Source organism: Myotis daubentonii, chromosome 1 (genome assembly GCF_963259705.1).
Source record: "Myotis daubentonii chromosome 1, mMyoDau2.1, whole genome shotgun sequence".
Classification (NCBI taxonomy): domain Eukaryota; kingdom Metazoa; phylum Chordata; class Mammalia; order Chiroptera; family Vespertilionidae; genus Myotis; species Myotis daubentonii.
Window position 1 is genome coordinate 77,355,885 of NC_081840.1, and position 64,886 is coordinate 77,420,770.

At 40.3% G+C, this 64,886-nt stretch overlaps 1 long non-coding RNA gene and 3 gene segments (V, D, J or C); all 4 read left to right on the forward strand.

Moving 5' to 3' along the window:
* The first annotated feature begins 13,552 nt into the window (after positions 1 to 13,552).
* On the forward strand, positions 13,553 to 15,165 carry LOC132240185 (uncharacterized). Its single transcript, XR_009454227.1, has 2 exons — positions 13,553 to 13,642; positions 14,277 to 15,165. It is a non-coding gene; the product is annotated as an uncharacterized LOC132240185 (long non-coding RNA).
* Positions 15,166 to 22,668: 7,503 nt separating this feature from the next.
* On the forward strand, positions 22,669 to 24,512 carry LOC132240090 (T cell receptor alpha variable 1-2-like). The segment is given in 2 exon segments: positions 22,669 to 22,927; positions 23,014 to 24,512. Coding segments are annotated over 2 exon segments (387 nt in total).
* Positions 24,513 to 37,264: 12,752 nt separating this feature from the next.
* Positions 37,265 to 38,146, forward strand: LOC132240101 (T cell receptor alpha variable 38-1-like). The segment is given in 2 exon segments: positions 37,265 to 37,355; positions 37,633 to 38,146. Coding segments are annotated over 2 exon segments (357 nt in total).
* A 20,162-nt stretch (positions 38,147 to 58,308) lies between these two features.
* LOC132240134 (T cell receptor alpha variable 38-2/delta variable 8-like) lies at positions 58,309 to 59,262 on the forward strand. The segment is given in 2 exon segments: positions 58,309 to 58,357; positions 58,822 to 59,262. Coding segments are annotated over 2 exon segments (357 nt in total).
* Positions 59,263 to 64,886: the final 5,624 nt, after the last annotated feature.

Genomic DNA, 64,886 nt, shown 5'->3' on the forward strand with positions numbered 1-64,886 from the left:
AAAGTAGTAAGTTCTTTTGCGGTGATATGAGAAAAGAACTTCAAAGGCACATGGGTGGAGAAGTTTAAACGTGAGGGCAATACTTTATCGTGAATTAAGGGGAATTAATACACCCTCAGGGAGCTAAAGGTCAGACAGGCTCTAAAGCACTGCCATGAGTCTTTAGTTAATCCTCCATATATCTTCTTGGTTTAGTTAAAGAACAAAGTACCATTCAAACTATCCAATCCAAATTCCTAACTTTTCCTGGGCCTGGATTGGACCCTCTTCCCGGTAAATTCCATTGGGGTTCATGCCTCTACCTAATCTGATTGTTCCCAGGCTAGGCTCTGCCCCTCTGTTTTGTCACCCTGACGTTCAACGTGCATGACCAAAAGTTTCATTACATCATCTAGCCCCTGCTGCACATGCACCCAGTGGAGGCATTTCTTCCTCTCCCTCTGGTCCTGGGCCTTGAGCACTCCCCCACCCCCATGAGATTTCATGTCCCATTCCCAGGATTAAGTCTCCTAGTTGGCAGTTTCCTGGCTGTGAATGAGTCCATTTACCAGTAAACTAGATGGGATTCTGCTCTGTTATCTGCTTCTGCTTCCCAGTTTATTAATATTATTTAGTTCCCTTTTGCTTTCTTCCTTGTATTAATAACTAGCTACCTGAAATGGCAGATGGTTAAAAAGTCCTGTTTATTTTTGGTTTTATCTTTCCACCTAGGATTGACACACTTATAGGTAGAGTTCTGCCTGTAACTTTTCTAGCTGGACCTATTAGCAAAGAGCAAAGGATGGAGCTCTGGCTGGTGTGGTTTGGTTGTTGGGCATTGTCCCGGGTTGGAGAGGGTGCTGGCCGGGTTGAGGGGCCTGCCCCCCTGCACAAATTTTGTGCACTGAGCCTCTAGTTTATATATGAAATAGAAGTGGGAAATCCTGTATAAGTCACCCCCTTCCTACTCCCCTCTGATATCTGTCAGTCCATACTACATAGCCAGGCCTCTGGTTCTGTTTTGTTCGTCAGTTTATTTTGTTCATTAGATTCCACATACAAACTGATCATATGGTATTTGTCTTTCTCTGACTGTCTTATTTTGCTTAGCATAATAATCTCAGGTCCATGCATGCTGTTCCTTCCTTTTTACAACCACATAGTATTCCATTGTATAAATACCAGTTATTTTGCTATCCACTCATCTACTGAAGGGCAACTTGAGCTGTTTCCAGAACTTAGCTATTGTAAACAACGCTGCTATGCACATAGGGGTGCATATATTCTTTCTGATTGGTGTTTCGGGTTTCTTAGGATATATTTCCCGGAAGTGGGATAACTGGGTCAAACAGCAGTTGCATTTTTTATTTTTTGACAAAACCCTATACTATTTTCCACAGTGGCTGCACCAATCTGCATTCCCACCAAAGTGCACTAGGGTCCCCTTTTCTCCACATCCTCACCAGCACTTGTTATTTGTTGATTTATTGATGATAGCCATTCTGGCAGGTGTAAGGTAAAAAACAACAACAAAACACAGGAAAAAAGAAAGAGAATGTATTTATTTTTTCATATGAAGACCTAGGGAGGAAAGATTTGGAAGCAGACTAATGACTCTACAGGTGACCATCATTAATACACTAGATATGTTCCTCAGAAGTTATATATAAACTGGATTTTTATCTCCCATCCCTAATTCTCAATATGTATACAGTACCAAAGCTGAAAAATAAAAATCACAGTTCCAACTCTTATTTGCTGTCAAAGTCATCCTATCCCCAGCAATGTACAGTCAACATGCCCTCAAATGTTCCCATACACAACACCTGTTAGAGACTTGATCTCCAATGTGCTAAATGCATAGTGAGGTATGAGTGCCTCCCTGATGGCTTATTATAAATTATAAAAAATGTTTGAAATGTATTAAATTCACGTCCATGCTTTCTTCATTATATACCCCATGTTAAATTCATGTCGTTGGTAAAGGAAGTCATATTATTTTATCTGCTTTTCAATCTGTTAAAACATTTCATAATTTTAGGTGTTTCTTTCACACCTCGTAGGGAGGGGTCTTATGGAGGGTTCTCCCTCACAGGAAACAGGGTGGCATTCACAGCAGCTGAAGCCAGGCCTCGTGAGACTTCCTGCCTAGAAGCTGAATGCAGTGTCTGTCTGCAACAAGCTGGCACAGGGGTTTTACCTGGACGGGCTCACTATCACTCTTGGCTGCAAGAGCTCATAAAGAGAAGAATGGGTCCTCTTCTCCCCTAGCAGATGACTGTGTAAATAGTTATGAATTGCAACCCGCGAATTCCACAGCATTTTTCCTAAGGAGAAAATCCACCAAGAGAAAAACAAGAAACATGAAATTCAAGGTATTGTATCCCAAATTATAAAACAACTTAAATATTCAGCCATAGGATTGAGTCATCAATTTGCTACTGTGTTAAAAGCAAATAAAAACTTTAAGATATAAAGATTAGAAGTGATATAATAAGCGTTTATAGAGTAATATTAAGTTAAAGAAACAGAACAAGGCCACCACCCTATTCTACTAGAGTTCTTAGTCTAACTCCCATTGAAATGACTATGTTGTTTTCTTGAAGTTTTCCTCTAAGCAATTATGTTTGTTATTCAATGGGGTTTTTAAGGTTCTTCTTACCATCTTCTTTTTTTCTCCTTGCCTGGTGCACCAGGATCCAGAATATCCCATATCTCTTCACAATATCACCTGAAAGTCCTCAAGAAATATACTCAAAAATTAAACATGCCAGGCCCTGAGCTTATATCTCAAAACACATGTATTTGGCACCATGACGGAAAGTGCTCTGTCATGACCAAACCTCCTTTGGAGAATTTGAGTACTTGTCTTTGCACTTTTTGTGAGCTGCACAAGGGGAACGTTTACAAAACATGATTCTGCCTAGTTCAGGTGGACATGGAGCCAAATCCTGAGATGCTACAAAGGGGTTTTGGCCAAGACTCCCAAGTGACTACACAGAAAGGAAAGCCTTCTGGAATCCACTCCCATGTCCTACACACAGTGAGTATTCAATAAATGAAAGTTCAGTTTTTCACTACATTGTACCTAAAGGGCTCTTTTCATAAATGCCATTTCAGGCATTGATGCCAATTAAAACTAAAGTCTCCATGACTAGCAGATCCTCCCACCCACAGCTCATCAGACCAAAAGTGCCCCTCTCCTCTGTCTGGACACAAAGCTATTCTGCTATTTCAGACTGTGACCTCCTCCTGCCCTCCTTTTCTCTTTTCCTTTTCTTCTTTTTAAAAAATCATTTTGACAGGTCTAGCCATACTTCCAAAAGAAAACATTGGTGGGACTCTTCTTTTCTTTGTCTGTTTTTTTTTAAGAAGATTCCTGAAACATAAAAAATTTGATAAGTCTTCCCCCAGCTCGTTCACTCTGGCTCATGGATATGAAGAGCTTACAATTTATAAGTGACTCAACTGTTGGGGAGAGCTTCTTTTTCATTGTTTCTACTATAATAAGAACCAAACAAATTTACATCTCAAAAGAGGAACTTCTCACGAAAATAAATACATAATTCTTATTACAAGATTAATATTAATTTGTTGTAAAAGAAAAAGAAAATTAAAGAAATAGCTATATGCCTGGCCAGTACTGCTCAGTGGTTAAGTGTTGACCTATGAACCAAGAGGTCACCGGTTAGATTCCCAGTCAGGGCATGTGCCAGGGTTGCAGGCTCAATCCCTAGTGGGTGACGTGCAGGAGGCAGCCAATGAATGTATCTCTCTCATCCAGTTTCCTCTTTGTCTCCCTCTCTCTTCCTTTCTCTAAAAAATGGATTAATACATACTTTAAAAGGAGAAGGTATGTGTTGAAAAATATAAACAGCTATAAGCTCAACCTACAGAAATTACCACTGTTAACTGTTTAGCATTTATACTTTCCACTTTACCTGTGCTCATGATACATTAAAAAAAAAAAAAGTCTAGAGAGATGTGAGGCACTCACATTATTTCAAACAAAGAAAAAGTGTTTCTCAAAGTCACTGCAAAGGAGTATTTCTGTTCCTTCAGGGGGGAAAAAAATCTCCTAATGTAATTCAGTTGGGCTCCTCCCATTTATGACCTGTGAGTCATGGTAAAACCCTCCAGGGAGCTCCAGAACTGACTTAATCTCCCACAGACACTGTCAGTCTGAAGCATCCACTGAGTAATGTGAGTATATCCAGGAGGAATCCACAAGAAATGATGAATATCCAGTTTATCTTTACTTCATTACTAGCCCTGGCCTTCTCAGGTGAGTGACCCGACCTGCATACCCAGTTGCCCTCCTGGGCCTGACAGCTAGACTGACACTTGGCTGCTGTGTGTTTTATGTTGCAGGGCCTGGGGGAGCAGACTGGATCAACTCCCAGGAAACAGAAGTGTCTGCAACAGAGGGAAAGAGTGTGAAGCTCCTTTGTAATTATGGTACCTCATCTAGAGGCACTGTTGATCTCTACTGGTTTCGACAGTACCCAAACCAGGCACCGGAATTTATTCTCTTCAGAGGGTGGGGATACACTGGAAAAGGAGACGCTGAATTTGCCATAGGAAAGTTTTATTCAGACAGTTCCGCAGATACAACAAATTTGTACTTCAGAAAATTGGAGTTTACAGACACTGCCCGGTATCACTGTGCTCTGAGAAAGCCACGCTGAGATCTCTGCATAGAGCAGCTGTACAAGAACACCAGTGCATGGGAGGAAGGAGAATGCGGCACCCAGCATCACACGGACTTTTGTGTTGGTTTGTTTGCGAGAAGCAGCACAGTACTGAGGAGATGTTGGTTCAGGAGAGTTCTGTTCTAACTATGTAACAGCTATATAATTGCTAGGCAAATAAATAGCTTAAGTTTTTTAAATGGCCATTTCCTGAAATTAGAGATAATAACTCTACAAGATGTTTTGAGACATGGCTTTAAAGTGCATGTGCTGGATACTCAGCAAATGGGAGGTATCTTTGATTCTCTTTCTCAATAACTTCTTTCTTTGGTCTCCAGGGGCCTTTCTGTGAGCATCTGAGGATCTCTTTCCCACCACACTGGCAAAAATAGTAATCATTAAAGACCTAAGAATACATATGCGGGACTCAGACAAGGCCTCTTTGACCACAGATCCCTGGTCATCACGCCAGAGGGTGAAAGGTGTGCTCAGCAAGACCCCACAATAGAGGACAAAGGGGCCTTGAAGCCCTCCCTCACTGCTGAGCTCCCAGCCACGGGCACTTGGGATTTCTCACGATGTGAACAAGAACAGAGGCTCATTCTCACAAGTCCGAAGGGAAGGGGGAAAGCAAGAGGTTGTGCATTAGGGGGTGGTGAGGACAGGGAAATCGCCTCAGTGACTATTACCTGCTCCTGAGGCAGCTCTTCCCTTTCCAGGTGGAGATGAGAGGCCAAATGAGGTGGAATCTGGGGCGGACTGCTGGAGCCAGAGGACACCTGCCACCGATTCCAATGACTCCAGCCATGCTTCTCAGGGACTGCCAGCATCCAGCAGACCTGTGCCAAGGCTAGCTTCTTTGTCTGCACTGATCTTGAGCGGGATGGAAGAGAGGAAGGAAGATTTAGAGCCTCATTCAGCACACAAAGTCTGCTGCAGCACCAGCACCTTATGGCTTCCAGGCTGCAAACCACGGGCTTCTGCAGTTCCAGGAGAAGCCTGACCCAGCCTCACTGCCTGAGGAATGATTGCACCAGCCAGGAAGAGGGACTTGGAAGCAAGACAGCAAGTCAGATTTTAAACAGTGTTTTCTTCTACAAAGAGAAACTTAAGTCAAAATAAAAGTTGAGAAACTCTGTAGCTTGAAAATAAATTTCAAAGTTCTGTTTAAAGTTAACTTAAAAAATGAATTGTGGGGAGACTGGTGTTCAAGAGGCATAAAATGATTTAAGGAGAATGATATGAAACTTCCCGTAGCTTCTGTTTGTGGACAATGGTTATTTTTATATCGTGTTGGTAGCAATACCATGTAGTGGTACAGCCCTCTGCATCGTGACCTACAACCCCTTCCATAGTGACCTGCTTGGAAAGGGATTTTGAAATTCATTACAGAGTTCATATCATGTCTTTTATTTATCAGAATTTGCATTGAGCACTAATTTCAAAGAGAAAAACAACTTTTAGGAAAGAAAAATCACTACTAAAATTTTTTTCAGCTTTTACAGGAATCTGAATGCTATACAACCACTTCAGGTGCTAGTTAGTAAAAACAAGAATGTTGAAATGCTCTTCACATAGAGTTAAGTAAAATAAACAGCACATTGGTAACCATGCTAAGCTTACATTCATATTAAACAAGTGCTCTGCACTGCAAATATTTTGCAGGTAATCCAACTTAATTTCTCTCTTGGTTTCTGTAACATGCAGGTGGGAAGATATTTCAAGTGATTTTTCAAAGTTCAAGAGCCTCCAGGAATGGAGGGTTTCCTGTGAACTTGTAGAAAGCAGCCAGGACTGTTTATCTCACCATCTCAGCTGTGAGGACAGGAGTCTAGGGGGGTGGGGTGGATATTCCTGTGCCCTCAGAATGCCAGCAGTAAGAGGAACAATAAAACTGTAAGGACAAAACCTCAGAGCTTGTACCCCATTCACCTGCTACAGGCACCAGGGGAAGACCCATAGACCCCAAACGGAAAAGATTAGGAACTGTGGGCCGCTTAAGTGAAGCCTGGAAAGGGCATGGGTAACTGAGCTGTAGGCAGATCTGTCTCCAAGTACAGTCACCGAATGTTTTCAATCCACAGTCCTGAATTTCACTCTCACCTTTAAATGTAGCAGATTTTTGTAGAACAGTCTTTTCTTTTAATCTAATTTATTTTCTTTTTTCTTTAAACATCTGATATAGTCACATTGTAAAAGCAATACTGCTTATTATAATAAGTGAAACAATACCAAGATATGTGAAGAAAAAGTTAATCCCCACTCACCCACTCTCTGGTCTCTCTATTAAACAATTTTAATAAACTGGTGAGTCACCTCACCATTATTCTAACTCATTTATTTTTAATTTTTACTTTTTAAAAATATTTTTATTGATTTCAGAGAGGAAGATAGAGGGAGAGAAAGATAGAAACATCAATGATGAGAGAGAATCATTGATCGGCTGCCTCCTTCACATCCAAAACTGGGGATTCAGCACTCAACCCAGACATGAGCCCTCATCAGGAATGGAACCGTGTCCTCCTGGTTCATAGGTCTACTTAACCACTGAGCCATGCTGGCAGGGCCTAACTCATTTGTTTTAACTAATGTCTATTTGTCCACAGTATGGATGAGCCATGATCTTTTGGAGTATTTCTTTATTGATAAATATTCCTTTTAGTCAGATTAGGACTATTGCTGTCATAAATAACTATAGGTAGATTAGTTCAGTTGATATCTTTAGGGTAGATTCCTGAAGGTTGGGTTAGCAAATCAAAGGATAGCTCTATCTTTATTTTTAACAGACATACCTGTATTACAGTCAAACAAACTTAAAGCATTTCACACTCTCACTAGTAATATGTATGAATTTTCTATTTCCTTCATTATCACTAGTTTTGTAGAGAGCACTGCACCCTGGCCAGTGCTTAGTTTGTTGGATCATCATCCCATACACCAAAAGGTTGTGGGTTCCATTCCTGATCAGGGCACATACCCAGGTTGTAGGTTCAATCCGGGTATGGGGATGAGTATGGGAGGCAACTGATTGATGTTTCTCTCTCCCTTCCTCTCTCACTCTCTAAACCAATAAATAAATATATTCCGGTGAGGATTTAAAAAGCCAGAGAGAGACAGAGAGAGCACTGTGTTTTTGAAATCACTGAAGGAAATGTTTAACTTAATCCAATTAAGGCCTTTGTATAAATTTTTAAGATTCTGTTGGCTGGGGTCTCCAGGCCACTGAAAACAAAACCTCCTGTGTAAGTTCCCTTTTTAATTAACCTGTCACCAATCTGGCATGATCTTCCTCTTCTGTCGCTCCTTGCCCTCCATGTACAGGGGGCAGTTTCAGACTTCACCCAGAAAGCTCCCAAGATTTTGACCCAACACTGCCTCACTGAAGAATAGTTCCCATAATCCTTGCATATAAAAATATCCCTAGATTTTTAGCCATTTTAATTTTGATTTCATTTTATCATTTATCATTTTGATTTTTACAATAAAATTTTTCAACCTTCTGGAAATTATCTCTATATATTCAACCTATTTTGCACTATAACAATGTCTTTGTCATATTTTGTATAACCAAATGGTATATGTCCTTACTAAGAACTTTACCAGCTTCCAAACTTACAGAAAGTGCAAGAATCACAACAGAACTGGGTGCTGGTGAGAACAATGACTAAAGTCTCCAATTCCAACTCAAAAGGAGAAATTCTTGGCCCTTCTGCTTGGTGAGAGAGGCCAACCTAGTTTGACTGATGTTAACCAAAGAGGTATCAGGGAGGACACTGGAAGCACACAGAAGTGAGCTTTTGGGGGAATGCAAACCTCCTACAGAAGGAAGGTATGTAAGTTAGTCCACACAACTCCTTCCTGTATGACTGGAGGGACCTAGTCCAGCCTCTATCCACTTCACTAAGTGAGGTTTGGTCAAGAATGTCAGGTTCTTATGGAAAAATGCAGGAGAAAGACAGAGGAGCTAAAAGAAGGGACACTAGGCTACATTCCCACCTGCTTTTTATGGAACCAGTTTTCCATGAATTTCCTGTGAGTGTAATGAAACAGTCTAGGTTCTGAACCAAGACCTGAGCCGGCACCTGTCTCCAAGAGCTGCCACGCAGCAGAGGTCCCTCACACAGAAGGCTGTGAAGTGGTCCACGTGTGGGTTTGGTGAGGAAAGCTTTGCCCCTGGGGCTGATCACTCCTTCCAGGAAACTGCAGGTGGAGGCCTCTGTGGCCCCTGAGAAACCACTGACACCATCACGGGAAAGCAACCATTTGGATACCTGCCACCCTGTCCAGACAGAGATAAGAAGCAAGAGGAAGGGCAGGAACCTCTCCTCCACACTGTGGGGCTGCTCACATGGAGGGAGAGTCTCAGCCAAAGAGACAAGGCTACTGAGCCCAGGAAAGAGTGAGTGCAGAGTCCTTCCTTCTCTGCCCTCTCTGCCCAGCCTCAGAGGGTGACAAGGGATGAGTGTGAGAGAGCAGACAGGACACCTGTCACTAGAGCTACTGGCGCCTTCCTGCTAGTGGAGCTGAGAGCAATACTTTTATTCTAAAATAATAATCAAGGTTCAAAATTAATACATAAATTGTGCATTTGGAGCAAAACTTCTTTAATAACTAAAACAAAAATAAAGGATAACCTGTTTTCCAATGGAAAAGAGAGGACTGATAAAGCAAAGCAGAGAATTAGCATGATTTTCACTGACAATAACTGCTGAATTCATGTGAGAGTTTATCTTTCTCACAACCTGTAACTGGCATGTTTTAGCTATGTTTCCACCTACTTTTCTGCTCTTCAGGATATTGGATTGCCATAAGGATAAACAGATAGACAGTCTTTAGACATTCAGGCTAAATTTGAATTTATCACCCCTTTGTTTGACTTCATTTTTAAATTGAAACAGTGATGTTACATAATGGATTCCAGTGGCAATCTATTCATTTCTGAATTTCAACTCTTGGATAATAGGTAGATGATAGATAGAAAGATAGATAGATAGATAGATAGATAGATAGATAGATAGATAGATAGATGATAGATAGATGATAGATAGATAGATGATAGATATATAAATGATATAGATAGATGATAGATAGATAGATAGATAGATAGATAGATAGATAGATAGATAGATAGTAGATTTGGGCTAGAAATCTTAACTTCAGGTTATTGCCTGGTTGACTGATATCCCTGTCTTGCAATATTTTTTGCTTAGCTATTAAGGACTCTTCCTCAGAAGACAGAAGCCAATGGATTGTCTCCTTGTTTGATACCTTAGAGATTTTCACACTCTGAAGCAATGTACTATATTAAGGTTCAGAATGGTTGACATGTATACTTTTTTTTTAAAAGGGAAAGGTAAATGTGGGGAGGAAAATGCGAAAGAAAAAGAAACATAATATCTGGATCTCAAGCAATCCATATCTACATAGGAATTATATTTGCTTGCCTAGCCCATGGAAAGTCTTCAAGAGTACCGGAAAAACTGGAAAGAACTCATAAGCACAGGAACCTCAGCATGAAAAGTACTTGTATAAAATGGGATGCTGGCACAACCACATTTTTCAGGTCAGATCTAGAATAGATACTTGCTGAGAAGCCATTTCCCCCTAGGAGTTGAGATGCTGTCTTTATTATATAAAAAATTTCCACACACAATTGGGTCTAATTATTGATTTGCTATTTTATTTAATTGACCTATCTGCCTACTTTTAATTTGCACTTGATAATTTTCTTCCTTTTCTCTGTCTCTCTCTCTCTTTTTACATTTATGGAATAGAAAATGTGCTCTTTTCAGCCATGGCAGTGTCTTCTAGATATAACAAATTGTGGGTTCAATCCCTGGTCAGGGCACATGCAAGAATCAACCAAGAATGGGTAAATAAGTGGCACAACAAATCAATGTATTTCCTCTTCTCTCTCTAACTATCAATTAATGGAAATATAAATAAAATAAAATGTTCTCTTTTCTTCCACATTTTTAAACTGGGTTGTTGATATTATTTTGCATATGAGTGATAGGTTTCCTTAAAATTGTTTTTTATGTTATAACCTATCTTTGGTAGTGACTTTTCTTCTCTTTTTTATGTTTTTCTGATACATAATCATTTCATCTGCAAGCGTGCATATGATGTTTTACCATTTTCTTTATAATTCTTATGCTTCTCACTATTTTCTCTGGGCTGACTGCATTATCTAGTAGCGCCAACACAGTGTTAAATAGTGGTAAAGGTATTAGACATCAGGGTCTTTCTCCTAACTTTCCTAGGAAAGCTTCTAACATTTCCCCATCAATAGGGGCTGAGTTGGGGTTGTGGCATATGCATTTTTATATTAAGAAATTAAGTATTAATTATCATTTTTAAGTGTTTTAACATAAATGTGTTGTATTTTGTTACATGTCATGTTTTTTCTGTAAACAATGGAGATGATGGTATGACTTTTCTTCTTAGCTCTTATGCCAGGTATTACAGTACTTACTCTTTTTTCTTAATTTTTTTAAATATATTTTTTATTGTCCTAGCCTAGCCTGTTTGGCTCAGTGGATAGAGCCCTGGCCCGCAGACTGAAGGGTCCCAGGATAGATTTAGGTCAAGGGCTTTTACCTCAGTGCAGGATTGATTCCTGGCCTTGGTCCCAGTGTGTACAGGAGGCAACCAATCGATGTGTCCCTCTCAGATTGATGTTTCTCTCTGTCAGTCCCCCTTCTTTCCAATCTCTATAAAAATCAATGGAAAAATATCCTCAGGTGAGATTTAAAAAATACTAATACTAACAATAATTAAAAAAAAATTTTTTTTTAAACCTCAGCCAAAGATATTTCTCCATTAATGGTTAGGGACAGTGGAATGGAGAGGGAGACACAGAGAGAAACATCAATACGTGAGAGAGATACATAGATTGGTTACCTCCTGCACACACCCTGACCAGGGCAGGGACCCTGCAACCGAGATACGTACCGTTAACCAGAATGGAACCCCCAAGCTCCTTCAGTCCACAGGTTGACACTTTATCCACTGAGCCAAATGGGCTAGAGCTAAATATGTATGTGTTTTTAAATTCATTTCAGAGAGAGGAATGGGAGAGGTTGAGATAGAAACATCAGTCATGACAGAGACTCATTGATAAGCTGCCTCATCCATCTTCATATGGGGGATTGAGCCCATGACCAGGAATCCAACCATGACCTCCTGGTTCATAGGCCGACACCAACTATTGAGCAACATCAGCCAGCCCTTTCCTCTTCTTTTTTTTAATCATTTTAAACCGTCTAGCTATACATTCAAAAGAAAACACTGGTGGGAGACTTCTTTTGTTTGTCTAGGGTTTTTTTCAAGATGATTCCTGAGACATAAAAAACCGGATAAGTCTTCCCCCACTGGTTCACTCTGGCACAGGGATATGAAGATCTTATAATTTATAAGCAACTCAGCTGTTGGGGCTGAGGTGGCGGGGAAGCAGCTGGAATGGGGACAGTTTCTTTTTCATTGTCTCTAATGTAATAAGAACCAAACAAATTTGCATCTCAAAAACTTCTCACCAAAATAAATACTTAAGTCTTATTACAAGATTAATATTCATTTGTTGTAAAACAAAAAGACATATTAAAGAAATAGCTATATGCCTGGCCAGTGTGGCTCAACAGTTGAGTGTCGACCTATGAACCAAGAGACCACTGGTTAAATTCCCAGTCAGGGCACATGCCGGGGTTGCAGTCTCAATCCCTAGTGGGTGACGTGAGGGCCGCAGCCATTCAATGTTTCTCTGTCATTAAAAACTACCCCTCTCCCATCCTTTCTCTAAAAAATGAATAAAAACATATTTTATTTTTTAAAATATATTTTATTGATTTTTTTACAGAGAGGAAGGAAGAGGGATAGAGAGTTAGGAACATTGATCAGCTGCCACCTGCATACCTCCTACTGGGGATGTGCCCGCAACCAAGGTACATGCCCTTGACCTAAATCAAACCTGGAACCCTTCAGTCCGCAGACCGACGCTCTATCCACTGAGCCAAAATGGTTAGGGCTAAAAACATATTTTAAAAGAAGAAGAAGGTATGTGTTGAAATATGTAAACAGCTATAACCACAACCTACAGAAATTACCACTGTTAACTGTTCAGCATTTATACTCTCCATTTTACCTGTGTTCACCATTAATGAAAAAAAAAAGTCTAGAGAGATGTGAGGCACTCACATTATTTCAAACAAAGAACAAGGGTTTCTCAAAGTCACTCAAAAGGAGGTATTTCTGTTCTTTCAGAAAAGAATAAATCTCCTAATGTAATTCAGTTGAGCTCCTCCCATTTCTGACCTGTGAGTCATGGTAAACCCTCCAGGAAGCACCTGCTAGTGACTTGATCTCCCACAGACACTGTCAGTCTGAAGCATCCACTGAGTAATGTGAGTATATCCAGGAGGAATCCACAAGAAATGATGAATATCCAGTTTATCTTCACCTCACTCCTAGCCCTGGCCTTCTCAGGTGGGTGACCCGTCCTGCATACCCAGTAGCCCTCCTGGGCCTGACAGCTTGACTGACACTTGGCTGCTGTGTGTTTTATGTTGCAGGGCCTGGGGGAGCAGGCTGGATCAAATCCCAGGAAACAGAAGTGTCTGCAACAGAGGGAAAGAGTGTGAACCTCCTTTGTAATTATGGTACCTCATCTAGAGGCGCTGTTGATCTCTACTGGTTTCGACAGTACCCAAACCAGGCACCGGAATTTATTCTCTACAGAGGGTGGGGATACTCTGGAAAAGGAGATGCTGATTTTGCCACAGAAAAGTTCTATTCAAAGAGTACAGCAAATGCAACAACTTTGTACATTGGAAAATTGAAGCTTGCAGACACTGCCCGGTATCACTGTGCTCTGAGAAAGACACGCTGAGAGCTCTGCATAGAGCAGCTGTACAAGAACACCAGTGCATGGGAGGAAGGAGAATGCGGCACCCAGCATCACACGGACTTTTGTGTTGGTTTGTTTGCGAGAAGCAGCACAGTACTGAGGAGATGTTGGTTCAGGAGAGTTCTGGTCTAACTATATAACAGCTATATAATTGCTAGGCAAATAAATAGCTTAAGTTTTTTAAATTGCCATTTCCTGAAATTAGAGATAATAACTCTACAAGCTGTTATGAGACATGGTTTTAAAGTGCATGTGCTGGATACTCAGCAAATGGGAGGTATCTTTGATTCTCTTTCTCAATAACTTCTTTCTTTGGTCTCTAGGGGCCTTTCTGTGAGCATCTGAGGATCTCTTTCCCACCACACTGGCAAAAATAATAATCATTAAAGACCTAAGAATACACATGCAGGACTGAGACAAGGCCTCTTTGACCACAGATCCCTGGTCATCATGCCAGAGGGTGAAAGGTGTGCTCAGCAAGACCCCACACTAGAGGACAAAGGGGCCTTGAAGCCCTCCCTCACTGCTGAGCTCCCAGCCACGGGCACTTGGGATTTCTCACGATGTGAACAAGAACAGAGGCTCGTTCTCACAAGTCCGAAGGGAAGGGCGAAAGCAAGAGGTTGTGCATTAGGGGGTGGTGAGGACAGGGAAATCGCCTCAGTGACTATTACCTGCTCCTGAGGCAGCTCTTCCCTTTCCAGGTGGAGATGAGAGGCCAAGTGAGGTGGAATCTGGGGCTGACTGCTGGAGCCAGGGGACACCTGCCACCGATTCCAATGACTCCAGCCATGCTTCTCAGGGACTGCCAGCATCCAGCAGACCTGTGCCAAGGCTAGCTTCTTTGTCTGCACTGATGTTGAGCGGGATGGAAGAGAGGAAGGGAGATTTAGAGCCTCATTCAGCACAGAGTCTTCTGCAGCACCAGCACCTTATGGCTTCCAGGCTGCAAACCATGGGCTTCTGCAGTTCCCGGGGAAGCCTGACCCAGCCTCACTGCCTGAGGAATGATTGCACCAGCCATGAAGAGGGGCTTGGAAGCAAGACAGCAAGTCAGTTTTTTAAACAGTGTTTTCTTCTACAAAGAGAAACTTGAGTCAAAATAAAAGTTGAGAAATACTGTAGCTAGAAAATAAATTTCAAAGATCTGTTTAAAGTTAACTTAAAAAATGAATTGTGTGGAATCTGGTGTTCAAGAGGCATTAATGATTTAAGGAGAGTGATATGTAACTTCCCGTAGCTTCTGTTTGTGGGCAATTATTTTTATATTGTGTTGGTAGAAATATAATGTAATGGTACAACCCTCTGCATAGTGACCTGTACAACCCCTTACATGTGACCTACTTGGAAAGGGTTTTTAAAATTCATTACATAGTTCATATCATATCTTTGATTTGTTTATCAGGATTTACATTGAGCACTAATTGTAAAGGGAAAAACAACTTTTAGGCAAGAAAAATCACTACTAAATTTTTTTCAGCTTTTACAGGAATCTGAATGCTGTACAACCATTTCAGGCACTGGTTAATAAAAATAAGAATGTTGAAATGCTCTTCACATAGAGCTAAGTAAAATATAGAGCACATATTGATAGCCATTCTAAGCTTACATTCATTAAACAAGTCCTCTGCACTGCAAATATTTTGCAGGTAATCCAACTTAATTTCTCTCTTGGTTTCTGTAACATGCAGGTGGGAAGATATTTCAAGTGATTTTTCAAAGTTCAGGAGCCTCCAGAAATGGAGGGTTTCCTGTGAACTTGCAGAAAGCAGCCAGGACTGTTTATCTCACCATCTCAGCTGTGAGGCCAGGAGTCTAGGGGGCTGGGTGGGTACTTTTGTGCACTCAGAATGCCAGCAGTAACAGGAACAATAAAACGGTAAGAACAAAACCTCAGAGCTTGTACCTCATTCACCTGTTACAGGCACCAGGGGAAGACCCATAGACCCCAAACGGAAAAGATTAGGAACTGTGAGCCGCTTAAGTGAAGCCTGGAAAGGGCATGGGTAACTGTGCTGTAGGCAGATCTGTCTCCAAGTACAGTCGCCGAATGTTTTCAATCCACAGTCCTGAATTTCACTCTCACCTTTAAATGTAGCATATTTTTGTAGCACAATCTTTTCTTTTAATCTAATTATTTCCTTTTTTCTTTAAACATCTGATATAGTCATATTATAAAAGCAACAGTGCTTATTATAATAAATGAAACAATACAAAGATATATGAAGAAAGATTTAATCCTCACTCACCCACTCTTTGGTCTCTCAGACAAACAATTTTATTTATTTTTATTTTTTTAAAAATTTTGATTTATTGATTAAAGTATTACAAAGAGTATTACATATGTCTCCTTTCCCCCCCCCCCTTGACATTCTCCCAGCCTCCCCTACCTTGCAGTGTTCTTGTGTCCATTGGTTATTCTTATATGCATGCATACAAGACCTTCGGTTGATCTGTTACCTGCCCCTCAACCCTCCCCAGACTTCCCACTGTAGTTTGACAGTCTGTTCAATCCTGCTCTGCCTCTGTATCATTTTTTTTTGTTCATCAGTTTATAATGGTCTTTATTATCCATAAATGAGTGAGATCGTGTGGTATTTTTCTTTCATTGACTGGCTTATTTCACTTAGCATAATGCTCTCCAATTCCATCCATGCTGTTGCAAATGGTAAGAGTTCCTTCTTTTTTACAGCAGCATAGTATTCCATTTTGTAGATGTACCACAGTTTTCTAATCCATTCATCTGCTGATGGGCATTTAGGCTGTTTCCAGATCTTAGCTATGGTGAATTGTGCTGCTATGAACATAGGGATGCATATGTCCTTTTTGATTGGTGTTTCAGACAAACAATTTTAATAAACTGGGGAGTAGTCTCACCATTATTCTAAATCATTTATTTTTAATTTTCACTTCTTAAATATATTTTTATTGATTTCAGAGAGGAAGGTAGAGGGAGAGAAAGATAGAAACATCAATGATGAGAGAGAATCATTGATCGGCTGCCTCCTTCACATCCAAAACTGGGGATTCAGCCCTCAACCCAGACATGAGCCCTCATCAGGAATGGAACTGTGACCTCCTGGTTCATGGGTCTACTTAACCACTGAGCCATGCTGGCAGGGCCTAACTCATTTGTTTTAACTAATGTCTATTTGTCCACAGTATGGATGAACCATGATCTTTTGGAGTATTTCTTTATTGATAAATATTCCTTTTTGTCAGATTAGGACTATTACTGTCATAAATAACTATAGGTAGATTAGCACAGTTTATATCTTTAGGGTAGATTCCTGAAAGTTGGGTTAGTGGATCAAAGGATATCTCTATCTTTATTTTTAACAGACATATGTGTATTACAGTCAAACAAACTTAAAGCATTTCACACTCTCACTAGTAATATGTATGAATTTTCTGTTTCCTTTATTCTCACTAGTTTTGTAGAGAGCACTGCACCCTGGCCAGTGCTTAGTTTGTTGGATCATCATCCCATACACCAAAAGGTTGTGGGTTCCATTCCTGATCAGGGCACATACCCAGGTTGTAGGTTCAATCCGGGTATGGGAATGGGTATGGGAGGCAACTGATTGATGTTTCTCTCTCCCTTCCTCTCTCACTCTCTAAAACAATAAATAAATATATTCCGGTGAGGATTTAAAAAGCCAGAGAGAGCACTCTGTTTTTGAAATCACTGAAGGAAATATGTAACTTAATCCAATTAAGGCCTTTGTATAAATTTTTAAGATTCTGTTGGCTGGGGGTTGAGATCTGGTCTCCAGGCCACTGAAAACAAAACCTCCTCTGTAAGTTCCCTTTCTTATTAAACCTGTCACCCATCTAGCATAATCTTCCTCTTCTGTCGCTCCTTGCGCTCCATGTACAGGGGTCAGTTTCAGACTTCACCCAGAAAGCTCCCAAGATTTTGACCCAACAGTGCCTCACTGAAGGATAGTTCCCATAATCCACCCATATAAAAATATCCTTAGATTTTTAGCCATTTGATTTTGACTTCATTTTATCATTTTGATTTTTACAATAAAATTTTTCAACCTTCTGGAAATTGTCTCTATATATTCGAGCTATTTTGCACTATAACAATGTCTTTGTCATATTTTGTGTAACCAAATGGTATATGTCCTTACTAAGAACTTTACCAGCTTCCAAACTTACAGAAAGTGCAAGAATCACAACAGAACTGGGTGCTGGTGAGAACAATGACTAAAGTCTCCAATTCCAACTCAAAAGGAGAAATTCTTGGCCCTTCTGCTTGGTGAGAGAGGCCAACCCAGTTTGACTGATGTTAACCAAAGAGGTATCAGGGAGGACACTGGAAGCACACAGAAGTGAGCTTTTGGGGGAATGCAAATCTCCTGCAGAAGGAAGGTATGTAAGTTAGTCCACACAACTCCTTCCTGTATGACTGGAGGGACCTAGTCCAGTCTCTATCCACTTCATTAAGTTGAGGTCTGGCAGAGAATGTGGGGTTCTTATGGCAAAAAAATAAAATGCAGGAGAAAGACAGTGGACCTAAAAGAAGGGACACTAGGCTACATTCCCACCTGCTTTTTATGGAAGCAGTTTTCCATGAATTTCCTGTGAGTGTAATGAAACGGTCTAGGTTCTGAACCAAGACCTGAGCCGGCACCTGTCTCCAAGGGCTGCCACGCGGTCGAGGTCCCTCACACAGAAGGCTGTGAAGTGGTCCACGTGTGGGTTTGGTGAGGAAAGCTTTGCCCCTGGGGCTGATCACTCCTTCCAGGAAACTGCAGGTGGAGGCCTCTGTGGCCCCTGAGGAACCACTGACACCATCACGGGAAAGCAAGCATTTGGATACCTGCCACCCTGTCCAGACAGAGATCAGAAGCAACAGGAATGGCAGGAACCTCTCCTCCACACCATGGGGCTGCTCACATGGAGGGAGAGCTGTCTCAGCCAAGGAGGCGAGGCCACTGAGCCCAGGAGAGAGTGAGTGAAGAGTCCTTCCTTCTCTGCCCTCTCTGCCCAGCCTCAGAGGGTGACAAGGGATGAGTGTGAGAGAGCAGACAGGACACCTGTCACTAGAGCCACTGGCGCCTTCCTGCTGGGTGGAGCTGGAGGGCAGAACTTTTACTCTAAAATGATAATCAAAGTTCAAAATTAATACATGAATTTTGCATTTGGAAGAATACTGCTTTAATAACTAAAACAAAAAGAAAAGATAACCTGTTTTCCAATGGAAAAGAGAGGACTGATAAAGCAAAGCAGAGAATTAGCATGATTTTCACTGACAATAACTGCTGAATTCATGTGAGAGTTTACCTTTCTCACAACCTGTAACTGGCATGTTTTAGCTATGTTTCCACCTACTTTTCTGCTCTTCAGGATATTGGATTGCCATAAGGATAAACAGATAGACAGTCTTTAGACATTCAGGCTAAATTTGAATTTATCACCCCTTTGTTTGACTTCATTTTAAAATTGAAACAGTGATGTTACATGATGGATTCCAGTGGCAATCTATTGATTTCTGAATTTCAACTCTTGGATAATAGATAGATGATAGATAGAAAGATAGAGAGATAGATAGATAGATAGATAGATAGATAGATGATAGATAGATAGATAGATAGATAGATAGATAGATAGATAGATAGATAGATGATAGATATATAAATGATGATAGATAGATAGATAGATAGATAGATAGATAGATAGATAGATAGATAGATAGATAGATAGATGGTAGATATGGGCTAGGAATCTTATCTTCAGGTTGTTGCCTGGTTGATTGATATCCCTGTCTTGCAACATTTTTTGCTTAGCTATTAAGGACTCTCCCTCAGAAGACAGAAGCCAATGGATTGTCTCCTTGTTTGATACCTTAGAGATTTTCACACTCTGAAGCAATGTATTATATTAAGTTTCAGAATGGTTGAGATGTATAGTTTTTTTTAAAGGGAAGGGTAAATGAGGGGAGGAAAATGGGAAAGAAAAAGAAGCATAATATCTGGATCTCAAGCAATCCATATCTACATAGGAATTATATTTGCTTGCCTAGCCCATGGAAAGTCTTCAAGAGTACAGGAAAAACTAGAAAGAACTCATAAACACAGGAACCTCAGCATGAAGAGTACTTGTATAAAATGGGATGCTGGCACAACCACATTTTTCAGGTCAGATCGTGAATAGATACTTGCTGAGAAGCCACTTCCCTCTATGAGTTGAGATGCTGTCTTTATTATATACTAAATTTCCACACACAATTGGGTCTAATTATTGATTTGCTATTTTATTTAATTGACCTATCTGCCTACTTTTAATTTGCACTTGATAATTTTCTTCCTTTTCTCTGTCTCTCTCTCTTTTTTTACATTTATGGAATAGAAAATGTGCTCTTTTCAGCCATGGCTGAGTAGCTCAGTTGGTTAGAGTATCTTCCAGATAAAACAAATTGTAGGTTCAATTCCTGGTCTGGGCACATGCAAGAATCAACCAAGAATGGGTAAATAAGTGGCACAACAAATCAATGTATTTCCTCTTCTCTCTCTAAACATCAATTAATGGAAATTTAAATAAAATGAAATGTTCTCTTTTCTTCCACATTTTTAAACTGGGTTGTTGATGTTATTTTGCATATGAGTGATAGGTTTCCTTAAAATTGTTTTTTATGTTATAACCTATCTTTGGTAGTGACTTTTCTTCTCTTTTTTATGTTTTCCTGATATGTAATCATTTTATCTGCAAGCATGCATATGATGTTTTACCAATTCCTTGATAATTCTTATGCTTCTCACTATTTTCTCTGGGCTGACTGCATTATCTAGTAGCGCCAACACAGTGTTAAATAGTGGTAAAGGTATTAGACATCAGGGTCTTTCTCCTAACTTTCCTAGGAAAGCTTCTAACATTTCCCCATCAATAGGGGCTGAGTTGGGGTTGTGGCATATGCGTTTTTATATTAAGGAATTAAGTATTAATTATCATTTTTAAGTGTTTTAACATAAATGTGTTGTATTTTGTTACATGTTTTTTCTGTAAACAATGGAGATGATGGTATGACTTTTCTTCTTAGCTCTTATGCCAGGTATTTTGGCCCTCGGACTGAAGGGTCCCAGGATAGATTTAGGTTAAGGGCTTTTACTTCACTGCAGGATTGATTCCTGGCCTTGGTCCCGGTGTGTGCAGGAGACAATAAATCAATGTGTCCCTCTCACATTGATGTTTCTCTCTGTCAGTCCCCCTATTTTCCACTCTCTATAATAATCAATGGAAATTTATCCTCAGGTGAGATTTAAAAAATAATAATAATAACAATAATTTTTAAATTTTTTTTTGTTAAACCTCAGCCAAGGATATTTCTGCATTGACGTTTAGAGACAGTGGAATGAAGTTGGAGACACAGAGAGAAACATCTATATGTAAGAGATACATAGATTGGTTGCCTCCTGCACATACCTCGACCAGGGCAGGGACCCTGCAACCGAGGTACATACCCTTAACCGGAATGGAACCAGGATCCTTCAGTCCACAGGCCAACACTTTATCCACTGAGCCAAATGGGCTAGAGTTAAATATGTGTTTTGTTTTGTTTTTAAAAATTCATTTCAGAAAGAGGAATGGGAGAGGTTGAGATAGAAACATCAATCATGAGAGAGACTCATTGATCTGCTGCCTCATCCATGCTCCATATGGGGGATTGAGCCCATGACCAGGAATCCAACCATGACCTCCTGGTTCATAGGCCGACACCAACTATTGAGCAACATCAGCCAGCCCTTTCCTCTTCTTTTTTTAATCATTTTAAACCGTCTAGCTATACATTCAAAAGAAAACATTGGTGAGAGACTTCTTTTGTTTGTCTAGGGTTTTTTTCAAGAAGATTCCTGAGACATAAAAAACCGGTTAAGTCTTCCCCCACTGGTTCACTCTGGCTCAGGGATATGAAGATCTTACAATTTATAAGCAACTCAGCTGCTGGGGCTGAGGCGGCAGGGAAGCAGCTGGAATGGGGACAGTTGCTTTTTCATTGTTTCTAATCCTATCTAATGAAAGACAAAAAGGGTAATTGACCGTACCTTTGCTACACTTCTCACTGGCTAATCAGGGTGATATGCAAATTAACCTCCAACAAAGATGGCAGTTAATTTGCATACATAGGCTCTATGTGGTGGAGCGAAGCCAAATGTAACCGTAGCTGCTGAGCAGCGAGGCCTCATGGTCCCGGGATCAGCAGAGCAGCGAGGCCTCATGACTAGGGGGTGGAGGGGGGTTTGGCCAGAGCCCAGCCAGAGCAAAGGCCTGGGTCCCAGGTGCCAGAGGAAAACTGGTGCCAGCAGCCAAGGGAATGGAAGGCTTATCTCAGGAATCTCTTTGTGCAACAGGTCTCTAGTGTAATAAGAACCAAACAAATTTGCATCTCAAAAAGGAACTTCTCACCAAAATAAATACTTAATTCTTATTACAAGATTAATATGAATTTGTTGTAAAACAAAAAAGACAAATTAAAGAAATAGCTATATGGCTGGCCAGTGTGGCTCAGCTGTTGAGTGTTGATCTATGAACCAAGCGATCACTGGTTAGATTCCCAGTCAGGGCACATGTCAGGGTTGCAGTCTCAATCCCTAGTGGGTGGCGTGCGGGAGGCAGCCAATCAATGTTGCTCTGTCATCCATGCCCCCCACCACTTCCTTTCTCTAAAAAATAGATAAAAATATATTTTATTTTTTTAAATATATTTTATTATTTTTTTACAGCGAGGAAGGGAGAGGGATAGAGAGTTAGAAACATTGATCAGCTGCCTCCTGCATACCCCCTACTGGGGATGTGCCCTCAACCAAGGTATATGCCCTTGACCCAAATCAAACCTGGGACCCTTCAGTCCGCAGACCGACGCTCTATCCACTGAGCCAAAACGGTTAGGGCTAAAAACATATTTTAAAAGAAGAAGGTATGTGTTGAAATATGTAAACAGCTATAACCACAACCTACAGAAATTACCACTGTTAACTGTTCAGCATTTATACTCTCCATTTTACCTGTGTTCACCATTAATGAAAAAAAAAAAAAGTCTAGAGAGATGTGAGGCACTCACATTATTTCAAACAAAGAACAAGGGTTTCTCAAAGTCACTCAAAAGGAGGTATTTCTGTTCTTTCAGAAAAGAATAAATCTCCTAATGTAATTCAGTTGAGCTCCTCCCATTTCTGACCTGTGAGTCATGGTAAACCCTCCAGGAAGCACCTGCTAGTGTCTTGATCTCGCACAGACGCTGTCAGTCTGAAGCATCCACTGAGTAATGTAAGTTCATCCATGAGGAATCCACAAGAAATGATGAATATCCAGTTTATCTTCACCTCACTACTAGCCCTGGCCCTCTCAGGTGAGTGACCTGTCCTGCATATTCAGTTGCCCTCCTGGGTCTGACAGCTAGACTGACATTTGGCTGCTGTGTGTTTTATGTTGCAGGGCCTGGGGGAGCAGACTGGATCAAATCCCAGGAGACAGAAGTGTCTGCAACAGAGGGAAAGAGTGTGAACCTCCTTTGTAATTATGGTACCTCATCTAGAGGCGCTGTTGATCTCTACTGGTTTCGACAGTACCCAAACCAGGCACCGGAATTTATTCTCTACAGAGGGTGGGGATACTCTGGAAAAGAAGATGCTGATTTTGCCACAGAAAAGTTCTATTCAAATAGTACAGCAAATGCAACAACTTTGTACATTGGAAAATTGAAGTTTGCAGACACTGCCCGGTATCACTGTGCTCTGAGAAAGACACGCTGAGAGCTCTGCATAGAGCAGCTGTACAAGAACACCAGTGCATGGGAGGAAGGAGAATGCGGCACCCAGCATCACACGGACTTTTGTGTTGGTTTGTTTGTGAGATGCAGCACAGTACTGAGGAGATGTTGGTTCAGGAGAGTTCTGGTCTAACTATATAACAGCTATATAATTGCTAGGCAAATAAATAGCTTAAGTTTTTTAAATTGCCATTTCCTGAAATTAGAGATAATAACTCTACAAGCTGTTATGAGACATGGCTTTAAAGTGCATGTGCTGGATACTCAGCAAATGGGAGGTATCTTTGATTCTCTTTCTCAATAACTTCTTTCTTTGGTCTCTAGGGGCCTTTCTGTGAGCATCTGAGGATCTCTTTCCCACCACACTGGCAAAAATAATAATCATTAAAGACCTAAGAATACATATGCAGGACTCAGACAAGGCCTCTTTGACCACAGATCCCTGGTCATCATGCCAGAGGGTGAAAGGTGTGCTCAGCAAGACCAGCCACAAGAGGACAAAGGGGCCTTGAAGCCCTCCCTCATTGCTGAGCTCCCAGCCACGGGCACTTGGGATTTCTCACGATGTGAACAAGAACAGAGGCTCGTTCTCACAAGTCCGAAGGGAAGGGCGAAAGCAAGAGGTTGTGCATTAGGGGGTGGTGAGGACAGGGAAATCGCCTCAGTGACTATTACCGGCTCCTGAGGCAGCTCTTCCCTTTCCAGGTGGAGATGAGAGGCCAAGTGAGGTGGAATCTGGGGCTGACTGCTGGAGCCAGAGGACACCTGCCACCGATTCCAATGACTCCAGCCATGCTTCTCAGGGACTGCCAGCATCCAGCAGACCTGTGCCAAGGCTAGCTTCTTTGTCTGCACTGATGTTAAGTGGGATGGAAGAGAGGAAGGAAGATTTAGAGCCTCATTCAGCACAAAGTCTGCTGCAGCACCAGCACCTTATGGCTTCCAGGCTGCAAACCACGGGTTTCTGTAGTTCCCGGAGAAGTCTGACCCAGCCTCACTGCCTGAGGAATGATTGCACCAGCCATGAAGAGGGGCTTGGAAGCAAGACAGCAAGTCAGTTTTTTAAACAGTGTTTTCTTCTACAAAGAGAAACTTGAGTCAAAATAAAAGTTGAGAAATACTGTAGCTAGAAAATAAATTTTAAAGATCTGTTTAAAGTTAACTTAAAAAATGAATTGTGGGGAGTCTGGTGTTCAGGAGGCATAAAATGATTTAAGGTGAGTGATATGTAACTTCCCGTAGGTTCTGTTTGTGGACAATGGTTATTTTTATATCGTGTTGGTAGCAATACCATGTAGTGGTACAGCCCTCTGCATCGTGACCTACAACCCCTTCCATAGTGACCTGCTTGAAAGGGATTTTAAAATTCACTACATAGTTCATATCATATCTTTGATTTGTTTCTCAGAATTTACATTGAGCACTAATTTTAAAGAGAAAAACTACTTTTGAGTAAGAAAAATCACTACTAAAAATTTTTCAACCTTTTACAGGAATCTGAATGCTGTACAACCATTTCAGGCGCTAGTTAGTATAAATAACAATGTGGAAATTCTCTTCACATAGAGTTAAGTAAAATATAGAGCACATATTGGTAACCATTCTTAGCTTACATTCATATTAAACAAGTGCTCTGCACTGCAAATACTTTGCAGGTAATCTAACTTAATTTCTCTCTTGGTTTCTGTAACATGCAGGTGGGAAGATATTTCAAGTGATTTTTCAAAGTTCAGGAGCCTCCAGAAATGGAGGGTTTCCTGTGAACTTGCAGAAAGCAGCCAGGACTGTTTATCTCACCATCTCAGCTGTGAGGCCAGGAGTCTAGGGGGCTGGGTGGGTACTTTTGTGCACTCAGAATGCCAGCAGTAACAGGAACAATAAAACGGTAAGAACGAAACCTCAGAGCTTGCACCCCATTCACCTGCTACAGGCACCAGGGGAAGACCCATAGACCCCAAACAGAAAAGATTAGGAACTGTGGGCCGCTTAAGTGAAGCCTGGAAAGGGCATGGGTAACTGTGCTGTAGGCAAACCTGTCTGTCTCCAAGTACAGTCGCCGAATGTTTTCAATCCACAGTCCTGAATTTCACTCTCACCTTTAAATGTAGCATATTTTTGTAGCACAATCTTTTCTTTTAATCTAATTATTTCCTTTTTTTTCTTTAAACATCTGATATAGTCAAATTATGAAAGCAACACTGCTTATTGTAAGAAATGAAACAATACAAAGATATATGAAGAAAAAGTTAATCCTCACTGACCCACTCTCTCTTGTCCCTATGATATAAACAATTTTAATAACGTGGTGAGTGGCCTCACCATTATTCTAACTCATTTATTTTAACTAATGTCTATTTAAAAATGATGAACCATAATCTTTTGAAGTAGTTCTTTGGATAGGTATTCAGTTTTGTTAAGTTAGGACTATTGCTGTGATGAATAACTATATTAGCATAGTTTATCTTTAGGGTAGATTTCTGAAAGTTGGATTAGTCGATGAAAGGATATCTCTATCTTTATTTTTAACAGATATTTTTGGATTCTTTTCAAATAAATTTACAGCATTTCATACTCTCTCTAGTAACATGTGTGCATTTCTTTTTCTTTCTTCTCACTCGTTTTGAAGAGAGAACTGTGCCCTGCCTAGTACTCAGTTGGTTGGATCATTGTCCCATACACCAAAAGGTTACTGGCTCCATTTCTAGTCAGGGCATATACCTAGGTGGCAGGTTTGATCCAAGTTGGGGTGGGTACAGGAGGCAACCCATTGATGTTTCTCTCTCCCGTGAATCTTGTCCTCTCTCCTTTCCTCACTCTCTAAAATCAATAAAAAAACATATCTGGCAAGGAATTCAAGAAAGAGAGAGAGAAGAGAGAGAAACCACTGTGTTGTTGTGACCATCTGGACTAAATATATAACTTAATCCAATTAAGGCCTTTGTATAAATTTTTGAGATTCTATTGGGTGATGGTGGAGATAATGCCTGGAAGCCACAGAAGACAAACCTCCTCTGTAAGTTCCCTTGCTTATTAAACCTGTCCCCAATCTGGCGTGATCTTCCTCTTCTGTCGCTCCTTGCCCTCCATGTATATGAGGACCAGTTTCAGACTTCACCCAGAACGCTCCCAAGATTTTGACCCAACACTACCTCACTAAAGAATAGTTCCCATAATTCATGTATATAAAAATAACCTTAGATGTTTAGCCACTTTGATTTCATTTTATCATTTATCATTTTGATTTTTACAATAAAATCTTTCAATCTTCTGGTAATTGTCTTTATACATGCAAGCTATTTTGCCCTACTGCAATGTTTTGGCATATTTTGTGTAAATGGGATATGTCCTTACTAAGAACTTTACCTGCTTCTAATCTTAAAGAAAGTGTAAGCATTACAGCAGGCTGGGTGCTGGTGAGAACAATGACTAAAGTCTCCAATTCCAACTCAAAGAGAGAAAGTCTTGGCCCTTCTGCTTGGTGAGAGAGGCCAAACCAGTTTGACTGATGTTAACCAAAGAGATACCAGAGAGGACACTGGGAGCACACAGAAGTTACCTTTTCAGGGAATGGAAACCTCCTGCAGAAGGAAGGTATGTAAGTTAGTCCACACAACTCCTTCCTGTATGACTGGAGGCACCTGGTGCAGCTTCCACCTTGTTCACTAAGTTGAGGTCTGGCAGAGAATGTGGGGTTCTTATGGCAAAAAAATAAAATGCAGGATAAAGACAGAGGAGCTAAAAGAAGGGACACTAGGCTACATTCCCACCTGCTTTTTATGGAAGCAGTTTTCCATGAATTTCCTGTGAGTGTAATGAAACGGTCTAGGTTCTGAACCAAGACCTGAGCCGGCACCTGTCTCCAAGGGCTGCCACGCGGCAGAGGTCCCTCACACAGAAGGCTGTGAAGTGGTCCACGTGTGGGTTTGGTGAGGAAAGCTTTGCCCCTGGGGCTGATCACTCCTTCCAGGAAACTGCAGGTGGGGGCCTCTGTGGCCCCTGAGGAACCACTGACACCACCACGGGAAAGCAAGCATTTGGATACCTGCCACCCTGTCCAGACAGAGATCAGAAGCAAGAGGAAGGGCAGGAACCTCTCCTCCACACCATGGGGCTGCTCACATGGAGGAAGAGAGTCTCAGCCAAGGAGACGAGGCTACTGAGCCCAGGAGAGAGTGAGTGCAGAGTCCTTCCTTCTCTGCCCTCTCTGCCCAGCTTCAGAGGGTGACAAGGGATGAGTGTGAGAGAGCAGACAGGACACCTGTCACTAGAGCCACTGGCGCTTTCCTGCTGGGTGGAGCTGGAGGGCAGAACTTTTACCTTAAAATAATAATCAAGGTTCAAAATTAATACATGAATTGTGCATTTGGAAGAAAACTGCTTTAATAACTAAAACAAAAATAAAGGATAACCTGTTTCCCAATGGAAAAGAGAGGACTGATAAAGCAAAGCAGAGAATTAAAGTGATTTTCACTGACAATAACTGCTGATTTCATGTGAGTTTTTAATGTTCTCAGGACCTGTAACTGGCATGGTTTAGCTATGTTCCCACCTGCTTCTCTGCTCTTCAGAACATTGGATTGCCATAAGGATAAGCAGATAGTCCTTAGACATAAGGGCTGAACTCAAATTTACCCCTTTCCCCCGTGTCTTTTTTTTTTTTATCATCACAAATATGGTGTCTAATTTGGTTTATTCTTAGAAAAGCAGGGTTTGGTGCATATAAAACAGAAGGTTCTTCAGGCAGCAATATGATAAATTTTTAGGGATCTTGAAGGCCCATTTTTCTACTAATTAGTGCAGGTTTTGAGAATCAAGTAAGCACATGAAAAGTACACATGTACACTATAGTAAAGCTAAAATAGTTATTCTACCTTTTAGAGATTTAGACTTATTTCCACATCATTTAGAAAGTGAAAGTCAGCCCCAACCGGTTTGGCTCAGTGAACAGAGCATCAGCCTGCGGACTCCAGGGTCCCAGGTTCAATTCCGGTCAGGGGCATGTACCTTGGTTGTGGGCACATACCCAGAAGGGAGTGTGCAGGAGACAGCTGATCGATGTTTCTCTCTAATCGATGTTTCTAACTCTCTATCCCTCTCCCTTCCTCTCTGTGTAAAAAAAAAATCAAAAAAAATCAATAAAATATATTTTTTAAAAGAAAGTGAAAGTCACTCTTTAAAATTAGAAACTGAGAACAGTGAGGAAGTGAAATCTATTTTATCGATTAAAAAACTATCTGTACAGTTATTCAGTGATAGATAAAGTGAGAGATGTGAAAACTTGCAGTCAATTTTTGCATTTTTTATTTTCAACAAATATGTATGATCCATCCAGGGAAAGCAACCAAGAGAGTAATCCCACTCACCATTGTTCCAGGAAAGATTCTCTTGGTACAGATGTTGGGTGATGCTTCAGACTAATTTAGGATCTTGAATGGTAAAAGAGACCAAGAACAATCTAGCAGAAAGAGAGAAGAAGCAGGAATAATCCATAGACAGAGAAGATTTCTCCAAAGGGGCACACTCAAGATTTGCTTTAATAGATCATTAAAGCTGAAATTTGAAAGTTGTTAGAATGGGTTCATTGTCTCTCAAAATGAAAAACCATTGCAGGAACACTTGTCCTTTTATTAAGAGCCTGATTTTTGTTATTAAAATTTGCACTCGTAGTTTTAATGTATTATATACTATTATCACACTTAATTTCATAATTTCCTTTTTTGAATATTTTATTATTTTCCATTTTTAAACTATTTAAATTGCATTATGGTAAACAACTTTAACATAAATTTGAATTTCTTTCTTTTTCTTTATTGATTAAGGTATTACATATGTGTCCTTATCCCCCCATTGCGTCCCCACCTCCTCACTCATTCCCTCACCCCCCTGGTGTCTGTGTCCATTGGTTATGCTTATTGCATGCATACAAGTCCTTTGGTTGATCTCTCCCCCTTATCCTCATCCTCCCCCTACCTTCCCTCTGAGGTTTGACAGTCCAATAGATGCTTCTACATCACTGGATCTGTTTTTGTTCATCGGTTTATGTTGTTCATTATTTTCCACAAATGAGTGCGATCATGTGATGAATTTCTCATCATTTCATTAGGACAACATCCTAGAACTGGAATTAGTGGTTTAACAGTTTACAGTCTTTTCGTTTTCTGTCTCTTTTCATTCCTAACAAAACTTCTGTAAAAGGTTTTCTAAATTAATTATCTGTATGCTCTCTCTCTTTATATATATATCAATATATATATCAATATATATATATATATATATATATATATATATATATATATATATATATATTATTGATTTCAGAGAGAGAAAGGGAGAGGAAGAGAGAGATAGAAACATCAATGATGAGAGAGAATCATTGGTTGGCTGCTTGCTGCACATCCCCTACTGGGGATCGAGCCCACAACCCAGGCATGTGCCCTTGACTGGAATTGAACCTGAGACCCTTCAGTCTGTAGGCTGAAGCTCTATCCACCGAGCCAAACCAGCTAGGGCTGTATGCACTCTCTTCAAATCTGTTTTATATCAATTTAATTCTCAGGTCTAACTAGAGATCCTAAGAGGGAAGAGATAAAGGTCTACCTGCCCTACAATCTCATCTAGGAATATGGCTTTAGTTATCATTTACACATTGATGACTCACAAATGCACATCTCAATCCCAGCCCTCTCCATTGAAAGTCAGTCTCTTCTCTATACATATAAAAAGCCAGGGACCGGAATGCTGTAACGACCAAAATGACCGGTCGCAATGACACCCACTGCGGCCAGGGAACTGGCCCAATCAGGGGGTGAGGCCGGCCAGCCAACCTCCTTTGGCCCCTCCCCAGAGCCAGCCCAGCCCTGATCACCCCGATCAGGGTAGGCCCGCCAGCCAACCTCCCGCCATCTCCTCCTAGCCCCAATCCACTGACTGGGGCCAGCTCAGCTGGATCCCACCTGTGCACAAAGTTGTGCACTGAGCCTCTAGTATAGTATAATCTGTATAACATCTACACTGGATGTATAATTGGCATCTAATATTTAACATATCCAAAGTTATTTCCTCCCATAGGCTCTCCCCTCATTTTCTCCATCTCAAAAAATAAAATGGCAAGGATGCTATCACAATCATATTTGCCAAGTCATATCTAAAATAGATACAGTCATTACAATATACTTACTGAGAAGTCATTCCCCCTTATGAGTTGAGATACTATCTTTATGACATATTAAATTTCCACACACATGTGGACCTAGTTATTGATTTGCTATTCTACTTAATTGACCTATCTGCCTACTTTTAATTTGCACTTGAGAATTTTTTCTTTTCTGTCTCTCTCTCTCTCTCTCTCTCTCTCTCTCTCTCTTGTTTTTTGTTTTTTGTTTTTACATTTATGGAATAGAAAATGTGCCCTTTTCAGCCTTGGCTGAGTAGCTCAGTTGGTTAGAGCATCTTCCTGATACACCAAGGTTGTGGGTTCTATCTCTGGTCAGGGCAGATGTAAGAATCAACCCATAAATGCATAAATAAGTGGAACAACAAATCAATAGTTCTTCTCTCTCTCTCTAAAAATCAATCAATAAAAAAATTTTTAAAAAGAAAATGTGCTCCTTTCTTCCACATTTTTAAACTGGTTTTTTTTTTTTTTTTTTTTTTTTGCATATGACTGATACATTTTCTTAAAATTTTTTTTTTAATGTTATAATCTGCCTTTTGGTAGTGACTTTTCTTCTCTTTTATATTTTTTCCTGATACATAATCATTCCAACTGCAAACATGCATATGATATTTTACCTCTTTCTTTACAATTCCTATGCTTCTTACTATTTTCTCTGTGCCAACTACATTATCTAGTAGCCCCAACACAGTATTAAGTAGTGGTAAAGCTATTGGACAACAGGGGCTTTCTCCTAACTTTAGGAAAACTTGGGGTTATGGTATATGCATTTTTATGTTAAGGAATTAATTTTTAATTCTTATTTTTTAGTGTTTTTAACAATTGGTTTGTATTTTGTTACATGTTTTTTCTGCATTAATGGATATGGTCATATGATTTTTCTTTTTAGCTCTTACACCAGTTATTAAGCTACTTACTTTGAAAATATATGCTTTTTAAATATTTTTTTTTATTGATGTTAGAGAGAGAAAGGGAGAGGGAAATATAGAAACATCAATGATGAGAATCATTGATCAGCTGCCTCCTCCACTCCCCCTACTGGGGGTTGAGCCCACAACCTGGCCATGTGCCCTAACAGGGAATCAAACTGTGACCTCCTGGTTCATGGGTCAATGCTCAACCACTGAGACACAACAGCCGGGAGGAGCTATTTACTCCTAACTCCAAATACTTTGTTCCTATATTTTGCTTCTCTTTGTAGTAAATGCTGATGCCTATCATGCACTGCCACCTAGAGTTAGCTATTTTATATGTTTTTTAGTCTCCCCAGCTATATAATTAGAACACAATATTCTTTTTTTTGCACATTTTATTAAACATGCCACAAGATTAAGGTGAATAAACTTTAGCTGGCAGACATTCAGCATTTATTGTTGACCTGCCACAACTCCTGTCTATCATTGCTCAGGAAAATTGTTAATCACCTTTCACTAGATGCATTCCCACTGGTAATGGCCTGGAATGTTAAAATCGCCACTTGGAGACAGGAGAGAAGACAATTTCAAGGGAAACGTTCATGTAAATGTTAATGCCTCCAAACACCTGGAACAATTCCTTCTTTTCTTCCCAGAATAAAATTCCTTTCTTTGAAATCATTCTTGTTAAATGCCCTCATCAGGAGAGAGGAAATACTCAGATACCTAGAAGGTTTGCTAGCATTCCTGCAGTGTCAGATCTGACATGAGTTGACAGTATTCTGATTGGGAAAAAGAACAATCATATTCCCAGGGAAGTGTACCAATTTACAAACACGCAGGTTCTCTGGCGACCAACCCATGTGTCCAGTGTGTTTTTCTCAAGCAGCAATGAGAGGACACAAGAAGGGAGAACAAAGTTTATCTCATACATGCATCTTTCAAAGGGTGTTAAATCCAGTCTGAGGGACAATTACAAGATGATCAGGGGGGAAGATAGAACAAGCAGCTTCCCTATTTTAAAATTCTCATATATGAAGAAGAATGGAAGACTAATACCCACAATTAACATCAAAGAAGATGTTACTCATCACAGACATTCAGCCACTTACCTCAGGCCTCCACTAAGAAATGAGGGAGGGAAGGATGGGGATAGATTTGCCAGGGCCAGGGTTTACCCAGGGAATGTAGCTGAGAAAATGTGGTCAAGTAGGCACCTAGTGTCATCAGAGTGAGGACTGAATTCGAAGAATAGAAGAGAACTTTCTTAATCTCTCATCTTCTTGATTCCCTAATCCTTGCTGAAAATATCAGAGACCATGAAACAGGGTTTCAGATAACTAATATGTAAAATATGAGAAATTACCAGAGTGTGCACAAATGCCCAGATCTAAATATAAGAAACACTTAGATTTTTTGAAAAAGCATCAAAATTCTCAAAGTTAGCTAGATACCAGGTTGCTCTCTCAAATTTGAGAATATATTAAAAGAAATCTCCCTTCTTTATATTTTTATAGAGAATTCTGGGAAGGTCAACTCTTTTAACTAATTTAAAACTGTTCAGATTGAGAAACATAACAAAACAGGGTAGACCATAACCAGTTGAGAGAAACAACCAGTTCTTCTCTCAACCTTTTATTTACACCCCGTAGAATGTAATGCAGAGTCATACAGGTAAAGAACCGCATACGTTTCCATCAAAGGTGAAGAGAGTGAGGAACGGAGGAGTACCAGTTGTTAAGGATACTCAGACAGTTATCCCTGAAGAACATTTTGAAACTATTTTGTTTTCTCCCCACCTCCCCTCGCCCCTCTGTATATTCTAATTTCCTTTAATTGAACATAATGAGTTACTTTGTACTGAGGGGGAAGTTAAAAACAAATTTTACATATTTTATTGATTTTTTTACAGAGAGGAAGGGAGAGGGATACAGAGTTAGAAACATCGATGAGAGAGAAACATCGATCAGCTGCCTCCTGCATACCCCCTATTGGGGATGTGCCCACAACCAAGGTACATGCCCTTGACTGGAATCGAACCTGGGACTTTTCAGTCTGCAGGCCGATGCTCTATCCACTGAGCCAAACAGGTCAGGGCAAAAAAAAAATAATAATAATTTAAAAGTTCAGACCACATGGGGGCAGTGTTTCCATTGACAGAAGTGACTGGCTGGAAGCTAGACCTCTGCAGAGGAGCAGCAAGAAAGAGTATTTTCAAAGATGAGTTTAACGTGACAAGTGAAATTTTGATTGGTTGTAAAAAACAGTAAGAAGATCCCCAGGGGTTTCCACCCAAAAGAAGCAGAAGAATCTAGAACAGTGACTGAGGCCCACGGAGTACGGCCAGTTCCAAGCCTCCTAACTGAACGCTCAGACTCCAGGAAGAAGCAAGAATGGAGACCCCCCTGCGAGCGTCACTGATGCTCCTGTGTGTGCAGCTAACCTGTGAGTGAGGGGCAGCGTGAGGGGGAGCAGAAGGGCTAGCGAGGGGCAACGGGGCACCTCCGTTAATGAAATCTAGAGGGATCCCAGGGACAATCTGGGGTTTATTCTAAGGAATAGAAAACAAATAAGGAAAAAAACAGTTTCTTATGTATGAAAATCTTTTCACTCCTCCTGAACAGGGTCAAACCGACAACCGCCGGTGGAACAGAGCCCAGCTTTCCTGAAAGTCCAGGAAGGAGAGAGCTTCACGATGAATTGTAGTTATACAGACAGCAATTTCGATTTCTTCCAATGGTTTAGGCAGGATCCCCGGGAAGGCCTCAGCTCCCTGATACAGATGCGGTCAAATGTGAAAGACAAGATCAGCGGAAAATTCACTGCCAGACTTAACACAGAGGGCCAGCACTTTTCCCTGCGTGTGAGGGATTCCAGACTCCAGGATTCAACCAGGTTCCTGTGTGCAGCGAGCCCACAGTGCGGCTCAGACACCTGTCCCCTGCACCTAAACCCTGCCCAGCCCTGCACCTCCCCCTATAAGGTCTCCAGAACACTGACTTTAACTTTGCTCTAAGTAACAGAAAACACGAGGCACTTTTTATTGCACAATATCAAATATTTTTCATTTGAAGACCGTGTGTAGAAAGATAGTGATGTCAAATACCATGTGATGTATTTTGTCTCTCAGTGTGAAATCCTTACTCTGTTAAAACTAGTCCAAAAACCTGAGGCTTAATATCAGAAAACAGAGCACTAAAAAAAGAACAGAGAACAGAGTAAAATTCTTGCTCTTTTGTAGCAAATTGAGATCCTTTGTAGACTTTTACAAATACTCTGGAAATACAGTATCTGAAAAGCCATGGTCATCAACTTCAGTGATTAAAGAAAATATATTTTGACATTTCAAAAAGACTGGCTTAAAGATCAAGTACAAAACCTGAGGGAAATGTTAGTATAACGTTTGTAAAGGACATCATAAAAAGAGAACACAATATGCGGGGAAATCTGGTGCCTCCTTAAGAGGGGAAAGGTCAAGCAGCCGGCTGGAGAAGAATCAAAGGGTTGTGACCAGAGGTTATGAACAGTGGGTCTTTGCCCAGCATCCTGCTCTTTTCTAAGGTCAGACCCTGAGCAGGCGGGGTGGGAGGAAGATGAGTCACCTTGAGGAGTGACCATGAACTGAAGAAGCAGTGTGTATAGGCACACATTGTTGAAATCATTATATCTTATATCCACGCCCACAGGAGAGAACCCACTGATGAGAACGCAACATAATCCAACCAGAGCACGCCACCAGCCTCTGTCCACTTCAGTGCTTGAACAACAGACCCATGAACAGAGTAGCCAAGGTGACAGAGTCGAGGTTCTCCATAGCCCAGAAGAATGGTTTTCTCTCAACAATTCAGACTCAGCTACTTCTGCTGCCAAACAGCCAGCCTGTCAGCAGTAGATACCACAGTGAGCCTTCAATATGGAATCACCTCGGAAGGAGATCACCAGCCACTTGTTGGCAAGTTGATTACATTGGACCACTTCCTTCCTGGAGGTGACAGAAATCTTTTTTTATTGGGATTAATACACACATCTGGGTAGGAGTTGCCTTCCCTTCCACAATGCCACACATAGCAGCACAAAACTGAGGGCTCAAAGTGTCTGACTGATCTTCAAAAGACTTCCCATCCCTCTGCATCAATAGACCTGCGTTATAGCAAGGAGGTGTGACAATGGACACTCGACCAATGGATATAATGATCCTACTAAAAAGAGCGTTATCCACAAACCACTAGCCTAAGAGAACATTGGAATAACAACTCAAAGGCCCAGCTAAAGCACCAGCATGAGATAGCACTCTGAGAGGTTGGAAAGTTATTCTTCAACATGGTGCTGAGTTCCTAAAGCAGCCCCCAATCAGCGATGGACACTGAGTTTATGGATTATTCCAGCTCCTTTGTGCTTTATTTCAGATAACTCCAAAGGGTATGCTATACTGAATCCCAGCCTTTCCCAGCTGGAGTAAGCTCCAATTGTCCATAGTGATAACTCACTTGATGACAACACCCTATTATCATCTTCCTTCTCTTCCCTGAATCACTTCCTACCAATGTTTTATAAACTGCTTACACGAATCCTCATTTTGGAGCTGACTTTCAGAAATTCAAATCATCAGACAAGGATGGAGATGATCTAGAACAGTGGTTCTCAACCTTCCTAATGCCGCGACCCTTTAATACAGTTCCTCATGTTGTGGTGACCCCCAATTTCATTGTTACAAATTGAACATAATTAAAGCATAGTGATTAATCAAAAAAATATGTAATTATATATGTGTTTTCTGATGGTCTTAGATGACCCCTGTGAAAGGGTCGTTCAACCCCCAAAGGGGTCTCGACCCACAGGTTGAGAACCGCTAATCTAGAAGAAATTGTTGTCCCTTCTTCCATTGTTATCAAACTGGGTTTGGGGGCACAAGAGATTCTAGCAGCTTCATTCAAGGCTGTTCCTAACTCTCACAACTCCCTGCACCTCTCTGAGTTGAGAGGTTCAGCCCCTCACCACTGGGTTAAGGAGAACCATGCTGCTCAGACAATGTCTGGAATGTAACAGGATCCCATTCTTACTCTCCCTCCCCTTAGGGACTCCAACTCTGGAATTAAGTATGTATCTCTGTCACTCCCTCTGGAAATGCAAAATTCTAATGAATCATAGTACATTTTGTTTAAAAGTTTTTTGTTCACAATCTTTTCTCAAAATGAAATGAGTGGTGAGAGCAACTCTTACTATGAGTTGTTTGAGGCAAATTAGTGCAAAAGTTAGTTCAGAGATTCCTGATACAGCACAAAGAAGGACTAATTTATTTTAAGTATCTATGGAAAAGTAGGCACAATTAGACATGATATGAACTGCTTCCAAGCTTGTCACTGCTTTTTTTAGTCAAAACATGTATTTTTTTTCCTCCTTCTTTATTTTGAGAAATTGTCAAAATATAAAAATTCAATATATAAATATAACAAGTGTATTCTTGTTACCCGTAATCAATTATTCATATTTATCATAGTTGCTTTGCCATTTTTATTTTCAAAAGAAGAAAACAAAAGTTACAGAGTTTGCCATTGTTGCAAATGAAACCTGATACTTCTGCTCACCATTCCAGCTCCAACCTTTTCTCCGAAACTAGGTCATATCAGAAATAAATGTCAGCTTCCTTTCCTCTCTATTTTCATTCTAGAATAAAAGAACTCTGAAAACATTTCTCACTTTCATTTAAAATTATAATCAAGGCCTATTTTCTGAAAGAGAGACCAATATGTACTGGGAAGATTCCTCTCTGCGAAACTCCTCCTACCTATGATACCATTTCCTGTCACCAAGCACAGAGGAGAAGCCAGATCAGAGCAAGAGACTTCTCACCCCACAGGGAGAGCTGCCAGCATGACGCCTGCTACTTTGCTGTGGGCAGTCATGGTCTCTACCTGTCTTGGTAAGGAAGGTGTAAGTCTTTATATAAAATGTTATCTAATACAGCTCTAAAACGAGAAGATTAATAGCACATAAACTGTTCTGAAACGGGAAGATTAATAGCACATAACCTGCATTGTCTCACAGAGCCCAGCTATGGGAGACAGAAAGTAATATGTTCTGCCTGGGGTTTGGATCAAGAGGAGAGGTGGATGGGGATGGAAACCAGCTGTGAGTCTGCCTGTTTTATCTCTCTGTTGCCATACCCAGTGCAGTCCTTTCTGTGCTCTTTCCCACAGGATCCAGCGTGGCCCAGAAGGTCACTCAGCCTCAACAAGAGATGTCTGTGCAGGAGGCAGAGACTGCGACCCTGGCCTGCACATATGACACTAGTGAGAGTGATTATTATTTGTTCTGGTACAAACAACCTCCCAGCGGGGAGATGATTTTCATTATCCGCCAAGAGGCTTTTAAGCAACAAAATGCAACAGAAAATCGCTTCTCTGTGAACTTCCAGAAAGCAACCAAAAACTTCAGCCTCAGGATCTCAGACTGCCAGCTGGAGGATGCTGCAGTGTATTTCTGTGCTCTCAGTGAGGCACAGTGAGATGAGTGAGAGGGAGAGGCTTACAGAAACCTCTGACCTCAGTGCCTGTGTCAAGGAGTGGGTGTGTAGTTGCTTAACAGGAACATAGAAATCATTGTCTTTTCTTGGGAATTAAAGCTCCTTTTATCTGAATATCAGAAACATAGAAAGATGGATGTCTGCAAGCTGTAATCCTTAAAATTAAAATTAAAATAATGGCATGTGTACTACCTTCCAATTTTACCAAGAGTCCTCATACATATTATCACATGTAACCCTCATAGCTTTGTATAATACATGTGACAGATGAGACTTCCTAAGCATCTCCTTCACCCAGAAAATTTTTATAATTTGCCTGGTAGCACATACCTCCAAGAATCTTAAACTTTTCTATTTTGTTACTTGAAGCTTTTTAAAAAAAATTTTTTTTCAATTTTCTTTTATTTTCTCATCCATGTCTAACACTGAATCTCCTCAGAACAAAGTACCTAATTTAGAATACAATAAGTGTGACACTGGAGGCATAACTTGGGAGGGCATCCACTAGTCCATCCATGAACCTGAAAGATGACCTATGTCCATGGGTCATAGGTCAGATGATCTAGAGGAAATGATGGAATGGCCTGTTAAAGGCCCAGCTAAGAAGCCACTCAGGGGCAACATTAGTGGCTAGAATACTATTTTACAGAAGCAGTAATATTTATTAAACCAATGGCTGACATGTGGATACTTTTAGCATCCTAGCTAATATACACAAGTGTAGAAACTAAGAAATGGGTGTGGAATAGACTCTTCTCACGTCTCTCCTATAACCCATTCCAGAATTTATTGTTCTCTTTCCCTCAACGTTAGGTTCTGTTGGATTAGAAGTCTAGTTCCCAGAGGAAGAATGTTTGCACCAGAGGATTCAGCAAGGGTCCCACCGAAACTAGTTATGACCATCATCTAGGTCACTTTGAACTCCCTGGGCCAATGGTCCGGCAGACAAAGAAAGGGGTTATTAGACTTGGAGGGGTACTTGGCCCTGATTGTCATGAAGCACCAGGTTGTTGCTACACAATAAGGGCAAGGAGAAATACATCTGGAATTTCAGTGTTTCATATTGAGCATTTCCATGTCCAATAAAAACAACATGTGGCAATTATTGATACAAGGTCTAAAAACGGGCAAAGTGATTAATAACTGTGACCCTTCAGCAATGAAGGGTGTGGGTCACCCCACCAGGCAAGCAACCTAGGTCTGCTGGAGTACTGTCAAAGGAAACTGGAGAGTGTGGCAGAAGAGGGAGAAGATGACTATCAATTTCAGCCTTGCTGCCTGTTAAAGAAGTGGGGCCCAAAGTTCATGTCAAAGGCTCCGCTAAGAAGCTGCTCAGGGGCAACACTCTTAGTGATTAAAATGCTGTTCTCCAGAAGCAGTAATTAAATGTTTAAACTGAGTCTTCAGGGTTCTGGCCGACTGCAATTTACTTAAAACCCTCCTGTATTGAGTATTTTAAATACATTGCACTAAGCCAAAGCCTTGAAAATTCAGTAATATAGTTACAAGCATGCATCTTAGTAGTGCAAAGAACATGTGTGTCTTGTTGTCACATTCAAATGTCTAGCTCTGATTTTATTAATAGCTGTGGTAGACAATTCTGTGGATACTCAGACTCGTTCAAACTGGCAACATCCAACATTAAGCATGCACTGTACAATTTTACTTTCTACCCCCAGGACCTTCTCTGACTCTTCAAGAGCTCACTCAGCCCACAGTCAAGCACAGCCTGAAAGGACAGGGGAATTACCAGCCCTCCTGGCAAGCACCAACCAATGATGAAACAGGGCCAATAAATTAAATGTACTAGCTTCCTGATTTCCAGCTGACAATCCCGAAAGGGACCCTGTGCTGTTCTTGGGAGATACTGGCAGAATCAAGCCCCAACCATGCCTTACATACTTCCTCACTCATGCTTCCTAAGATCTCTTCCTAAATAAATTATCTTCACCTGAGTCTTTGCTTCAGGGTTTATCTGCGAGGAAAACAATACAATACTACGCATCTGTGAAAAAGGGGGAAATCTTACTTTTTGTGACAGCGTGGATGGACCTGGAGAATATTATGCTAAACAAAATAAGAGAGTCGGAGAAATACAGATACCATATGATTTCCCTTATATATGCAATCTAATGAACAAAATAAACAAAATAGAAACCGATTATAGATAAAGAAAACAAACCGACAGCAGTTGTTACAGAAGAGAAGAATTGGGGGAGTTGGGTGAAAAACATGAAGGGATTAAGAAAAAAACATAAAACTCATAGACACAGACAACAATATGGTGATTAACAGAAGAAAAGGGGTGGGATGAGGTAGAAGAGGGAAGAGAAGGGATAAATGGCGATGGAAGGAGACTTGACTTGCAGTGGTGAACACAAAATATGATATATGGACATTGCACTATAAAATTGTACACCTGAAATCTATATAATTTTATTAACCAATGTCACCCAATAAATTCATAAAAATTTGTAACAAATAAATAAATAATCAAGGTCACTTCATTGAGTGGAAATAAGAATCAGACACTCATATAAACAGATAACTTTCTGAACAGATTTCTGGATTAAACCAAGTTTTTTCTGTGTAGAGGAGTCAATTATAGAAATTTCCCCAGTAATTACTTATTTGGCCTGAAGAGGGCACTGCTTGTATTAGTTGACAGGAGCTGCAATGGATTCTCAGGTTCAAGAAAACAGCTTTGATATGCACCCCTATGCTCATAGCAGTGCAATTTACAATAGCTAAGATTTGGAAACAGCCCAAGCGCTCATCAGCAAACGATGGATTTTAAAAAAAGCTGTTGTACATTTACACAATGGAGTACTATGCTGAGGTAAAAAAGAAGAAACTCTTTCCATTTGCAACAGCATGGATGGACCTGGAGAATGTTATGCTAAGCAAAATAAGCCAGTCAGAGAAAGATAAAGATCACATGATCTCACTCATATGTGGAATCTAATGAACAAAATAAACTGATCAACAAAATAGATCCAGAGACATAGAACCATGGAATAGACTGATGAATTGTCAACGGGAAGTGGGGGGAGTAGAACAGGGTAGAAGGAAAGAGTTTAAGCAGGGAACTTTTATACATATGAGCATAGTCCATGGACACAGACAATAGAGTGGTAAAGGCTTGGGACGGACAGGTGTGGGGAGAAGGGGGTCAATGGGAAAAACAACAACTAAAAAACAAAGGGGACATCCATAATACTTTCAAAAATAAAGATAAATTTTAAAAAGAAAGAATACAGCCCTGGTTGGGGGTGGGGTGGTGGAGTGAGGTAGGACTGTTGGGAGGGGAAGGATTGAGCAAAAAAGAGAAAGAACTGGGCCTGGTCAATAGTGTGGTGATTGTGGGGGCAGTAGGGCAGGTGGAAGACATCATGGAGGGAATAAATGGGGATGGAAAAAATAAAATAAATTTTAATTTAACTTAATTTATTTTATCTTTTTAAAGAAGCTGCTAATATATACAAAAGAACTGGAACAGTTCTGAAGAATCTAGGTCAGATTTCTAGACTCGGAATCAAATACTTCGTGGGTGGGGGAAGGCCAAGGAACAGAGGAACTTTTGGGAGCCAACATTTCTGATCTGGTAGCCAGATGTGCGATAGTAGAATTTATGTCATCAGGTCTGAGAAGAGTCTGAGAACTAGTCTCTATTTTTTAGAACAGACTCAAAGAACAAATACTGTTAATCCACCCTTTAACAGTATTTTTAAAAGAAAATGGACCATCAAATGAAGAAAGAGGAAAAACCTTCATAACTGGCCATCCAAGAAGGAAATACTTTATCAAGTATACATATCTGAACAGTGTTTCAGGTCCATGGGTACTGGATGAAAAGGATGTAGAATAAGTCCGGTGCTTTTGTTTCCATTTTCGTTAAATAGGATGTGAAGTACAAGGGACAATAGCATCCTTCCACATTAGTCCCAGCTCCTCCACTCCCTGCACATTAAGCCTGACCAGGCAAGAGACTCAGCCATCTACCAAAGGAAACCCATGTTCCCCAGAGAGCACCCCAATGCACTGTGCCCCACTCTATGCATGAGATCCCCACTCAGGAGTTAGTAAACAATGTCTACCACCTCTGACAAAAGAAAATTGTACATGAATATAATGAATATAAATAAAACCTTTTTAAAAAGACTTTAGTGGTCTTTTTGTTCACTGTATTTTCAGAAAAAGAACTCAGTCATAAGAACACTACACATGAGATGTCTGGGGTGATTAGGACTGGAACCCTCAGTGTTCTTTAGTCAAGATCTACCCAACTAAGAGGGACCTTCTTGACATCTGAAACAGCTTCCTCTATTTGTGACTTTAGTTGTTGATGTGCCTTAGTGTTTGCCTCTGAAAAAGTTCTCCCTTGAGAATATGAGAGTAGGCATGTGATGCTCACATACTTTTCTTCTGGATTTTACTTTTTCTAATCTGACCAGCTTACTTCTATGAGAAATCCTATGACAGTAGTTGTCAGATACTGTTGATATTTCAAATGAGCACATTGGAATTTATCAGACCGCCCAGATGAGGTGCTGCTCCCCCCCACCAACCCCCCACCTTGTCTTCTCTCTTTCTTCACCCTTATTTTCTGCTTAGTATCTTATAATCAGACTTTGCTCACAATCTTCTACAGACTTTCTAAATGACCCAACCCAAGAAACCACTTTTATTTAAAACAAAGAAAACAAACAAAAACACATACAAAAAAACAACTATCATCTGGACATAATATTTATTATTTTTTAAAGTAAAAGATAGTTTTCTACCCTCATGTTTGCCTCCTTGAGAGAAATGTATACACACTGTAACAGCTGAAGATAAATTTTGAAAGTGAAATGTATTTTAGTAAACACTGCTTTTATAATTACTCAAAGTATGTATATACATTTTTGGGTACACCCTATAGATAATATTATTTGATTCTCAGAATTCAGCAATCTGATAACAATCAGTGGGAACTAGGGTCTGATTTAATGGTGGGTATACTAGTAAGACACTAAAGTTTGATTGGCTGGACCCAGTGGGACAGGAAATGATCTAAATAGCAGGATGTACCCTCTGGCTTGAGCTCCCTGACTGCATTACAGGCACAGTGCATGCAGGCCATAGGGAGGAAATGTGTACTCCCAAGAGCCTCATTTGTGAACTTACAGCTTCAGCTGAACTGAGATTGAAAGAAAAGACAGATGGGTCATCTGGAGTTACCTATAAAGACTGAAGAAGTGAGGGGGAAATGATAAAGTAACAACATTTTTACCAATGTCATGTGATTCTCACACACACACAAAAAAAATGGTAGTCATGGCAGAACTTTAATTACTTGGCAAATAAGAGAAAGAATGTGCCATCTATAGCAACTCACCAAGGTGTACTCCAAGAAGTCCTCAGGAGTTCTGTGGTTAGTGGCAAAATGCCCACTGTGCACCACATTCTCTAAATGGAAATAATAAACAGGTTGGGAAAGTTAATGCCACCACTCTCTACATAAAAAATCAGCTTTTAATTTAATCTTTTCTTCTCTTATGCAGGGGAGAAACAACTTACATAAAGGTGGACCATAGAGATGGCCTTACCTAAGATTTGACGACACAAACTCAGTAGGAAGAGAAAATTAATGCAAATGAAACTAGTAGTGTTTTGCATTGTGAGTTTCTATTTTTGTGCAATTGCCTCTTCTATAAAATGAGGACCATAATTTCTGACCTTTCTTCTCTCACAGGAGAATGTGTGCATGAGGGAAAATTAGATGCCAATGAATCTCTGTTAGATGTGCAACACAGAATGTTCTCAAATAAATTTTAAATGAATTGTGCTGGTTCTTCATTCACAAGCCATGAAGAGATGTGCACCAGAGCTGTTACAGGAATATTTTCCACCTGTGTTGTAGAGTTGTAGAGCTCCCTGATCAGCCAAAGCCAACTATTCTTTTTAAAAAAAGGAAGAAGAAGGAGAAGGAGAAGGAGAAGGAGAAGGAGAAGGAGGAGGAGGAGGAGGAGGAGGAGGAGGAGGAGGAGGAGGAGGAGGAGGAGGAGGAGGAGGAGGAGGAGGAGGAGGAGAAGGAGGAGAAGGAGAAGGAGGAGAAGGAGGAGGAGAAGGAGAAGGAGAAGGAGAAGGAGAAGGAGAAGGGGGAGGAGAAGGAGAAGGAGAAGGAGAAGGAGAAGGAGAAGGAGAAGGAGAAGGAGAAGGAGAAGGAGAAGGAGAAGGAGAAGGAGAAGGAGAAGGAGAAGGAGAAGGAGAAGGAGAAGGAGAAGGAGAAGGAGAAGGAGAAGGAGAAGGGGGAGGAGACAGTCTTCAAATAAATAACAGAGCAATTAAATATCAAAATTCTGGTTCCTATTTTCTCTAGACTGAGTGTTGCTTTTTTTTTTTTATCATTGTACTAGGGGACCCATGCATGAATTCGTGCATGGGTGGGGTCCAGCCGGCCCACAATAATCAGGGTCAATTGGAGGGAGGGCCAGTCAGGGGAGGGGCTGTGGGCAGTTGGCTGTCCAGCTCCGCCCCCTGGTCAAACTCCCAGTTGAACTCCCAGTTGAGGGGACAATTTGCACATTAGCCTTTTATAATATAGGATTAGAGTTTTGAAAAATGATTAAAATAAAGAATTGGACAAAGAATAATAGTATAATCAAAACCTGTTTTATGTCAATGCAGAGGCCATTATGATATTGGCTTTACTACAAAAGGGAGGGGATGAGGGAGGAAGGGAGAGAGGAAGGGACGGACAGGAGAGAGAGAGAGAGAGAGAGAGAGAGAGAGAGAGAGAGAGAAGAAAGAAAAAGAAAGCTTACAGAGAAAACTGAAGTCATTACATTAGTTTCACCTATACCATTTTTCCCACCTATACCGTTCTCCTCTCCAAGATCACGTCTTTACAAAAACTATTTACGAAATTAGAGATTTAACATCTTTTTTCCTTTGGAGTTATAGCCAAACTTTTATTCTATGAAACAAAAGACAAAAGGCATTGATAAACGTCTTAAAGCAAGACATAACCAACCGCCCACCTGACCTACCATTTCCTGTTCTGACAGTGATGTCACCGAGAACAGCTGGCACCCAACTTTCAGATCAGAACAAGAGAATTTCACCCTGCAGAAGAGAGCTGCCAGCATGGCGTGCCGGGGTGTGCTGTGGGCATTCGTGGTCTCCACCTGCCTTGGTAAGGCACGCGTATTTGCTTTTGCAAGTACCAAGGAGGATTGGAAAGTAGGAAAAAAAATTTAAAAACACAGGGATCTTACCTCCTCATTGATACCAGCTATTGGAAGCAAAATCATGTTGGATTTTGCCTGAACTTTGGATCAAGAGGAAAGGTGGGTGGGGATGGGAACCAGTTGTGAGTCTGCCTGCTTTATCTCACTGGTGTCATTTGAAGTGCAGTCCTTTTTGTTCTCTTTCCCACAGGATCCAGCGTAGCCCAGAAGGTCATTCAGCCTCAACAAGAAATGTCTGTTCAGGAGGCAGAGACTGCGACACTGGCCTGCACATATGAAACTAGTGGGAGTGATTATTATTTGTTCTGGTACAAACAACCTCCCAGTGGGGAGCTGATTTTCATTATCCGCCAAGAAGCTTTTAAGCAACAAAATGCAACGGAAAATCGCTTCTCTGTGAACTTCCAGAAAGCAACCAAAAACTTCAGCCTCAGGATCTCAGACTGCCAGCTGGAGGATGCAGCAGTGTATTTCTGTGCTCTCCGTGAGGCACAGTGAGATGAGTGAGAGGGAGAGGCTTACAGAAACCTCTGACCTCAGTGCCTGTGTCAAGGAGAGGGGGAGAAGTTGCTTAACAGGAACATAGAAGTCATTGTTGTTTCTTGGGAATTAAAACTCCTTTTATCTGAATATCAGAAACATAGAGAGATGGATGTCTGCAAACTGTAATCCTTAAAATTACAATAAAAATAATGGCATGTGCAGTGCCTTTCAATTTTACCAAGAGGGCTCATACGTATTATCACATGTAACCCTCATAGCTTTGTATGATATATCTGACAGATGAGACTTCCTAAGCATTTCCTTCACCCAGAAAATTTTTTATAATTTTCCTGGGAGCACATACCTCCAAGAATCTTAAACTTTTCTACTTTGTTACTTGAAGCTTTTTAAAAAAAATTTTTTTTCAATTTTCTTTTATTTTCTCATCCATGTCTAACACTGAATCTCCTCAGAACAAAGTACCCAATTTAGAATACAATAAGTGTAACAGTGGAGGCATAACTTGGGAGGGAATCCACTAGTCCATCCATGAACCTGAAAGATGACCTATGTCCATGGGTCATAGGTCAGAGGATCTAGAGGAAATGATGGAATGGCCTGTTAAAGGCCCAGCTAAGAAGCCACTCAGGGGCAACATTAGTGGCTAGAATACTATTTTACAGAAGCAGTAATATTTATTAAACCAATGGCTGACATGTGGATACTTTTAGCATCCTAGCTAATATACACAAGTGTAGAAACTAAGAAATGGGTGTGGAATAGACTCTTCTCACATCTCTTCTATAACCCATTCCAGAATTTATTGTTCTCTTTCCCTCAACGTTAGGTTCTGTTGGATTAGAGGCCTAGTTCCCAGAGGAAGAATGTTTGCACCAGAGGATTCAGCAGGGTCCCACCAAAACTAGTTATAACCATCATCCAGGTCCCTTTCGACTCCTTGTGCCAATGGTCTGGCAGACATTGAAAGGGGTTATTAGACTTGGAGGGGTACTTGGCCCTGATTGTCATGAAGCACCAGGTTGTTGCTACACAATAAGGGCAAGGAGGAATACATCTGGAATTTCAGTGTTTCATATTGGGCATTTCCATGTCCAATAAAAACAACATGTGACGATTATTGATACAAGGTCTAAAAACGGGCAAAGGGATTAAAAACTGTGACACTACAGCAATGAAGGGTGTGGGTCACCCCACCAGGCAAGCAACCTAGGTCTGCTGGAGTACTGTCCAAGGAAATCTGCAGAGTGTGGCAGAAGATGGAGAAGATGACTATCAATTACAGCCTTGCTGCCTGTTAAAGAAGTGGGGCCCAAAACCCATTTCAAAGGCTCCGCTAAGAAGCTGCTCAGGGGCAACACTCTTAGCGATTAAAATGCTGTTCTCCAGAAGCAGTAATTAAATGTTCAAACTGAGTCTTCAAGGTTCTGGCTGCTGCAATTTATTTAAAACCCTCCTGTATTAAGTGTTTTAAATAAATTGCACTGAGCCAAAGCCTTGAAAACTCAGTAATACAAAGACAAGCATACATTTCAGTAGTGCAAAGAGCATGCGTGTCTTGTTGTCACATTCAAATGTCTAGCTCTGATTTTATTAGTAGCTGTGGTAGACAATTCTGTGGATACTCAGACTCATTCAAAATGGTAATATCCAATATTAAGCATGCACTGTACAACTTTTACTTTCTACCCCCAGGGCCTCCTCTGACTCTTCAATAGCTCACTCAGCCCACAGTCAAGCACAGCCTGAAAGGACAAGGGAATTACCAGCCCTCCTGGCAAGCACCAACCAATGATGAAACAGGGCCAATAAATTAAATGTACTAGCTTCCTGATTTCCAGCTGACAATCCTGAAAGGGACCCTTAGCTTTTCTTGGGAGATCCTGACAGGATCAAGCCCCAACATTGTCCTATATACTTTCTCTCTCATGCTCCTAAGGTCTCTTCCTAAATAAATTATCTTCACTTGAGTCCTTGATTCAGGGTTTATTATGGGGGGGAAACAATAGAATACTACTCATCTGTAAAAAAGGGGGGAATCTTACATTTTGTGATAGCATGGGTGGATCTGGAGAATATTATGCTAAGTAAAATGAGACAGAGAAATACAAATAGTATATGATTTTACTTAGATATGCAATCTAATGAACCAAATAAACAAACAAAATAGAAACAGATTCATAGATAAAGAAAACAAACTGACAGCGGTTAGAGAAGATAAGATTTTGGGGAGCTAGGTGAAAAACATGAAGGGATTAAGCAAAAAAAGAAAAGAAAGAAAAGAATAACTCATAGACACAGACAACATAATGGTGATTACCAGAGAGAAAAAGGGTGGGATGAGGTAGAAGAGGGAAAAGGAGGCATAAGTGGTGATGGAATCAGACTTGACTTGGAGTGGTGAACACAAAATACAATATACGGATGTTGTACTACAGAATTGTACACCTGAAACCTATACAATTTTATTAACCAATGTCACCACAATAAGTTTATAAAATTTTGTAATGAATAAATAAATGAATAAATAATCAAGGTCTCTTCATTGACTGGAAATAAGAATCAGAAACTCATATAAACAGATAACTTTCTGACCACATTTGTAGATTAAACCAAGTTTTTTCTGTGTAGAGGAGTCAATGATAGAAATGTCCCCAGTAATTACTTATTTGACCTGAAGAGGGCACTGCTTGATTAGTTGAAAGGAGCTGCAAAGGATTCTCAGGTTCAAGAAGACAGCTCTGATATGCACCCCTATGTTCATAGCAGTGCAATTTACAATAGCTAAGATTTGGAAGCAGCACAAGTGCCCATCAGCAAATGAGTGGATTAAAAATAAGCTATTGTACATTTACACAATGGAATACTACGCTGTGGTAAAAAAGAAGAAACTCTTACCATTTGCAACAGCATGGATGGACCTGCAGAATGTTATGCTAAGCAAAATAAGCCAGTCAGTGAAAGATAAATATCACATGATCTCACTCATATGTGGAACCTAATGAACAAAATAAACTGATGAACAAAATAGATCCAGAGACATAGAACCATAGAACAGACTGATGAATGTCAAAAGGAAGGGGGGGGGGATGATAGGGTAGGAAGGGAAGAGATGCAGCAGGAACATTTATGCATATGTGCATAGTCTATGGACACAGACAATAGAGTGGTGAAGGCTTGGGACGGACAGGTGTGGGGAGAAGGGAGTCAATGGGGAAAACAACAACTAAAAAACAAAGGGGACATCCATAATACTTTCAACGATAAAGATAAATTTAAAAAAGGAAGAATACAGCCCTGGTTTGGGGGGGTTGGGGGTGGAGTGAGGTGGGAATGTTGGGAGGGGAGGGATTGAGCAAAAAGAGAAAGAACTGGGCATGGCCAATAGTGTGGTGATTGTGGGGGCAGTAGGGAAGGTGGAAGACATCTTAGAGGAAACAAATGGGGATGGAAAAAATAAAATAAAATTTAATTTAACTTACTGTAATTTATTTATTTTTTAAGAAACTGCTAAGACATGCAAGAGAACTGGAACAGTTCTGAAGAATCTAGGTCAGATTTCCAGACTCTGGAATCAAATACTTCTTGGGTTTGGGAAGGCCAAAAAACAGAGGAACTTTTGGGAGCCAACATTTATGATCTGGTAGCCAGATGTGTGATAGTAGAATTTATGACATCAGGACTGAGAAGAGTCTGAGAACTATTCTCTAGCTTTTTAGAACAGACTCAAAGAACAAATACTGTTAATCTACCCTTTAACAGTATCTTTTAAAGAAAATGAACCATCAAATGAAGAAAGAGGAAAAACCTTCCTAACTGGCCATCCAAGAAGGAAATACTTTCATTATCAAGTATACGTATCTGAACAGTGTTTCAGGTCCATGGGTACAGGATAAAAAGGATGTAGAATAAATCTGGTGCTTTTGTTTCCATTTTCGTTAAATAGGATGTGAAGTACAAGGGACAATAGCATCCTTCCACATTAGTCCCAGCTCCTCCACTCCCTGCACATTAAGCCTGACCAGTCAAGAGACTCAGCCACCTACCAAAGGAAACCCATGTTCCCCAGAGAGCACCCCAATGCACTGTGCCCCACTCTATGCATGAGATCCCCACTCAGGAGTTAGTAAACAATGTCTAACACCTCTAACAAAAGAAAATTGTACATGAATATAATGAATATAAATAAAACCTTTTTAAAAAGACTTTAAAAGTCTTTTTGTGCAGTGTATTTTCAGAAAAGAAGTCAGTCGTAAGAACACTAAACGTGAGATGTCTGGGATGATTAGGACTGGAACCCTCAGTGTTTTTTAGTCAAGATCTACCCAACTAAGAGGGAACTTTTTGACATCTGAAACAGCTTCCTCCATTTGCGACTTTAGTTGTTGATGTGCCTTAGTGTTTGCCTCTGAAAAAGTTCTCTCTTGAGAATTTGAGAGTACTTTTCTTCTGGATTTTACTTTTTCTAATCTAACCAGCTTACTTCTATGAGAAATCCTTTGACAGTAGTTGCCAGATACTGTTGATATTTCAAATGAGCACATTGGAGTTTATCAGACCGCCCAGATGAGGTACTGCTCCCCCCACCCCCACACCTTGTCTTCTCTCTTTCTTCACCCTTATTTTCTGCTTAGTATCTTGTAATCAGACTTTGCTCACAACCTTCTACAGATTTTCTAAATGACCCAACCCAAGAAACCACATTTATTTAAAACAAACAAAACAAACAAACAAAAAATAACTATCATCTGGACATAATATTTATTATTTTTTAAAGGAAAAGACAGTTTTCTACCCACCCTCATGTTTGCCTACTTGAGACTTCTTTCATATACAGTGTGTCCCCCTAAGAATGTATACACACTCTAACAGCTGAAGCTCAATTTTGAAAGTGAAATGTATTTTAGTAAACACTGCTTTTATAATTACTCAAAGTATGTATATACATTTTTGGGTACACCCTATAGATAATATTATTTGATTCTCAGAATTCAGTAATCTGATAACAATCAGTGGGAACTAGGGACTGATTTAATGGTGGGTATACTAGTAAGACACTAAAGTTTGATTGGCTGGACCCAGTGGGACAGGAAATGATCTAAATCAGCAGGATGGACCCTCTGGCTTGGACTCCCCGACTGAATTACAGGCACAGTGGATGCAGGCCAGAGGGAGGAAATGTTTACTCCTGAGAGCCTCGTTTGTGAATTTACAGCTTCAGCTGGACTGAGAACGAAAGAAAAGACAGGTGGGTCATCTGGAGTTACCTATAAAGACTAAAGAAGAGAGGGGGAAATGACAAAGTGACAACGTTTTTACCAATGTCATGTGATTCTCACAAAAAAATTGTAGGCATGGCAGAATTTTAATTACTTGGCAAATAAGAGAAAGTATGTGCCATCTACAGCAACTCACCAAGTTGTACTCCAAGAAGTCCTCTGGAGTTCTGTGGTTAGTGGCTAAATACCAACTGTTCACCACATTCTCTACATGGAAATAATAAACAGATTGGGAAAGTTAATACCACCACTCTCTACATAAAAAATCAGCTTTTAATTTAGTCTTTTCTTCTCTTATGCAGGGGAGAAACAACTTACATAAAGGTGGACCATAGAGATGGCCTTACCTAAGATTTGACGACACAAACTCAGTAGGAAGAGAAAATTAATGCAAATGAAACTAGTAGTGTTTTGCATTGTGAGTATTCATTTTTGTGCAATTGCCTCTTCTATAAAATGAGGACCATAATTTCTGACCTTTCTTCTCTCACAGGAGAATGTGTGCATGAGGGAAAATTAGATGCCAATGAATCTCTGTTAGATGTGCAACACAGAATGTTCTCAAATAAACTGTAAATGAATTGTGTTGGCTCTTCATTCACAAGACATGAAGAGATATGCACCAAAGCTCTTAAACTTATAGGAACATTTGCCACTGGTGTTGTAGAGTCATATAGCTCCCTGACACAGCCAAACCCAAGTATTCTTTAAAAAAATAATGAAGACGAAGAAGAAGAGGAAGAGGAAGAGGAAGAGGAAGAAGAAGAAGAAGAAGAGGAAGAAGAAGAAGAAGAAGAAGAAGAAGAAGAAGAAGAAGAAGAAGAAGAAGAAGAAGAAGAAGAAGAAGAAGAAGGAGGAGGAGGAGGAGGAGGAGGAGGAGGAGGAGGAGGAGGAGGAGGAGGAGGAGGAGGAGGAGGAGGAAGGGGAGGAGGAGGAGGAGAAGAAGAAGAATGTCTTCAAATAAATAACAGAGCAATTAAATATCAAAATTCTGGTGCTGATTTTCAACTGAGGGTTGCTATTTTCTTTATCATTATACTAGAGGCCCCGTGCATGAATTCGTTCCTGGGTGGCGTCTGGCCCACCCACCCTGATTGGGGCCAATCAGTGGCGGGGACAGCTGGGGGAGGGGCATGTCTCTGAAGCAAAAGACAAAAGGCATCGATAAATGTTTTAAAGCAAGACATAATCAACCGCCCACTTGACATACCATTTCCTGTTCTGACAGTGATGTCACCTAGTACAGCTGGTACCCAAGTTTCAGATCAGAACAAGACATTTTCACCCTGAAGAAGAGAGCTGCCAGCATGGCGTTCCGGAGGGTGCTGTGGGCATTCATGGTCTCCACCTGCTTTGGTAAGGCACGCGTATTTGCTTTTCTAAGTACCCAGTAGAATTGGAAAGTAGGGAAAAAAATTAAAAACACCAGGATCTTACCTCCACATTGATACCAGCTATTGGAAGCAAAATCATGATGGATTTTGCCTGAAGTTTGGATCAAGAGGAAAAGTGGGTGGGGATGGGAACCAGTTGTGAGTCCGCCTCCTTTATCTCTCTGGTGCCATTCCCAGTGAAGTCCTTTCGGTTCTCTTTCCCACAGGATCCAGTGTGGCCCAGAAGGTCACTCAGCCTCAACAAGAAATGTCTGTGCAGGAGGCAGAGACTGCGACCCTGGCTTGCACATATGACACCAGTGACAGTAATTATTATTTGTTCTGGTACAAACAACCGTCCAGTGGGGAGCTGATTTTCATTATCCGCCAAGAAGCTTTTAAGCAACAAAATGCAACGGATAATCGCTTCTCTGTGAACTTCCAGAAAGCAACCAAAAACTTCAGCCTCAGGATCTCAGACAGCCAGCTGGAGGATGCTGCAGTGTATTTCTGTGCTCTCCGTGAGGCACAGTGAGATGAGTGACAGGGAGAGGCTTACAGAAACCTCTGACCTCAGTGCCTGTGTCAAGGAGTGGGGGAGTATTTGCTTAAAGGGAACATAGAAATCATTGTCTTTTTTTGGTGATTAAAACTCCTTATATCTTAATATCAGAAACATAGAGAGATGGATGTCTTCAAGCTGTAATCCTTAAAATTACAATAAAATAATGGCACATGTAGTGCCTTCCAATTTTACCAAGATTTCTCATACATATTATCACATGTAACCCTCATAGCTTTGTATGATACATGTGACAGATCAGACTTCCTAAGCATCTCCTTCATCCAGAAAATTTTTGTAATTATCCTGAGAGCACGTACCTCCAAGAATCTTAAACTTTTCCATTTTGTTACTTCAAGATTTTATTTTTCAATTTTCTTTTATTTTCCCATCCATGTCTAACACTGAATCTCCTCAGAACAAAGTACCCAATTTAGAATACAATAAGTGTGACAGTGGAGGCATAACTTGGGAGGGCATCCACTTGTCCATCCATGAACCTGAAAGATGACCTATATCCATTGTACATAGGTGAGTTGATCCAGAGGAAATGATGGAATGGTCTGTTAAAGGCTCGGCTAAGAAGCCACTCAGGGGCAACATTAGTGGCTAGAATGCTATTCTCCAGAAGCAGTAATATTTATTAAACCAATGGCTGACATGTGGATACTTTTAGCATCCTAGCTAATATACACAAGTGTAGAAACTAGGAAGTGGGTGTTGAATACTCTTCTATAACCCATTCCAGAATTTATTGTTCTCATTCCCTCAACATTAGATTCTGATTGATTAGAGGTCTAGTTCCCAGAGGAAGAATGTTTCCACTAGAGGATTCCTAAATAAATTATCTTAACATGAGTCCTTGCTTCAGGGTTTATTTTGGGGGAAAAACAATAGAATACTATTCATCTGTAAAAAAGGGGGAAATCTTACCTTTTGTGATAGCATGGATGGATCTGGAGAATATTATGCTAAGTAAAATAAGACAGTCAGAGAAATACAAATAGCATATGATTTCACTTATATATGCAATCTAATGAACAAAATAAACAAATAAACTAGAAACAGATTCATAGATATGGAAAACAAACTGACATCTGTTAGAGAAGAGAAGATTTGGGGAAGCTGGGAGAAAAACATGAAGCGAGAAAGAAAGAAAGAAAGAAAGAAAGAAAGAAAGAAAGAAAGAAAGAAAGAAAGAAAGAAAGAAAGAAGAAAGAAAGAAAGAAAGAAAGAAAGAAAGAAAGAAAGAAAGAAAGAAAGAAAGAAAGAAAGAAAGAAAGAAAGAAAGAAAGAAAGAAAGAAAGAAAGAAAGAAAGAAAGAAAGAAAGAAAGAAAGAAAGAAAGAGAATAACCCATAGACACAGACAACAGTATGGTGATTACCAGAGAGAAAAAGGGTGGGATGAGGTAGAAGAGGAAAAAGGAGGGATAAGAGGTGATGGAATAAGTCTTGACTTGGAGTGGTGAACACCAAATACAATATACGGATGTTGTAATATAGAATTGTACTCCTGAAACCTATATAATTTTATTAACCAATGTCACCCCAATAAATTCATAAAAATTTGTAACAAATAAATAAATAATCAAGGTCTCTTCATTGAGTGGAAATAGGAATCAGAGACTCATATAAACAGATGACTTTCTGAACAGATTTCTAGATTGAACCAAGTTTTTTCTGTGTAGAGGAGTCAATTATAGAAATTTCCCCTGAAGAGGGCACTGCTTGTATTAGTTGACAGGAGCTGCAAAGGATCCTCAGGTTCAAGAAGACAGCTCTGATATGCACCCCTATGTTCATAGCAGTGCAATTTACAATAGCTAAGATTTGGAAGCAGCACAAGTGCCCATCAGCAAATGAGTGGATTAAAAATAAGCTATTGTACATTTACACAATGGAATACTATATGGAGGTAAAAAGAAGAAACTCTTACCATTTGCACCAGCATGGATGGTCCTAGAGAGTGTTATGCTAAGCAAAATAAGCCAGTCAGAGAAAGATAAGTATCACATGATCTCACTCATATGTGGAACCTAATGAACAAAATAAAATGATGAACAAAATAGGTCCAGAGACATAGAACCATGGAATAAACTGATGAATGTCAACAGGAAGGCGGGGGGGGGGCGGGGGTGAGGGGAGGGGAGGAGGAGTGGTAGGGAAGAGTTTAAGCAGGAAACTTTTATACATATATGTATAGTCCATGGACACAGACAATAGAGTGGTGAAGGCTTGGGACAGACAGGTGTGGGGAGAAGGGGTCAATGGGAAAAACGACAACTAAAAAACAAAGGGGACATCTATAATACTTTCAACAATAAAGATAAATTTTAAAAAGGAAGAATATAGCCCTGGTTAGGGGGTGGGGTGGTGGAGTGAGGTAGGAATGTTGGGAGGGGAGGGATTGAGCAAAAAAGAGAAAGAACTGGGCATGGCCAATAGTGTGGTGATTGTGGGGGCAGTAGGGAAGGTGGAAGACATCATAGAGGGAATAAATGGGAATGGAAAAAATAAAATAAATTTTAATTTAACTTAATTTATTTTATCTTGTAAAAGAAACTGCTAATACATACAAAAGAACTAGAACAGTTCTGAAGAATCTAGGTCAAATTTCCAGACTCCGGAATCAAATCCATGGGTTTGGGAAGGCCAAGGCACAGAGAAACTTCTGGGAGCCAACATTTCTCATCTGGTAGTCAGATGTGCGATAGTAGAATTTATGTCATCAGGACTGAGAAGAGTCTGAGAACTATTCTCTAGCTTTTTAGAACAGACTCAAAGAACAAATAAAAATTTTAATCCGCTCTTTAACAGTATCTTTTAAAGAAAATGAACCATCAAATGAAGAAAGAGGAAAAACCTTCCTAACTGGCCATCCAAGAAGGAAATACTTTCATTATCAAGTATACTTATCTGAATAGTGTTTCAGGTCCATGGGTACAGGATAAAAAGGATTTGCTCAAATAAGAGGGAACTTCTTGACATCTGAAACAGCTTCCTCCATTTGTGACTTTAATTGTTGATGTGCCTTAGTGTTTGCCTCTGTAGAAGTTCTCCCTTGAGAATATGAGAGTAGCCATATGATGCTCACATATTTTTCTTCTGGATTTTACTTTTTCTAGTCTAACCAGCTTACCTCTATGAGAAATCCTATGACAGTAGTTGCCAGATACTGTTGATATTTCAAATGAGCACATTGGAATTTATCAAACTGCCCAGATGAGGTACTGCTCCGCCCCCCCCCCCACCTTGTCTTCTCTCTTTTTTCACCCTTATTTTCTGCTTAGTATCCTGTAATCAGACTTTGCTCACAACCTTCTATAGTCTCTAAATGCCCCAACCCAAGAAACCATTTTTACTTAAAACAATCAAAACAAACAAATAAACACACACACACTCTCTCTCTCTCTCTCTGTCACACACACACACACACACACACACACACACACACACACACACAAACCCACTATAATCTGGACATGATATTTATTATTTTTAAAAGAAAAGACAGTTTTCTACCTACCCTCATGTTTGCCTACTTGAGAGTTTTTTCATATACAGCGTGTCCCCCCCAAAATGTATACACACTTCAACAGCTAAAGCTCAATTTTGAAAGTGAAATGTATTTTAGTAAACACTGCTTTTATAATTAATCAAAGTTTGTGTATACATTTTGGGGACACCCTATAGATAATATTATTTGATTCTCAGAATTCAGCAGTCTTATTAACTATCAGTGGGAACTAGGGATTGTTTGGATGATAGTTATAAGATACTAAAGTTTGATTGGCTGGGCCTAGAGGGTCAGGAAATGATCTGAAACAGCAGGATGGACCCTCTGGCTTGGACTCCCCAACTCTATTACAGGCACAGTGCATGCAGGCCAGAGGGAGGAAATGTTTACTCCTGAGAGCCTCATTTGTGAACTTACAGATTCAGCTGGACTAAAATTGAAAGAAAAGACAGGTGGGTCATCTGGAGTTACCTATAAAGACTGAAGAAGAGAGGGGGGAAATGATAAAGTAACAACATTTTTATCAATGTCATGTGAAAATTAATGCAAATGAAACTAGTAGTGTTTTGCATTGTGAGTTTCCATTTTTGTGCAATTGCCTCTTCTATAAAATGAGGACCATAATTTCTGACCTTTCTTCTCTCACAGGAGAATGTGTGCATGAGAGAAAATTAGATGCCAATGAATCTCTGTTAGATGTGCAACACAGAATGTTCTCAAATAAATTGTAAATGAATTGTGCTGGCTCTTCATTCACAAGCCATGAAGAGATGTGCATCAAAGCTCTTACACTTACAGGAGCATTTGCCACTGGTGTTGTAGAGTCATAGAGCTCCCTGACACAGCCAAAGCCAAGTATTCTTTAAAAAAAATAAAGAAGATGAAGAAGAAGAGGAAGAGGAAGAGGAAGAGGAAGAGGAAGAAGAAGAAGAAGAAGAAGAAGAAGAAGAAGAAGAAGAAGAAGAAGAAGAAGAAGAAGAAGAAGAAGAAGAAAAAAAAAAGAAGAAGAAGAAGAAGAAGAAGAAGAAGAAGAAGAAGAAGAAGAAGAAGAAGAAGAAGAAGAAGGAAGAAGAAGAAGAAGAAGAAGAAGAAGAAGAAGAAGAAGAAGAAGAAGAAGAAGAAGAAGAAGAAGAAGAAGAAGAAGAAGGTCTTCAAATAAATAACAGAGGAATTAAATATCAAAATTCTGGTTCTGATTTTCAACTGAGGGTTGCTATTTTCTTTATCATTCTACTAGAGGCCCCATGCATGAATTCGTGCATGTGTGGTATCCAGCCGGCCCACCCCAATCGGGCTGCAGGAAGTTGGCTGGCCAACTCCACGCCCTGGTTGACCTCCTGTTGAGGGGGCAATCTGCATATTAACATTTTATTATATAGCATTGACGTTTTGAGAAATGATTAAAATAAAGAATTGGCCAAAGGATAATAGTATAATCAAAACCTGTTTTATGAGAATGCAGAGACCATTATGATATTGGCTTTACTACAAAAGGGAGGGAGGGAGGGATGGGAGGCAGGAACAGGAGAAAGAGAGAGAGAAGAAAGAAAAAGAAAGCTTACAGAGAAAACTGAAGTCATTACATTAGTTTCACCTATACCATTTTTCCCACCTATACCATTCTCCTCTCCAAGATCACGTCTTTACATGGACTATTTACAAAATTAGAGATTTAGCATCTTTTTTCCTTTGGAGTTACAGCCAAACTTTTATTCTCTGAAGCAAAGACAAAAGGCATTATAACTGTTTTAAAGCAAGGCATAATCAACCACCCATCTCACCTACCATTTCCTGTTCTGACAGTGATGTCACCGAGTACAGCTGGTACTCAAGTTTCAGATCAGAACAAGAGACTTTCACCCTGTAGAAGAGAGCTGCCAGCATGGCGTGCCGGGGTGTGCTGTGGGCATTCGTTGCCTCCACCTGCCTTGGTAAGGAACACGTATTTGCTATTCAAGTACCCAGTAGGATTGGAAAGTAGGAAAAAAGATTAAAAACACAGGGATCTTACCTCCTCATTGATACCAGCTATTGGAAGCAAAAGAGATGATGGATTTAACCTGAAGTTTAGATTAAGAGCAATGGTTCTCAACCTTCTGGCTCTATAAATACAGTTCCTCATGTTGTGACCCAACCATAAAATTATTTTCGTTGCTACTTCATAACTGTAATGTGGATACTGTTACGAATTGTAATGTAAATATCTGATATGCAGGATGGTCTTAGGCAACCCCTGTGAAAGGGTCTTTCGACTGCCAAAAGGGTCGCAACCTCCAGGTTGAGAACGGCTGATTAAGAGGAAAGGTGGGTGGGGATGGGAACCAGCTGTGAGTCTGCCTGCTTTATCTCACTGGTGTCATTCCCAGTGCAGTCCTTTCTGTGCTCTTTCCCACAGGATTCAGCGTGGCTCAGAAGGTGACTCAGCGTCAACCAGAAATGTCTGTGCAGGAGGCAGAGACTGCGACCCTGGACTGCACATATGACACTAGTCGGAGTGATTATTATTTGTTCTGGTACAAACAACCGCCCAGTGGGGAGCTGATTTTCATTATCCGCCAAGAAGCTTTTAAGCAACAAAATGCAACGGAAAATCGCTTCTCTGTGAACTTCCAGAAAGCAACCAAAAACTTCAGCCTCAGGATCTCAGACTGCCAGCTGGAGGATGCTGCAGTGTATTTATGTGCTCTCAGTGAGGCACAGTGAGATGAGTGACAGGGAGAGGCTTACAGAAACCTCAGACCTCAGTGCCTGTGTCAAGGAGTGGGGGAGTATTTGCTTAAAGGGAACATAGAAGTCATTGTCTTTTTTTGGTGATTAAAACTCCTTATATCTGAATATCAGAAACATAAAGAGATGGATGTCTGCAAGCTGTAATCCTTAAAATTACAACAAAATAATGGCACGTGTAGTGCCTTCCAATTTTACCAAGAGTTCTCATACATATTATCATGTGTAACCCTCATAGCTTTGTATGATATATGTGACAGATCAGACTTCCTAAGCATTCCCTTCATTCAGAACATTTTTGTAATTATCCTGAGAGCACGTACCTCCTAGAATCTTAAACTTTTCCATTTTGTTACATCAACCTTTTTTAAAATTTATTTTCAATTTTCTTTTATTTTCCCATCCCTGTCTAACACTGAATCTCCTCAGAACAAAGTACCCAATTTAGAATACAATAAGTGTGACAGTGGAGGCATAACTTGGGAGGGCATCCACTAGTCCATCCATGAACCTGAAAGATGAACTATGTCCATGGTACATAGGTGAGATGATCCAGAGGAAATGATGGAATGGTCTGTTAAAGGCTCGGCTAAGAAGCCACTCAGGGGCAACATTAGTGGCTAGAATGCTATTCTCCAGAAGCAGTAATATTTATTAAACCAATGGCTGACATGTGGATACTTTTAGCATCCTAGCTAATATACACAAGTGTAGAAACTAAGAAATGGGTGTGGAATAGACTCTTCTCACGTCTCTTCTATAACCCATTCCAGAATTTATTGTTCTCTTTTCCTCAACATTAGGTTCTGTTGGATTAGAGGTCTAGTTCGCAGAGGAAGAATGTTTGCACCAGAGGATTCAGCAAGGGTCCCACCGAAACTAGTTATGATCATCATCCAGGTCCCTTTCGACTCCTTGTGCCAATGGTCCAGCAGACAAGGAAATGGGTTATTAGACTTGGGGACGGGGTAGTGTTATTGACCCTGTTTGTCATGAAGTACCAGGTTGTTATTGCACAATAAGGGTAAGGAGGAATACATCTGGAATTTCAGTGTTTCATATTGGGCATTTCCATGTCCAATAAAAACAACATGTGGCGATTATTGATACAAGGTCTAAAAATGCGCAAAGTGATTAAGAACCCCACCAGGCAAGCAACGTAGGGAGAAGATGACTATCAATTACAGCTTTGCTACCTGTTAAGGAAGTGGGGCCCAAAGCTCATGTCAAAGGTTCCGCTAAGAAATAGCTCAGGGCAACACTCTTAGTGATTAAAATTCTGTTCTCCAGAAGCAGTAATTAAATGTTCAAACTGAGTCTTCAAGGTTGTGGCTGGCTACAACTTATTTAAAACCATCCTGTCTTAAGTGTTTTAAATAAATTGCACCCAGCCAAAACCTTGAAAACTCAGTAATGCAGTGACAAGCATGCATCTCAGTAGTGCAAAGAGCATGTGTGTCTTGATGCCACATTCAAATGTCTAGCTCTGACTTTATTAATATCTGTGGTACACAATTCTGTGGTTACTCAGACTCATTCAAACTGGTAACATCCAACATTAAGTATGCACTGTACAATTTTTACTTTCTGCCTCTAGGGCCTTCTCTGACTCTTCAAGAGCTCACTCAGCCCATGGGCAGGCACAGCCTGAAAGGACAGGGGAATTACCAGCGCTCCTGGCAAGCACCAACCAGTGATGAAACAGGACCAATACAAATAGCATATGATTTTACTTATATATGCAATCTAATGAACAAAATAAACAAACAAACTAGAAACAGATTCATTATTAAAGAAAACTGACAGCTGTTAGAGAAGAGAACATTTGGGGGAGTTGGGTGAAAAACATGAAGGTATTAAGCAAAAAAAGAAAGAAAGAAAGAAAAGAATAACTCATAGATACAGACAATATGGTGATTACCAGAGAGAAAAAGGGTGGGATGAGGTAGAAGAGGGAAAAGGAGGGATAAGAGGTGATGGAATAAGACTTGACTTGGAGTGGTGAACACAAAATACAATATACGGATGTTGTACTACAGAATTGTACTCTTGAAACCTAAATAATTTTATTAACCAATGTCACCACAATAAATTCATAAAAATTTGTAACAAATAAATAAATAAATAAATAATCAAGGTCTCTTCGTTGAGTAGAAATAGGAATCAGAAACTCATATAAACAGATAACTTTCTGAACAGATTTCTAGATTAAACCGAGTTTTTTCTGTGTAGAGTCAATTATGGAAATGTCCCCAGTAATTACTTATTTGGCCTGAAGAGGGTACTGCTTGTATTAGTTGACAGGAGCTGCAAAAGATCCTCAGGTTCAAGAAGTGAAATAAGCCAGTCAATGAAAGAAAAATACCACATGATCCCACTCATTTATGGACAATTAAGACCATTATAAACTGATGAACCAAAGTAGATACAGAGGCAGAGCAACATCGAACAGACTGTCAAACTACAGCGGGAAGTCCAGGGAGGGTTGGTGGCCAGTAGTAGAGCGGGCGGGGGAGGGTGTAAGAGATCAACCCAAGGACTTGTGTGCAGGCATATGAGTATAAACAATGGACACAAGACACTGGGGGGTTGGGGAGGCCAGGGGAAGGTCAAAGGGAGAAAAAAAAAGGAGACATATGTAATACTTTAAGCAATAATAATAATAAAAAGAAGACAGTTCTGATATGCACCCCTATGTTCATAGCAGTGCAATTTACAATAGCTAAGATTTGGAAGCAGCACAAGTGCCCATCAGCAAATGAGTGGATTAAAAATAAGCTATTGTACACTTACACAATGGAATACTATGTGGAGGTAAAAAAGAAGAAACTCTTACCATTTACACCAGCATGGATGGACCTGGAGAGTGTTATGCTAAGCAAAATAAGCCAGTCAGAGAAAGATAAATATCACATGATCTCACTCATATGTGGAATCTAATGAACAAAATAAACTGATGAACAAAATAGATCCAGAAACATAGAACCATGGAACAGACTTATGAATGTCAACAGGAAGGGGGACAGGAGGAGTGGAAGGGGTTGGAAGGGAAGAGTTTAGGCAGGGAACTTATATGCATATGTGCATAGTCCATGGACACAGACAATAGAGTGGTGAAGGCTTGTGACGGACAGGTGTGGGGAGAAGGGGGTCAATGGGAAAAATAACAACTAAAAAACAAAGGGGACATCCATAATACTTTCAACAATAAAGATAAATTTTTAAAAAGAGGAAGACAACCCTGGTTTTGGGGGGGGGAGCGGTGTTGGAGTGAGGTGGGACTGTTGGGAGGGGAGGGATTGAGCAAAAAAGAGAAAGAACTGGGCATGGCCAATAGTGTGGTGATTGTGGGGGCAGTAGGGAAGGTGGAAGACATCTTAGAGGGAATAAATGGGAGTGGAAAAAATAAAATAAATTTTAATTTAACTTAATTTATTTTATCTTTTCAAAGAAACTACTAATACATACAAGAGAACTGGAACAGTTCTGAAGAATCTAGGTCAGATTTCTAGACTCCAGAATCAAATCCTTCGTGGCTGTGGGAAGGCCAAGGCACAGAGGAACTTTTGGGAGCCAACATTTCTGATCTGGTAGCCAGATGTGTGATAGAATTTATGTCATCAGGTCTGAGAAGAGTCTGAGAACTAGTCTCTATCTTTTTAGAACAGACTCAAAGAACAAATACTGTTAATCTACCCTTTAACAGTATCTTTTAAAGAAAATGAACCATCAAATGAAGAAAGAGGAAAATCCTTCCTAACTGGCCATCCAAGAAGGAAATACTTTCATTATCAAGTATACTTATCTGAATAGTGTTTCAGGTCCATGGGTACTGGATAAAAAGGATGTAGAATAAATCTGGTGCTTTTGTTTCCCTTTTCATTAAATAGGATGTGAAGTACAAGGGACAATAACATCCTTCCACATTAGTCCCAGCTCCTCCACTCCCTGCACATTAAGCCTGACCAGGCAAGAGACTCAGCCACCTACCAAAGGAAACCCATGTTCCCCAGAGAGCACCCAAATGCACTGTGCCCCACTCTATGCATGGGATCCCCACTCAGGAGTTAGTAAACAATGTCTACCACCTCTGACAAAAGAAAATTGTACATGAATATAATGAATATAAATAAAACCTTTTAAAAAAGACTTTAGTGGTCTTTTTGTTCACTGTATTTTCAGAAAAGAACTCAGTCATAAGAACACTACACATGAGAAGTCAGTCTAGGGTGATTAGGACTGGAACCCTCAGTGTTCTTTAGTCAAGATCTACCCAACTAAGAGGGAACTTTTTGACATCTGAAACAGCTTCCTCCATTTGCGACTTTAGTTGTTGATGTGCCTTAGTGTTTGCCTCTGTAAAAGTTCTCTCTTGAGAATTTGAGAGTACTTTTCTTCTGGATTTTACTTTTTCTAATCTAACCAGCTTACTTCTATGAGAAATCCTTTGACAGTAGTTGCCAGATACTGTTGATATTTCAAATGAGCACATTGGAGTTTATCAGACCGCCCAGATGAGGTACTGCTCCCCCCACCCCCACACCTTGTCTTCTCTCTTTCTTCACCCTTATTTTCTGCTTAGTATCTTGTAATCAGACTTTGCTCACAATCTTCTACAGACTTTCTAAATGGCCCAACCCAAGAAACCACTTTTATTTAAAACAAACAAGACAATCAAATAAAATACACACACACACACACACACACACACACACACACACACAAAACAACTATCATCTGGACATAATATTTATTATTTTTTAAAGGAAAAGACAGTTTTCTACCCACCCTCATGTTTGCCTACTTGAGAGTTCTTTCATATACATACTTCAACAGCTAAAGCTCAATTTTGAAAGTGAAATGTATAGTAAACATTGCTTTTACAATTATTCAAAGTATGTTTATACATTTTGGGGGACACTTTGTAGATAATCTCATTTGATTCTCAAAATTCAGCAACCTGATTAACTATCTGTGGGAACTAGGCACTGATTGAATGATGGATATAAGACAATAAAGTTTGATTGGCTGGGCCTAGAGGGTCAGGAAATGATCTAAAACAGCAGGATGGACCCTCTGGCTTGGACTCCCCGACTGCATTACAGGCACAGTGCATGCAGGCCAGAGGGAGGAAATGTTTACTCCTGAGAGCCTCATTTGTGAACTTACAGCTTCAGCTGGACTGAGATTGAAAGAAAAGACAGGTGGGTCATCTGGAGTTACCTATAAAGACTGAAGAAGTGAGGGGGGAAATGATAAAGTAACAACGTTTTTACCAATATCATGTGATTCTTACACACACAAAAAATGGTAGGCATGCAAGAACTTTAATTACTTGGCAAATAAGAGAAAGAATGTGCCATCTACAGAAACTCACCAAGTTGTACTCCAAGAAGTCCTCTGGAGTTCTGTGGTTAGTGGCAAAATGCCCACTGTGCACCACATTCTCTAAATGGAAATAATAAACAGGTTGGGAAAGTTAATGCCACCACTCTCTACATAAAAAATCAGCTTCTAATTTAGTCTTTTCATCTCTTATGCAAGGGAAAAACAAGGTTACATAAAGGTGGACCATAGAAATGATCTTACCTAAGATTGGATGACACAAACTCAGTATGAAGAGAAAATTAATGCAAATGAAACTAGTAGTTTAAAGAAGAAGAAGAAGAAGAAGAAGAAGAAGAAGAAGAAGAAGAAGAAGAAGAAGAAGAAGAAGAAGAAGAAGAAGAAGAA